This window comes from Uloborus diversus, chromosome 1, assembly GCF_026930045.1.
Source record: "Uloborus diversus isolate 005 chromosome 1, Udiv.v.3.1, whole genome shotgun sequence".
NCBI lineage: Eukaryota > Metazoa > Arthropoda > Arachnida > Araneae > Uloboridae > Uloborus > Uloborus diversus.
The window spans coordinates 268,135,956-268,208,044 of NC_072731.1; the positions used below are offsets into that span (position 1 = coordinate 268,135,956).

The 72,089-nt window shown below is 33.3% G+C and overlaps 1 long non-coding RNA gene across 1 annotated transcript; it reads right to left on the reverse strand.

The window, feature by feature from the left end:
• Nucleotides 1–9,738: 9,738 nt before the first annotated feature.
• LOC129227554 (uncharacterized) lies at nucleotides 9,739–17,678 on the reverse strand. The gene is made up of 3 exons (XR_008580850.1): nucleotides 17,641–17,678; nucleotides 15,510–15,634; nucleotides 9,739–9,891 (listed from the first exon to the last, which is right to left on the reverse strand). It is a non-coding gene; the product is annotated as an uncharacterized LOC129227554 (long non-coding RNA).
• Between the last annotated feature and the right edge of the window lie 54,411 nt (nucleotides 17,679–72,089).

Genomic DNA, 72,089 nt, shown 5'->3' on the forward strand with positions numbered 1-72,089 from the left:
TAAACATTTCCCTTAGTGTTAAAATGGCATGCATAATAGTGAAAAATTTTATCATTCCGAACTTTTTTCCCTGTTGCTCGTTTAAAACAACTAAAAGTATTCGAAGAGGTTACATCTAGCCACTGTTTAAATTCATCTATAGAGTTAAAGCTATATTTAATAACATTTACATCATTATTATGGCATTTATTGATATGATCATATAAAATGTTAATAAAACGAAATTTGAAATCACAATTAGGATAAAAACATAAATTGTAATTCTCGTTATCATGACATACGTTTTTATGATTTTGAAAATCTCCCTCAGTCGAAAAAATTTTGCCACATTTATCACCAGATGAATCACAATTTTCTTTCACACCAATGCATTTCTTTTTGTGTTTATAAAGTGCTTGACGAGAAGAGTAAACCTTATCGCAAGCTGGACAGGCAAATGAACTAGAAACATACTTACTACTGTTATTATTGTCACCATTTTGGTTATTGCAAGTTCCTGCTCCCCCATTCATCGCAGATTTTCTAGCCCAGTAGCTGCAGGTTCCCTTGGGGCATAGGTCAGGAAGGCTCTCCGGCCAAACAGCAGAATGCCTAGAAATTATGGATAAAATGTCAATGAATAGTCATATAGCATTTAAAGCTAACAAATTCATTATATGTACGTATTCTAGAAAATTAAAAGATATATATAATAATTTGATTTCAGAAATTTTGAATTCAAATTATGGTTTTTGCAATTACAAGTTGCCACAGGATCAGGGTTGGCAAGTTTCTGCCGAGGCGGTTAAACCACTGGTAGATACCGGTTAAAACCGGCATAGCGAAAACCACTTTCTGCCACTTCACAGCAGAAACTGGCAAAAACTCACAAAATGAAAAAATCTTGATATACAACAAAAAATGCATGGAAAATATAATTAATTGTAACTGCAATTTTATTAAAAAATTATCAAAATTCAAAATCAAATATTACATTGTTTGGACCCTGCTTCAATTCACTATGCACAAAATTTTCTTAAAACTGAAGAGAAGAACTATTCTGGCACTCAAAGAGCAAGCAATGTTAGTGAAACTTTCATGTATTGTATAACTGGACCACCATGCAGTAACTGGGGTTGTGGTAAAAATTTGACTGGAAAAATAGGTTTTGAGAAATGGGGCCAATTTGTTTTACAAAGCTGTGACATTAGGTACAAAATGTAGGCAAGTAAAATTCTGGCACTTTCTTCTTGAAGCACATGACATGATAATTTCAATCACAAACAATTTAAAGGAAGCATATAAGTGAGCAAATTACAATCAGTAATGCCTGTTTAATTCTGTATGTCACTCCTCTTTCCTAAGCACCCCTGTATGATTTTTTATCCTTTGTTAAATTAATTCAAATACTACGAGCCTCTGCAATTGGAAAGTTCCCTTTCTGAACTAAATCAAGGGCACTAGCATGGGATTTTATTTTTTTAAATGATGAAATGATGTTATTTTATTTAGTTTACTTAAACAAATATCATTTACTAATTATTTGAGTTATTAAAGAAAATATTTTGCCAGTTTCTGCCACTGGCACGTCAAAAACTAGTTTCTGCTGGCAGAAAGCCAACCCTGGACAGGATCCTACTCATTGGAGTAATTGTTTCTAAAAATGACTTGTCCCCCCCCCCCCCATTCTCCTAAGCGGTTACGTGTGTATATAGTTTGAGTGTGTATGCGTGTGTGAACCTGTGTGTGCATGTAGGCCTGTGTATGTATGGGACATGGACGCCACAACCAGGAGAAGCGCATTCCGGGAGACAGTGCTCAGGACCAGAGAAGTCGCACCTCTAGAGGCTGGTAGGCGGTGGTGCTGCTGAAGGTCTGGTCGAAGCTGAAAAAGGAACTAAACATCGAAGGAGAATATGACTAAGTGCACAGCATTCGGCACATATGCAAAACAGAAATAATCTATACTTAAAAAGTCAAAAAGTTATACACAAAAAATAAGCAGCAACATACATGAAAAACTGATCAGAAAACTTTCTTTCAATCCTTTTGGATGATGAATACACCTTCACAGGAACAGAAGATAAGGAGCTGCAGGTCCCTTCAGGAGGTTGGTTGGGAAGACTCTCTGGCCAAACAGCAGAATGCCTAGAATTATGGATCGAATCAGATGCCAATTGTAAAATGAAGAATAAAGAGAAATTTCTGTTCCACAGAGCTTTATAAAAGCAAGTTCAAAAAATAATTATTCACAGCAATAACACAATGGCTTATCCATAAAACATGTCTATTTCCTCAATTAAATGCTAGTTGAGTTGCAAAATGGCGAATATTTGCAAAATTTATTTGTGCCTAATGCCGTTCCGAGGCAGATTTGATTTATTTTCATTACATGTTTATTATTTAACCAAATTGATGAACACAATTTTAAACTGGCTGGGGGCAATAATCTGGGACTGAACTGTTAAACATAAGATATAGCCCAGCATAATTACAAAGTACATTCATTACCTAAGTTAAGTCATTTTCAAGAATTAAATTTTTCGAAAACATATTGCACTTCCTCATTATGTCAGTGACGAAGCTCTGTTACTTGCTTCTCAGCAATTAGAATTTCTTACGTGTGCAGCAGGAATTAATGGTGCACTTCCAGATAGTGTAAAAAAAATAGTTGGATTTCTTTTTCTACTACTGACTATTGATGCAGCTAGAATTTGAATTCAAGACGTCAAATATGAGTTGAATGTCAGGGGCTCAGTGCTGAAACAATTCGATCCTAAGACACATGGACGCCTGCATTATAAGCTTAGAAAAAATCAAAGGACGAATGTCATTTAATGGTCAAGTGAAAACAATAAGCAATTCATAATTGCACAAAAAAGAAAAAACACTATGATGGAGATGCGTGAATACTAAAGCAGAAGATTATGACCAAGTGCATAGGAGTTGGTACATCTGTAAAATATAAATAGACATATGTAGTATTTATACTCGAAAAATCAAAAAGGTATACATATAAAACTAGCAGCAACATACATGAAAAAACGAGCTGAAGACTTTGTTTTAATCCTCTTACGGTCGACAGACTTGGATAGTGAAGATACCTTTACAGGAATAGAAGATAACTCAGGTCTGTAAAATGTAAAAAAATATTTAATCAGTCAATAGAATTGTTTATAAAGACAGAACTACAAGATATTCTTTATGCAAAAATCTAAAATTTAGTATCTACCATTAGGTAATTGAAAAATTGACTTTCAATATACACAGACACCCAGAGTATAAGAAACTTGAGCACATAAATAAAATATAGAATGCAATCACTAAAACTGAACAAAAAACTGTTACCAATCAAGCAAAGTAAGCATAACCATGCAAATAGTAGATAAATGAATAAACAATTATCACAATATTTGGCAAATGTGAGAAGTGCACATACTAGCTTCTTTTGCAAACTGACGCAGGCGGCAGTTTGCAAAAGAAGTTGTATCGAATGTCATGTTTATACTTGAGTGCAAAAATAACAAAATAAAAGTAAAGTAATGGCTCAAAATTAAAAGTAAAAAACTGACTCAATGTGAAAGCTACAAATTGACAAACACAGATAATGCACTGTTTTGTAAACAGAGTTGAAGTTGTAGTCACTATGCAATGTTGAAAAATAATTACTGCAAAAATTAATTTGGCTGTAATCAGTGAAGAGGCAGATTAAAAAGCACAAAAGTCGTACTATTTATTAAAATTAAATAATCTTATAATCCATTTTGCATTTTACTCTTACCTAAATACTTCTTACTAAATATTAAGATATAATTAAAATATGAATGAACTAATTATGAAAAATACTCAGTCTTTTTTGGAAGAAATCTGAAATTTCAAAGTGGACGTGGATCACCTAAAATTGTCAGGAAAACAAAAATATTTGGTATGGAGAAGTTTTAGTAATGGAACATTTTTAGACTAGGTACAAAGCAATTTGTTAATGGAGGGTGGTCTGATGCACTCTACTGATTAACCAAAACACCATAACCTACTGGGAAATGGTAGCACAGTACAGCAATCTAATACTTTTTCATGATGACTGAATTGAATGTTTTGTTCCGGTGGAAATAACTTCAAAAAATTACAAGGTGTACTTCAAAAGATGAATAAAATATCATCTAAGTTTGAAGAAACTTTCTTTATATCTTTCCTGTTTAAAAAAAATTTCACCACAAATACTAAATTTTGGCCTTCTAAACTGATTCCTCCCTCTCCCACCACAGGTAATTTCACGATTAAAGTTATTTAAAAATAAATTAATAAATAAAATAAGCACAATACTTCAAAGTTTTCTTTCTCCTTTTAGAAGTTTTACTTTTGGGAAGAGAATCGCCAGAAGCTTTGCTGAAAGTTGATTTACGTAAGGGAACAGTAATCCAAGCATCACAGGATGTCATCATGGGCTTTTTCGAAACTATCTTCCAATTCCTGCAATTTTTAAAAATTATAAAAGTTATAATAGTTTATTCAAGAAATGAATAAAATAAAACAAAATGTCATGTAAACTTTGTTAAAACTAATTGGAGTTTGAAATATAATCAACAGGGTAAGTGCCTTAGGAGTATTAGTAAATAAATGTTTGATTATTTTCTGTCATTTGCATGCTATTTTAGTTGGACTCTTTTACAATTCAGAGATATTATCAAATTAATCTGTTAAATTACTGTGTTTTGAACTAAAAATGCTTGATTAAAACAAGCCCATGTTCAGATTTTAAGAAAGGGAGGGATTTCAATATTACATGTTATAAAAAATAAGTATTCATACCATCTATTATTTTTATTGTACATTCAATCAAAGTTTGAAAAAAGTTGAGTAAGATTGTTATTAAAACCATGCTTTGCTCCTTACATTACCACATCAACCATTACTACAGTCGTCCCTCGCTATTTCTCGCTTCACTATATTGCAGTTTTTTGTTTTTAAACATAGTAATTATCCTTTTGATGAGTTCGTGTGAACTTTTTCCTGCAAATGAATAACAAAGCATGTCTTTTAAGTAAGGTAGGGTTCCTTTGCTTTTCGCTACCTCAAATGATATTGAATCTTTAATTTCCATAAGAGACGTTACTATAGAAGCATTTGCTGTGTATGCAGATTAATTAGACCCTATCTAAAATTCATGAAAAAAATACACAATGAATGTATGATACTATTTTGCCGATTATGCACAGCATAAGACAAATCATTTTTCAACAGAGGTGATTGACTGAAAAAGTGAAAAATTTGATCTACACCAATGAAACATAACAGGTAATATCTTTAACTATTTGATTTTTAAAAAAATGCTTTTTTATTCAAGACTTTTCCTAGCTCAACATGACATACAGAACAGTACTAGATAGAAGAAAAGAGCCACTAGTTAGTTATAAGGTGCAGCTCTTTACATTACCTTGGAAGATGACTTACAACCCTTTGTTGCTGTTTAGAAGGGTTTTGCAAAAGGTTATAGCAAGTGCTAGGAGAATGAACAGCTGTCTTGCAGTTTAACGCTACCACCTCACTGTAGAGAAGAGATGTAGATGGTGGTAGATTTGGTGTCACAAATGAAGGCTTGACGTCTAGTCTCAAAGTTTGATTAAATGTTGAATTCAAAAAATCAACAAACTGATGAGCTAAACGCCTGTTCCCTTCTCTATTTAAATGCACACCATCTCTAGCCATAAATCCTTGCCAAGAAGCATCAGACCTGCAAAAGAATAAATCACAGTTAGTACTGCAAAGCTCAGACACAAGTGTATTATACTTACCATACTTACGATTAAGCTCTGCTATTTCCCCAGACATCCTCAAACGCTTGTTTAGTGGTAAGTAGCAGTTTACTTCTCTTGGCAAAACAGCAGAAATCACAATCTTTATCTTGCTATTCCAGCTGAAAATGTTTCCAAGTAACAACTTGAGTTCTTGGATGCAAGAGGATGCGTCATCGGATACGTTGTTCGTACCTACATGCAAAATAATTAAATCATAGTTAGTTAAATCCATGGTAGATATCTTATTTGCCAGACGTTCAATAGTGATCCCTGGAAAAGAAACGAGATCCAGCTCATAATTTAACAATTCACATGGTAAGTACTTACGTAAGTACTTAACCATAGAATCGCCGATTACGAGAGCTCTCATGATTAGTAATTTCAAATTGCAAAATAAAATCACACAAAAAAGAAAAACGTGCAGTGATCATGCAAGGAAAGAAAGGATACAACAAACAATTTTAATCTAATAAAATTGCTTTAAAGATAAGCGTAATTAGCGGCAATAGGCCTAGCGTACAGCAAAATCACCACGTGCAAGCTTAAAGCTTGGCGAATAGTTAAATGACTTTGGCTATTTCCGCAACGTTACAGCCTTCACAAACAATAGAAAAATATCTAGCCAGGTCTCTACTTGGCACGTTTTATCGCACTTTTGGCAACTAAATTGTTTCTCTGAAAAATGAAAATTTTTCTTCTGAATTGTCGTTGCCAAAGTATTTTCAATTAAGGTCAATTCTTATGAACTGTAAAGGCAAAGCGCGATTCACAAATAATATAAACTTTCATTTTGTTTATGTGCGTGAGCAAGTGAAAATTTAATACATGTATCAACGTTATTTCTTCCTTAAAGTTTACATGCTAAGTTTTAACCAGGTTCCAATTTCGCTTTCCTTATGCGTGGGGGCAGGAGGACTAGATTCCCATCAGTCAAGTTAAAGGAAGAGAGAGTCCAGCAATCATTTTCGGATTTTTTTTTTTTTTTTTTGAGCAATCATGATTGCTTATTGCTTTCATTTGACTGTGTTTGGCGTTCTCTATCATTTTATTTTCCCACCGCCACCTTCCGCACCGTCAGTGGCGGATCCAACCGATCGTTTTGGGAGGGGCCATCCGAAATTTTTGAACAAACTCCCCGGGGCCGAATTTAGCTCCATGCCTCTAGTCAAATTTGAAATCTGCCGCCCCTCCCCCCCCCCAAAAAAAAAAGAAGTAAAATATCCTTTACTCAAAAAAACCTAAAAAAGTGTTCCCCGAACTGTCAAACTTATGAAGAAATGATGGCGTTTCACATTCTGAGGCGCGTCGATGAGATAATCACAGTGATGTCCCAAAAAAAGTTTTATTCGGCAAATTTTGCTGCCGATTTGGCAAATACCATGATTGAAAAACATTTGACTTTCATAAGATGTGTGAAAGTAATCATTATTAAATTACAAGAAAAACTTGTCTCTGTGGAAAATAAAAGAATGCTAATATTTTACTTTCAAGAATAACAATTTAATTCAAAAAATGTGTTTTATAAAAGCAAATTTGCCGCCCTAGGCAGCTGCCTACTCTGCCTATTGGGAAATTGGGACCTGATAACTCCCCAGAAATTTATTAAAATGAAGTTTTAAAAACTAAATTTTCGGGGTATCGAGAAATTAGGTGAGGGAGTGGATTTAGGAATCTCCCTCGAAAATGTTTCAAAATTTACATTTCCGAGTAATTTTTGAAAATTAGGAAACTAAAAACGCATTTTATCTATTTTTGATGATATACGGAGAAAGGTCAGGTTTCGGGCGCTGGCCCCAAAACACATTTTGAAAATAAAGCTTAGAAACCAAAATATTCCGTCATTATACATTGAGAAGTTAGAAGAGGAGGGGTGCTTTTCTAGCTCTTCAGATGTCCAGCCTAAAAATGCACCTTTAGGTAATGTTTGCTTACATTAAAGGAAGTGTGAAGGTGCTTAGAATCCTTCCTTCCTGGAAATATTTTGCCTTTGAGGCTCTAAAAATTCCATTTTTAACTATATTTATACATAGTTTAGAAAAGGATGGAAGATTCGAGAGCTCCTCCAAAAAACCTCCTTTTAAAGATGTCATCACGATATAAACTAGGGAGGGAAGAGGTCCTATAAAAATTAATTTGTAATTGAAGTCAAAAAAAAAAAAATCATTTGAGTTGCTTTTAAGCAAGTTGAGTGATAAGGACTGGATAAGCTAGTTTCCGTTGACATTTTTTCCAAATACAAGACTTAAAATGCAATTTTTTGCTATATATCAAGGCATTTGTGAAAGGGCGTGGAAAAGGGGGTTCTCCTCCTAGTTTCAAAATTAAAGGCATAAAAACGAAAATTTAGGCTCTCTTTGGTCTTGTGAACAATAGGTATACTCTGAGAACCGCAGCATTTAGAGATCGTCCAAGTGTCTGTAGTTGGAATCAAGAAATGATGTAAAAGATGGAGAAAATTTTTGGAAATAAAAGTTTTGTTTTGAGGATAGGGATATAATTTATCTCCCAATTAAGGCCTATACTTCTTTTCAGTAAAATACACGTGTTAAATTTTGATATCTTCTCATAATATATTTTTCTTTTTTCCCTTAAAAAAATTCCTACAATCACAAGGCTTTGGGAGGGGCCATGGCCCCCATGTCCTCCCTCTAGATCCGCCCCTGCGCACCATCACCGTAGACCGGGTCCTCATGATGCTGCTCCTGTAGCGAAAGCCGTCTCCAGGTTGCATCCATGTCCTACACGCACGCGCATACATACACAACTACACACACATACACTTACACACACATATACACACAACTACCCACACATTCATGAATGCACACAGACACAAACACATATGCCTACACCCCAGCAGCACAGCAGTATCGGCCAATGTCATAACCACGGTCTTTGGTAGATTGGCCAATATCGGGTAAAGCTGGGTCGGCCAGCGTAAAACGGCTAACTTTTTTACAATACTGGGCAATACTCGTTGCCAGTATTGGCCAATACTGGCAAATCAAAATTGGCTAATGTTGGCCGGTAATTTCCCCCCAGTATTGGCAGATACTCGGAGCGAGTTTTGGCCAATATCGGTTAAAGTTGGGTTGGCCAGCGTCGAACGGTCGACTTTTTAACAATATTGGGCAATACTTGATGCCAGTATTGGCCAGTACCGGCAGAACTAAATTGGCCAATACCGGGTAGCAATCTCTTTTGCAGCATTGGCCGATACTCAAGCCAATACTGGCCAATGAGGCCAGGTGACACTGGCCGATTATATATAGCTATTAGCCAGTGTTGGGCAATACTGCTAAAACAGAATTCAGTCTTTAAAAAAAATCGGCATACAGCCTTCCATCCATCAGTTTTAGGGTTTTGTTTTACCTCTTTTAATTGAAGGATGGAAATCTGTGTGACGATTTTTTTTTTCTTCAAATAACGGAATTCGTCTTTACTGAGAAGTGGCACAAAACTGTGCGTTTGTGTTTTATTCCTAGCGCACTGGTCAAAGGTCCCTCGACCTTTCTGTCTTAAAACGACATAATTTACGGCTACAATAACTAGACTAGAGGAAAATTGACGGTTTATCATTTATTTTATAATTAGATTACTGACAGTAATATCTTTCACTTTTTATCATTTTTAATGAGCAGCAAATTACTTTTTTTATGCCAAATGTTAAGATTGTGGGAAATTAAGATTCATTATTGTTAAGAGTAAGGATCAGATTTAAGCATGATAGTTCTTCCCACTGACAGTATTTCCATCATAAATGTTTTTGTTCGCTCATTCGTTCATATAAATGATATAATCAAAATCCTTATTTTTTTCTTAAAGGAACAATTTATATATTTACAAGTTCATTGGGGAAAAATTTTTTATTCATTTTTTTTACATATTATCAGCTAGGTAATATGTAAAAAACATACATATTATTTATAACATGTTTCATTAAAACATACATTGTGTTTACATATTATCAACTTTTTTGTCTTCGTTTCGACCATTCAGTGTCCTTTATTTGATACTGTGAGACCGATGATCCCAGTCTACAGCTCCAGCAAGTATCTGCCGATTCTGCGGCTGATAGCATTTGTATTCGCAGCATCCCACTTAATTTTTACACTTGCTAAAGAGAGAGAGAAAAAAAGCAGTCACTTAAAATATAATTACACTTTTTTTAAAACTCTGCAATGTGCAAAGCAAACACATAGTAAGGATTACTACTTATAACCAACATGTAAATTGTAAACTACATACAATGGACTCTCGTTTTTTACAGGGGTTACATTCCACAGAAACGCTGTGTAAATGAAGACATAACAGTAATGTTAAAATAGGTTAGGTTATGTTCCATTGATAAAAAAATGTACTAATTCCAATACAAATACACAATGGATATGAAGAAAATATGAATTAACTTAGGGAATATGAATAAGAGCTGTTTATGATATTCCTTTGGCAGTCATTTTTCTATGCAGGGCTTTTCCTTTGTGGGGCATGAGCACATCCATGGTCACTTGCATCATTTCCATGATGGGATCTTCCTTTATAAACACAAATCAGAAAGATCCACTGTCAAAATATGGCTCAAAATTTAAATGTGGAAGCTTTCGGTCGAGTATCATCAATGCTGGTATTGTTGTTGGTTTTGTTCTTATTTGTCACTTCTAAAAGCTTTTTTTCAAGTGAGCTATGAATTGTGTGAGTTTAATAACATTGCTTCTGAAAAGAGCTCTAAAAATGTCTCCAATGGCTCAAGCTCCCTTATAAGCATGCCAAATCATTTGTTATCTACAATCTTAGAAGTTTGAAATATGAAAATTTTGAAAAACTTGATGCATTTTAATGCTGCATCTGCATAAATCAAAATTCATCCATATAAAATGAAATAACGGTGTCAAATCTTAATCTATGTAATGAAATCCGTGTAAAATGAGGGTATTGCAAATTAATTGGTAGTTAATCTGACATAAGTAGTGGTGCAACAACAATGGTTTGAAGGTCAAACTCTCCCCAGAGTTCTTAGCTTCAACATATACTGCTAATTTTATTACTGTAGAAACGGTAGAGTTAGCAATTTGCTACCAATTAGATAAAATTAAACACATCAAGACTATAGACCTCCCCTCCCATTCAGGTTAAAATTCTTGCTGCTCCAGTGGAGATGATTAAAGACATCTAATTATTTCACTGCTGATTATAGCAGTAACTAAACATTTTCCAAATCATGTCTTACTCTTTGATAAGACTCTTTACTTTGGCAAATTTATAGTTTCAAAAAAATTCTCGCAGATTCCTACATTTTTTTTTCTTTCGGCTTGGGGGGAGGGAAAAGTTCTCAACTTATACCCTTTCCCCAGACCGATAAATGACACCACATACAATGGAGATATTTTTTTTACAACAATTATGTGTGATGAAATCATATGATTCCAAAAGTTTTCTTTGATAAATTTAATTTCAGCTACAAAAATGATGCTGTTCACCATCAACTAAAATGTTTGCAGATCACATGAAGATAGCTCGTGGACCACTGTGGGCTTTTAGTGATAGCCCCCATTTACCCTTGCAATTATTAGACACTGTAAAATAACTCATATACAAACACATTATCTCTCGTATTATTTTAGCAAGTATTTTTAAATTACAAAATGAAAAAATTACGCATAACTTTATTTGCGGATATACATGATTTTCTTTGAATGGTTGTGTACTTCTGTTGTTGTAAACAGAAAGAGAGAAGACTTATAGGTTCAATATCAAACAAATTTATGTAGTACAATCCTAAGGTAAGTAATTACAGCAGAATATTTACAGGTGATAGAAATTCAATACAAATTAAATGTAAAAGAAAATCACTTTGAAGACATTTTTATTTTAGATTTAGCTTACCACCATTAAATTTAGATTGAATTAAATATAAAAAATCTATTTTATCATTAAGTACTTTATTCTGCATAAATTGTTAATTTTATTACTTTCAAAAATGATCTATCAAACTACTGTTCAGAGTATGGATTTTTGAGGATCAATACATTTCTTAAATTAAGATCAGATTCCATAAAACTTCTCATTTTTGCTCACAATTCTAATTGTTGTATTTTGCAAGCAAAAAGGAAAAGAAATCCTAGAGGCTTTAGATGCTAATTCTTCTAATTTTTAAAAATAATTGTATTATTATTTTATAGAAATATTTTTTTATATTCTAAATAATATTTAGAATAGAAAGATATATTTCTAGGCTTGAATAAGTTCAAAATACAATGAGTATTAAAGCAAGTCATCTATTTTCTTTATCATTCAAATAAAGATACTTCACAATCAAAAGTTCTTAATCATGCACTATTGTTGAATTTACTAAGACAATCTGGTACTAGTTTTACTATAAACACTATTTTTCATGGAAACAAAATCTCCTCAGGGCTACTACTGACTTCAGCTATTAAAATAATTGCTTCTAGTAGTCTATGATATAAAAGCCTTCAAAATAGTTGCCAGATGCAGAAATAAATCGATGCGGAAAATAAGTTTTGAAAAAGTCATCAGATGTAGAAAATAATTTCGAAATAGAAAACAAATTTAAATGTTCAATAATCGATAAACAAACATACTTTTTTAAATACATTGAAAGTTATAATTTGTACACAGTACAAAATTAATTCAGACTGTCAAAGTAATTTTAATGTAAAGGAAAATATTCAGATGTTAAATTTAAAACTTGTTGATTTTAATTCATAATTCTTGTGACCATATGCATCAGCCTTACGATTACAAACTTGTTTAAAATTGACAATAACCAGGGAAAAAAATTAATATGAACTAGAAATGAATATATATATATACATATATAAAGTCAATTCATTACTAATTAACATTAAATATAAAATATGCAGATTTGAAAAAAGGAAAATACTTGGCACTCTGCAACAAAGAGAGGGCAAATTTACTAAAAATCTCATTGTTGTAGGTTAAGCAGGTCTTTAAGAAAGTAACATTAAGGTAAAAACCTGTTTCTTATTTTAAACACTACACCCTTCTTGAAATTAAAAAAAAAAAAAAAAAAAAAAAAAACTAGTGCTCTTTTTTATTAAAAATATTTTCCAAGTACCAAAACTGAACTTATATAATGATAACTCCAAAAGAGATAAAAATTCTTACAACAGAAATCTAAATAGGATTTAAGAGAAGAAAAATGTGCCTTTTAGTCCTCCTTTGTTTTGTTTATCTATCTGTGATAAAATTTGGTTGTAACCAAAGAAACATTTGCAATTTCTTAACTTAATTATATTAAACAGACATATTTTTCATATAATTTAAAATACTGCATATTCTTTCAACCTAAATATGTTTTTTCTTTTAAAATTTAACTACATAGCAAGCTTAGAAACAATTAAGTCCCCTATGTTACTTTGTTGTCTCCTGTGTTACCAACATCCAGGTAACACAGGGGACAAAATGGTATTAAAAATTCCCCTTGTATTAATGGAAATACTGCAAAAGTATATGATTTTTTTTCCTTTAAACTCAACCTGAAAGTTTTAACATGGGTTAAACAATAAAATAATTAAACCTTTCTATAATTTAATAGTAACACAGGGGACACATAAAAAAGACACCTATGTCTAAAGTTCTTTTTTCCTCACCTGGAACTCTTCAAAATAGCACATGTGAAAAAAATGGCTACTTTACATTAATAACTTGTAGAAGTACATAGCTATCGTTGACAATATTTAAGTAACACATTCTTATTATAGTAATTAAAGAAGTAAGGAGGCAGTATCACAGGAGACAAATATCAGATGACAAAAGATTTTCTACCATAAAATAAAAATAAATTTGAAATTTTATTTTAAAAACATGTTAGTATAATATGTTAATAATGAGTTGAAAAGAAAAAGAAACATATTTAAAAAAAAATTAATAACATGAAAAAAAATAAAGTTTAAAAATAAAGTGCTGTTGGGACATGGTTTTTTTATAGGACACAATTTCAATAACCCCATTCAAAAAGTAAAAAATGTACTTAATTTTAGTAATGTATCAATGAAAAATATGTCAGACCTATCAGTTTTAATGTTTACATTTAACTTTGGTTTAAAATTTAGGAAAAGGTTATAGGGCAGTTCTCAAAAGGTGGGAGCAAACACAGACCTCAACTTTGAAGCTTCAACACAAAACAACTTTCATTTTAATTGACTCAAAAATTTTTGAGTTAAATAATAATACTGTATAGAGGCAAGAATTATGGAAAAATAAAATTATGGAATGTTAATGATAAATGGAAATAATTGTTAAATATATTAAAAATTATGGAAAAAATGCTCTTCAAATACCCTTAAAAATATATTTTCTTTGCTAAAAGGCACAATTTTGGACTTTCAAAACGTTAACTGAGCAAATGTACCATCAAAAATTTTTTTAAAAAATTATTTCCAACCGTTTCAAAACAAAATTAAGGGTATAAATCTCAAACTGAATATTTTTTTGATAATATTTCCTACAAATTGAAAAATTAAAGACGCCGATAATTCTGTCCATATATTCAATATTATAATATGATCTTCTGTCTTGTAACCTTACTAACTAAAGGCTATTATAATGTTAATTTCTTTAATACATTGCTATTTTGCACAATTAATACATTATGCATTAAACATTACTTAAATAACAGTAGAAATTCAAGTTATGAAGTAACGAATAGTAAACAAAGGCAGCAAAAATTGCCAAGCAAACCCCAATTGGCGACAACTCACAGCGTACGATATGCAAAGGGTTACCAGAGAGGTATTCAGGTTTTCGCCAACAGCGCCGGTTTTGGCGACTTGATCACCTGCGCTGGCAAAATGGATGGTTTTTTTTTTTTTTTTTTTCGGATTCTACAAAACCATAACAAAATTTTATTATTTTAAGACCAGTATATAAGGTCACTCATGTACTTCATAAATCCTCTATTTTTCATTGCAGAATTTAAAAATAGATAAAAATCTGTTACCTACCGGACAAGTGTATGTCCAAAATCTGTTACCTACAGACCGATCATTAAATTTGCTATTTATTAAATTGCATAAATACCTGCTGTCTTTTTATGTTTGTGTATGATGTTCTAGGTATACATGCCATGCAATAAAAGCAAAATTGATTTCAAATTCCAAAATTTTAAAAATGGCTCAAATGCAAAGTTTTAGTTCCCACCTTTTGAGAAACTACCCTACAACTTAAAAGTCTTCGATATTAAATGTTGCATTAACTTTGGAATGACCCAAATACAAGATTCTTGATCTATGATTGATCACCTATCAAATCATGTATCAGGAAAGAAATTATCAATTTAGATGATTTGTTTCAGCTTAATAATTTTTCTAAACATAGATAAATTTACTATGTTACATGGAAATGCTTTAACATTTCCAAAAACAGATAAATGTTTTCTATTTTAAAAAACTAGAAAGCTATTTTAATTTATTATTGCCAACCAAGAAGTAAATTTGCAAAAAATGTTAGGACAGATTCTGCTATAAGTGAAATTGTATCCAAAAACCAAAAAAAAAAAAAAAAAGTAAAGACTACACATTTTTCTTAATATTGGACAAGAGTCTATTTTTTAACAATATGTGTACATTTTAACCATTGCTCTAATTTTATGTTTTCCCAATTGGAAGGTTTTTATCACTGCTCCGGCAGAAAATTAAAAAAATCGCGGTACAAAAACTTTTTATAATTGACTTTATTATTGAGCAAACTTACCAAATCATAAATCAGTGAAGTGGACAAAAGGGTTGCGGGTTCAAAGCCAGACGGTCGAAGATCCTCTGTTGTGTGGACAAACAGGTATCATTCATCTCTAGAGCCTGATGAGAGAGGATTCCCTGCTGAAAAGATCAAGAGGTCATAAGGGCGGCACAACTTGAACCTCTGGCAGGGAAAATCACATAGACATTAAAAAAGGCAGTAATTAAACAAACCTAAATAATAAACTTTACTATTATGTTTCAAGGATGCATTTTATTTTTTACCAAATTACAGTGCATTCTATCCTAGTTCCAAAAATAAATATGAAAAATATCATATATAGATATACCTATATCAGCGAACCATGGCAACATACAACTGAAAGTCTTGTACAACTATTTAAACTTTTATTAAAGTTAAGTTCCTAACCTTGAACTATAATTCTTGAGACAAAATTAAAAATTATGTAATTGAAAGAGTCAAATTTTTTAACAGATGCAAACAAATCAAATTACTGAAAGATATTAATGAGAAGTTCACATTAAACTCATATTTGCCATAATATCAAAATACTCTTAATAATTATAAATTATCTTTTTCACATTTAGATATAAAATAGCAAATATTAAAACATTTCAAATTTTGTTTTTGAAAATAAGAAAATATAATGACAACATATACTATAATATGCTATTATAGAGATTTTGTTAGTTGAAGAGATTTCTTTTTTTCCTCAAATCTATGTAGTTAGTTGAGCATTTTTCTATGCATCAAAATCTTGAAGGCATATATGCTTTTTATTTAAAATACTAACAAGCAATTACTATTCAGTAAGTTACCGCCTCCAGCTCAGTTTGTCCTATGCCGGGCTGATGTGTGCTAATAAGCACGAAACTGCAGTCCTCAGCTGGAATTGACTGAGCTGGCGGTGTATTTCAAGCAATTATTACTCCAGCAAATAGGATGATGTAATAAGTAACCTTTTAGATTATGTAATCTTTCGTGGTTATAATTTTTACAGATACAATTTTAAGCAATTATTATAGAATTAAATATCTTTTCACTTCCAGCCATTATATTGCAATTATTTCAAATAACTTGGATAAGCACAAATCACAAATATATCTAATTGCAAATAAATATTTAATATTACATACAACTTTGAACAATTTAGTATACAACCGCTGGAATCGCAATAGAGAAAATACACAGCACAACAGAGATAAAGATACTATTTATGCTTACTTTAATAACTCAATACCTTTACTTTCTTAAACTGATATCAAGTGCCAACTACTGTTAAGTGCACCAGAAAAAAAAAAAAAAAAAACAGCGTCAGAGAGCATAAACTTACTACAACCCTCTTTTGCCACGGTACCTATCCATTTCCTGAGTTTGGATTTCCTTGAAAAAAAATATGTTATATGCACCTGAACTATTGAAAATATTTGTGAATTCATGAAATTATTTTCATCAAAACATCACTGTTTAAAAAAAAAATGTTTGTAAAGAATCAAAGTTTCCATCTTTTTTCCTCGCAGCCTCAAAATGTTCAGAAATTGTACACATCTGATTCAAAACTGAATTGTTAAATATATTAACTGGTTGTTGACATAAATTAAATACTTATATTGCCTACCAAAAAAGCGTTATACTTGACAGTAAATGACAATTATTCTAACTATATTCTAACTTATTTCTTCAAGAGCACGGGAAGAATTTTCAAGGGAAAAAAAGAATATTTTATATGTTTTTCCTGAAAACAGCTAAAATGCAATTTCCCTGTACTATATATGAATTCTCAGCAAGATAAGAAAATATAAAACGAAGCAAAACTTCGGGCGTCCTTTTTTTTTCTAAGTGTTAGCGATAACGTTAATATATAGCTCGATTCTCAAAACGTGAAAAGGAACGACTTATAATAAAGGATAGCACATGCTAAAAAGTTTTAATTGAAATGCCTCCCCCCCCACGCTATTGACATCATAAAACAAACACAGCACAAGCAAATTTGGAAGGTTTTTCGGGTATTCAGAACACTATGTGTATTGAACAAAGAGTGAATGCAAAAAGTATAACACATTTCAAATTCTACTTTAAAGAAATTTGCAATTGTATTCAATATACAAAACGATTTCAAACTTACCCACAGAACGAGTTAACTAAGCAAATACAGCGATGGCGTCCTTCGACGGAGCGAAGCGAGAGAACTCCCGGCTCTGCGCATGCGTCATCAGAGAGCGCTGGCTGTACAGCACAATATCGAATGGAATTGGCTAATGTCGGCAAAAGCGAAACTCCATACATTTCTTTATCGGGGGACAATAGATTCCTAAATTATTTCAGAATAATTTTTATCAATTTTATCCGCTTATTAGAAGCAGCAAACATCCAATAGGAAAACTATTTTGAATGTAATTCTCTAATTCAGAATACCAATACAGCACAGTATCAGATGCGATCGGCTAATGTCGGCAGAAGATAAAAACGCCGAACATTTCAGTATCGTGTATTATAAATCCATAAATTATTGTAAAATGACTTTTTTTTATCGTACCTACGTATTAAAATTCAAAATGTCTTGCAAAAAGTATGTTTTAAAAGTAATTTTCTAATTCAGAATGTCAATACAGCATAGTATTGGATGCGATCGGCCAATGTCGACAGAAGTGAACGCCGTACATTGTATCGTGGATTATATAAGTCGATAAATTATTGTAAAATGAGTTTTTTTGATTGAACCTACACATTAAAATTCAAAATGCATTTCAACAAATATGTTTTAAAAGTAATTTTCTAATTCAGACTGTCAATACAGCACAGTATCGGATGCGATCGGCTAATGTCGGCAAAAGATAAACGCTGTACATTTCGGTATCGTGTATTATAGATCGATAAATTATTGTAAAATGACTTTCTTTCATTGTACCTACGTATAAAAATTTATAATGTCTTGCAAAAAAATAAGTTTTAAAAGTAATTTTCTAATTCAGAATACCAATACAGCGCAGCATCGGATGCGATCGGCCAATGTCGGCAGAAGATAAACGCTGTACATTTCGGTATCGTGTATTATAGATCGATAAATTATTGTAAAATGACTTTCTTTCATTGTACCTACGTATAAAAATTTATAATGTCTTGCAAAAAATAGGTTTTAAAAGTAATTTTCTAATTCAGAATACCAATACAGCGCAGCATCGGATGCGATCGGCCGATGTCGGCAGAACCGAACCTCCTTACGTTTCGTTTTTGTGGATAATAGATTCCCAAATTATTTCAGTATAATTTTTCCCAGTATTATCAACACATTACAGAACAAAATATTCACTAAAAAAACTATTTTAAAAGTAATATTTTAATTCAGAATGCCAATACTGCATAGAATCGGCTAAGATCGGCAAATGTTGGATGAAACGAAAACCGTAGATTACTTTATCGTGGATGATAGGTTCCGAAGTTATTGGAAAATAACTTCTCCCAATTGTACCCACGCATTAAATTTCAAAATGCTTTGCAAGAAAACTGTTTTGAATGCACTTTAATAATTGAGGTGGCCAATGTTGCTGAGTATCGGACAGCATTGGACATTAGACAGGGAGCGTAAATTTCCAAATATATTTTTGCAGTGCTAAATTTCGTCAAAATGTCTGTTATTCATGTTATTCTTTTGGGAGGAAATTACGAAATGTTCTGAAAAGTAACCGTTGATTAAGTTTTTCTGATTTGACCAGTATCAATTGGCCAAGCCTATACAGTATTGGACTAGATCGGCCAATAGCGAGATCTGTCAGTTTCTTTAATCAGGGGTTTCAAATACCAAATCTACTGGAAAAAGTCTTAGAACAGTTCCACCTTTATGTTAAACACAAAATTTCCTTTTAAAAAACGTTTTATAAAGCCTTTTCACTTTTTCAGTATCGGGATGCCAATACTGCCCAGTATTGGCCAAAATCGTCCGACATACGGCGACGCACGCCAGGTTTGGCCAATACTCGACCGATATTGGCCAAAATTGTTGTGCTACTGGGGATTAGTTAAAAAATGGTTGCTCTATTCGGATATAGCCTTTATTTTATCGTCTGTCCTTTTTTAATTTTTTTTTACACTCGACGTTCTTAACTCCTTTCAGCATAGGAAAGTTGTTTCTTTAGATATGTTTATTGATTGTATTGTAAGTTTATCGTTCACCGGTCTCATATTTTGATACATTTAGGATGTGCGAATAATTATGTTTATTTTGTTGAACTTTTTCCCGTTACATGGGTGAGTTTTTGAATTGCAATAACTTTCTTTTTCTTTCCTGTTTCTATTTTTGAAATACAGTTTGTATCGTTAAAAGAACATGTTAAATTAAGATTGTTTGGATTTCGTTAAGTGAAACAGAGTTGAACAAAAGAATAATTTTTAAGGATTTTAACTAAAGCTAGCTTAGAATCTGATGACTTGGTATTAAATTAATGCTTATTGGTATTTATTTAGTCTTGGTGCTTTAGTTTCACATAATCAATCAAAATGCGTGTGTCATTTCATGTAAAAACATGATCGTAATTGTACATAAATATTTCAGATGTAGTCTATCAGATTTAATTCAGTTTAAAGTGACCAGAGATTATAGTTGATAATGCATATATTTTCATCTTTTGTGCTAATTGAAAATACTCATAACTTGTATCATTGATAACTATGATTAACGTTAAAGAGAATTTTGTCAAAAATATGCTCTACTGGTGTTTTACAAACCTTGCATTAAGCGTATTTATTTACTCCTTAGCGCTTTAGAAACTGATGTCAGAGTAATACAAAAACATCAATTGGACATCTCCTTCATTTTTTAAGTAGCCCGTGCAACGGCGGGCACGCTGGCTAGTAAATTATAAAAGTGGCTACCTTTATCCTTACTACAGAGCTTTAAAGGTGTCATGATATTTTCCGCTGTTGGCCGTCACTCACTTTCTGATATTTTATCCCATGTCTTGCATAATGATTTCTTTAGGGACGCCGAAGTTTTATGAGGTTCAGCACACGCCCTTGTCTCCAAGACATTTTGTCCCGACGACATTTTGGACAGGCGACATTTTGGTCCTCCGACATTTTTGACCGGCTACATTTCGGGCCTGCGACATTTTATACTGGCGACATTTTGGCCCGGTGACATTTTTGACCGGCGACATTTCGGGCAGGCGACATTTTGGCCCGGCGACATTTTGGCCTGGCGACATTTTTGACCGGCAACATTTTTGACCGGCAACATTTTTGACCGGCAACATTTTTGACCGGCGACATTTCGTGCCGGCGATATTTTGGCCTGGCGATATTTTGGACCCGCGACATTTTGGGCGTATACCCTGGAAAATGCGTCTTGCACTGATCTTGACTGCCTTTAGCTCTGTGTGCATGTGCGGAATTCTGTTGGAAGGTACATCTTTTTTTTTTTCTAAAAAACTTTTGTGGCCAAGGTAAGACAACATCTTGCAAAATGATTTGTTTCTTGATCTATCTTCATCGTTGATCAAAAAAAAAACAAGTGGTGTTTCCCCACTATCACATACCCCACCCCAAACCATTACAGATTCGGGTCGTTGACGTCGTTCAACAACGCAAGAAGTCTTGGAGATAAGGGTGTGCGCTAAACCTCATAAAACGTCGGCGTCCCTAAAGAAATCATTATGCAAGGAATGTGATGAAATATCAGTATGTGAGTTGCAGCCCATAGCCGAAAATTATGTTACACGTTTAAAGCTCCGTATTAAGGCTAATGGAAGCCGCTTTCATAGTTTGTAAATATATTAGACGACATAGTGTATTCATATTTATTTTGAAGTTTGGTCGTAGTATTTTCATTAGCATTAAAATTATAATGCTTGTATAATGCGTGTCCAAGTTATTTCCTGTCAAGATGAACGTTTCGCTCCCCCCCCCCCAAAAAAAAAGGTTCAAAACGACGTACTCTGATACACATTCTATAACAAAGAAAAAAAAAAGAGTCACCAAGAAGGAGTTGTCCGAATGGAACGAAATAACGGTAAGATAACATTAATTTAAGAAAGTAATCAATAAATGAAAGCAAAGTGATCATTTATTTCAGGAAAAAAATTCATTGCGGAGGAAGTAGAATCAAGGAAGTCAGAGATTGTTGGTAATACTATGTTGAGTGACTAAAGCGCGAATGTTAGGAGCAATACAGAGACAAGCTTTGACGCATAACAGTGTCCTATATACACAGATCACTAAAACCTCCATTGATTTTTTAGTATTAATCGAATATTTTGATTTATTTTGCAATCACATTTTTATATTAAGCTTGCCCTTACGTATGTAAAATTTTGTTTTAGTCTGACAACTCTTTTTCCAAGTGCGTTTTTTTTTTTTTTTTTTTTTTTGCTATAAAAACATTTGTTTGAGTGTAAGACGTGTGATTCGTTACCGTATACCATATTGGTCAACTTTTTGAAGATGTTTCCAGTTCAGCTGACTCAGTTTAAGCTTTTTTAGTTAATTTTTCTGTCTAAAGAACTGTTCATTAACGTGGAGTCAAAACGATGAATTTTTAAATTTCGAAATCACATTTATCCCATTAGAAAATTTCAAAGAGCTTCAAAGTGGCTAAAATTAATAAATAATCGCCTTTTTTTAATTTTCAGTAGGTATAAATTAAAAAAAAAAGTTTTCCGGTGTAAGTATTAGCATTAGCTCTAAGTAACTTTATTTTTTCCTTTGAAAGAAGTATGTATTGTGTCAAATGGGATCTACAGCCAATGTTTCGAAGTATATGTCCACAAAATGCAAATGTAATTTATCTTTCATCACTTAGGGCATAACTCCATATAGATTTGCACTTGCTGTCGTAAGAATGCGTTATTCAAATCTTTTTTTAATGAAAACCAAAATGCTCAAAAATAATATTCGTCTGTAAGAACAGGTGGAGATAATAATTACATCGAGAGTTGTGAAACGGATCAGGAAAGAACTTTGAACTGTTTTCTATTTTTAATTATTCAATTCTTTATTTATTCTGATTTATGCAAATTTTGTTGCAAAGCAATTTATCTGGCAGGTGGCGTGGGATAAAATAATACCTTGTGTGTGTGTGTGTGTTTTTTTTTTTTTTTTTTTGTCCTTGTGGAAGCGCAACTCTGCGCCAAGTTGTGTAGATAGCGGACAATCAATAAAGTTCCTATCTAGACTTTTTGAAGTAGTTCTTCATCTGTGTGTTCCATATCATGTGTCACAATATGGTCAGTGTGCGGGCGAGGAGTCTCCTAACAACTTATATAAATTTCTAATTATTCTAAGTATTTTTCTTAAGGTTCAATACTAGCTCACATTTGTCAAATGAAAAAAATAAGTAAAAAGTAAACGAAAATAAAATGTTTAAGCATTTTAAAGCTTATTTATACTGAGTTTTTGCCTCAACTCGTAAATGTCTATATTTTACATCTCTAAACATTTTATTTTGCAGACCAAACATTTCATAATGCATGAATTTTATCTTTTAGAGGACCTCAGATTCAGTGCAGCTTTCGCTGTCATTATCTGCGTTTTTGTAATATGCACCGTCGCAGCAATCTACTATTATTGCTGCCATCCAATAGATGTTCCTTGTTCCTACTCAGAAGAAGAGCTTCAGAGGTGAGCAGAAATTATACTTATTTCTGAACGCAATTTTTCCCCCTCAAAGCTGTGACTTTCGTTAAACTTTCGGTATGAAAGATGATATTAATGGCGCATAGTACAGAAAACTAATGAGGTTTGAGCATAGAAGCTAACTCTCAACTTTACATATACTTAAATCACGAGCTCTACATGAAAGCATGGTATCAATTGAACCAAAAGTATAATCGAGAAGCAATCACATGTGACATGTTTTTCAGACAAATAAATGTATTTTTAAGCAATCACGATTGCTTATTGCTTTCATTTGACTGCTTTTGGCGTGTTATCATTTTATTTTCCCGCCAGCACCCTCCGCACCATCACCGTCGACCGGCTCCTCACGATGCTGCTATAGCGAAAGCCGTCTCCAGGTTGCAACCATTTCCTACACACACGCGCATACATACACAACTACACACACACATACACCTACACAAACGCACACATACACAACTATACACACACACATACACCTACACAAACGCACACATACACAACTATACACACACACACGCACACATACACACACATACACCTACGCACAAGCACACATACACATACACACATACACACACGCATACATACAGACACCTACACAGACACAAAAACATACACACAACTATCCACACATTCATGCTTGCACACAGACACAAACACATATACACACGCATACATACAGACACCTACACAGACAAAAAAACATACACACAACTATCCACACATTCATGCCTGCACACAGACACAAACACATATGCTTATACACATACACTTCCCCCCACACACATTCATATACACAACTACCACACACTTGTGCCAATACACATACCCCCCACACACATTCATACACACAACTACCCACACACTTATGTCAGCACACAGACACAAACACACATGCCTACACACACATACTCATACCCCCTACACACAAACACATATACCCCCACACACAAACGCACACGCCTACATACACACACTCGTGATTGCGAAAAACATAATTTGAATTCAAGATGTCAAAATTCAAATTAATTTTTCTTTTTTCTTTTTTTAAGTTATTGGTGCGCTGTGCTCTTTGTCATTATTGCTCAAACAAGTAAGCTGGATTATTTGTAAACTCAGATTTGTATGCTAAAATGTATGCTTAAAGACTGGGACTAAAGGAGGTTACCAAATTAAACCTCCCCATTGGGTTTCATTTGATGGCGTAACAATGTTTAATTTGCATGGAACATCTCTTAATTAGTTTTAAAAAGAAATCAACTTTTTTTTAGAAAAAAAAGTTGAAATAAATTTAAAATTCAAGGTTAAGGCACCCCACTTGGTTTCAATCATTTTGTATTAATAACTTGTATTTTTGTTTTCTAAATTTTACATGTAGCAATGCATTTTTGATCATAAAGTTGCGGCAAAAAAAGTTTTCGAACTGCAAAATATCACCACTTCCTAATGCTCACTGTTTGTAACAATTGCTTTGATAACCAACGCTGAGAATAAATTGCCTACAGGGTCTTACCCAACAGATAAATCATTTCTGAGGAAGTTACGGTAGACACTGGGGTGTAGTGTAATGTAATATATTTATTTACAGGAAGCCCTTCTTGTTTATGTATTATTCTGACCAATCAAAGCACAACTGATATTTGCTTTTATAATTGGTTTCATTCGACCGCTGTTTAACATTCGCTCCTTTATCGAAAGCTAGGGGGAGGTAGTTAGAAGAAAGACGATCACACTGCATTTTTTTTCTACAAATGATACAAGAAGTAATCTAAAAGATCTACAATCCTCTGTTTGGAAATGTTTTAATTTGTCAGAAACAAATTGAAATGGTTTTATAATTTATTTTGTTTTAATTCACTCATTCACTCATTTGCCGTTGCGAATATTCAACGTCCGAGACGCATATTAGTTAAAAACGGGTACTTTCTCTTGCGTAAATTAAGTAACTATTTTTTTTTCTTCAGAAAGAATCAGTCAAGCAAACCCTGTAAGCAATTTTGTCTTCGAACGTACGCACAATGCGAGAAAGAAACGTGACGCAAAAATTTCTTGTTTGGCGAACGATTGCCGATAAAGTTTCGTGCTAGTAAGTACGAAACTGCAGTCCTCAGCAGGAAATGACTGAGCTGGCGGTGTATTTCATGTATTTCCGCTTTAGCCCTAGCTAATGGGCAGGTAATTTACTGAATATACCATGCCTTGCCTTCAATCTTCGAGTTGAACCGAACCATTGTTTCGTTCACTCGTCTGGTCTGTGCTAATTCTATATTATCTACCTGTTTGTTTGGCACTCTAGCCTCCCTTATGAGGTTTTTCATCTCCAGCTCAGTCACTTTCCTATGCCGGGCTGCTGAGTGCTAATAAGCACGAAACTGCAGTCCTCGGCTGGAAATGACTGAGCTGGCGGTGCATTCCATGTATTTCTGCTTTAGCCCTGGCTAATGGGAGGTAATTTACTGAATATATAGGGGTTCTAGTTTTAACAACCGTTTCCTCATAGAACAAGAGAACAATTGAGGCAGTGAGGAGCAACGGGGTGTGTGGGCCAGAATTAGAAATTCGGAAATAACCAGCACAAAAATGGCAGGAGAATGTCATTTCTGTGTTGGAGTAAGCGATAGAACTAGTAGCCCTGGTAGGGGCTACGAAACAGCATGATTTAGGAAAGAATCAATGAAAACCCATCTAGGATCTGAGCTTTAAACCCATGTTAATCAAAACTCTAAAATGTTCCCCAACATCCCTTTGCATCTCGTCGCTTTAATTGCAACATATTTTTAAAAAGTAGTTCACTATTTCTTTTCTTGAGATAGTGGCAACTTCCAGATAAGACTCACCATCTTATTGCTTTAAATAAAAAAAAGATTGATTGGAAAAAAGGAAAGTAAAAATATGCTACTGTGGTGCAAAAAGAGAAAGTCATATTCAAATGTAATCAATTTAAATATATTTCCTTTTACTGATGCTTTCTATGATTATTTTTAGTGGTGAAGGAGACGTCACAGTAGAAAGGAAACAAAAGCATCAGATGGAAACATCGTTGTAAAAAAAAGAAAGAACACCCATGTTTAAAAATGCAATAAAGAGCATTTTGTGGAGCATATAGTGTTTTTCAATACATTTGAGTCTGCCTTTTCTTAGGTCGCATCATCTTACACTTAATAAAAATATAATGGTTGTATGACAAACAATATGCTATCTATTTTTCTATTGTAGGTGCAATTTCTTTAATAGAGTTCAGAAACTACATTTTGGTTGTTTCTGATTTGTGTACCAATACAATATTTTTTTCTGGTAAAATCTGCGTTGATTATAATATTCATCAGTTTTAATATTTAGTTATGGAAAAGTAACAGCAAGGAAAGGAAGGTACTCTCCTCAAACATACACACGCACACACATGAAAGCAAAGGTTTTTTTTTTTTTAATCAGAAATTCACAGGTCATGGATGACAAGTGTAAATTGACTCTTCATTTTAGACATTTCCTGTCAATGTTCACTAGTTAAATAAAATATATATGAGAGAGACATTTTTAACAGAAATTTAAAACATATAAAATTGAAACTGGCTTCAGGTTAGGATTTTTCTTTTAAATTCATGTATTGTTTTCTTTATTTGGTTACTAGCTGCATTACCCGCCTCTGCACGGTCTGCTCGTAAATAATAGTTGTGTCATGTGACGTATGTGCAACAGTCAGGCTTCAATTAGAGAAAAAAGATATCTCTAAAATTTCATATCAAAATAATCATTCTCAAATAAAAAAAATATCAAATCAAAAATTCCCGAATAAACTAAACACAACTCTCCATAATACGACTAAAATCCTTTGAAAAAATAAAAACAAAAATAAAGAGAAGATAAATCGGCAAATAATAACGAAAATGAGAAATGTTTGCCTCGAAACATAACAAAATTTTATTCACGCTAATTTAAAATGAGATCGCGCAAACGATAAATTTCCGATATGGAAATCGAGTTCCATTAGGCTTAACAGTGCTTTTGAATTATTTCCCAGTGAGTTTACAGCTTTTTTTTTAATTCGAAGGAATCGAATGAACTGTATGGGTATATTTTGCGGGTTTTCGAATGGCACTAAAATCGAACTGGTTAGATAATTGTTTCGGGTAGAAAGAACCATTTAATGCCATTTTTGGGTCCTAAAATTAAAATTCGAACGATTCGGTTCTTTATTGGTGTTTGAAAACTCCCTACGTTCCTTCTCGGGTGCCCAAGTACGTTCCTGCCTAATTTGGTCTAGATCCGACAAAAACCGGAATTGTATAGGGAACATATAAACACATATACTACATACACTCATATTCTTTATTTTATTTCTATAGATATATGGATGTTTCCATTTATTAATATTACAATGAGATATTTTACGTTGATTAAAGACAGATTGCCGTAGCAGTATACGCTGTAAGGAAAAGACGATTCTAGCTTTTTCGTTTTTAAATTCTATAGTTAGTAACAAATGTTATACATCTCTCGGACCAAAATCTTCCCATGGTTATATGACCTTTTCTTTGTGTCTTGGAGTTTTTTTTTTTTTTTTTTTTTTTTCTGTATTGTGCTTTTCTGTAAAATTTATTCTTTACTTAAAAATATTTTTTCTTTTTTTGATGATTTCACAACAGCTCACAAGTGCTACGGGGTGCTTGTAAACAAGCCTGGAGTACATATTAATAAGGTCAAAAAAAAGCCTTTTATTCTATTTGAAAGAAAAATTCTTGGATGTAAAACATTTGCAAAGACGAATTATATAGAACGAATTCAATAATGGTCTAATAAAACAATTTGTTTTTATAAAATATATAACATTGTTCGCAATCAAATTTTGAAGTTTTGTAGGAATTTTAAAGCACTGGATAGACATGCTTAACTTATAGGAAAATATTAAAACTAATAGGAGTATAATGCACAAAGAATTTTTTTTATTATGAAAAGATTGTTTTTAAGGAAACAGCTTTTCGCTTCCTACACAGTATCACAATAAATATGAAAATGTATGCAATCTTAAATTCAAGTTTATAACTAATTTTAAAGATTTTGTAATCTTTTATTTCCTGTAATATTAAATTGTTGACCAAAAATTTAGAATCTAATAAAACATCAAAAAAAAAAAAGAGATAAGAAAAGTAATCAAACTCAATAAAAAATAAAGAAGCAATGCAATAGATAAATAATATTAAAAATAATTTGCATTAACTAATAACAATTTTTTATGAATCATAGAAAAATAATAATTTTGAATATTTAGATATGTTAGGAAAACTTAAAATATCCTACACTATTATTAAATGCTTTAGATGATATCTCAGCTTTCACCCACCCACAAGCCTTAGGACAAAAGGAAGGCTCCACATTGCCGTATAACAGAAACGTAAAATGACTCTGATTCGGTTTCAGCTACGTTTCAGGAGAGGATTGACTCCACTTGATGCCGAAAATAATAGCACCATCTGAATAGAATCATCTTCACAATCTCAATGGATCTTTGATATCACTAGTCAACAACAAAGAACTTTTTGTCTACATACTAGTTTTAAATAGTCAACTCCTACATATTTTGGGCTGACAAAAACGAATATGGTAGTGGACTTTTTTTATGAGCTCTTGTTTTCAAGATATATAAAAAGCCCAGTGAAGAAAGATGCACAGCAACCACACATTGATTATGCAAAAAATGAAAAAAAATCCTGTTTAAAAATATTATTAAATATTCCCATTTTTATTAAATAATGCATAGTTTTCGGAAAGCAGTGGTTGCTTTCGGCTTATTGCTGTAATCGCTTCATTTTTGATTGCTTTTTGTACGTCAGATAAGAACCATCTTGTTTTATATTCAGGAGCTATTACACTTAAAATGTCTGTTTTCACCAAAAAAAAAAAAAAAAAAAAGATGTATTGTAATTTCACTTTTTTTTAATTTGAATCATACACTTTAATTAAAATTGAATTTCATGTAATGTTATTTGTATAATACAATAAACAGATATTTTTTATTTGGTAAATGTTTCAGACGTGTCGAAATGCTTTTAAATTTCAATTTAAGTTTTCAAAATATAAATCAAAGTTCTTTGGGGAAAAGTTTAAGTTATTTATTACCTATTTAAATTATAAAAACAAAGCAATGTGTTTAATTTTCTGAAAACTGAAAAAAAAAATTAAATTGTTTAAAAATATTGAAGAAGGAACAATTTATGGAGACAAAAACTAATATTTTTATTCTTTTGAATTTTAATTTTTCCATTTATTAGTACGATTTTTTTACCTTAAAACACGTTTATCCACACTTTAATATACCTACATTTTTCAAAGTAAATAAATGAAAGAAATAAATAAAGAAATAAATATTGTTATCTACAGCATAAAAATGAATTTCTACTTGTTAAGAAACTAGTTACTTGAGTTTTGTTTCACATCCATTGAAATAAAGTTGTAATGAGAGAATGTTGTAAAACGTGTTCTTGCAGAGGAAATGCAGACTAAAAATATGAGTTTCAATTTTTCAAAAAAGTATAAAACAGTCAACTTTTATGCTTTGTAATTAAAATTTAAAAGATAATTTAAATTGAAATACAGATTTCTTTATAATGACAATAAAATATCTGCAAACGTAAGAACTATTTAGAGAAAACTAAGATAATTTTTTGTGTAGATTTTCTGTAGATCTAATTGAAGACAATTTACGGATATTTTTTATCTTCAAAAATCTGCAGAAAAGTAAGAGAAAATTAAAAAGAAAACTTTTTTTGTGTGGATTTTCTGCAGATTATATTGAAGACAAAATGCAGATTTTGTTTGTCTTCTAAAAATCTGAAAGAAATCTTGAAAAATGATTCAAAATTTTTTTTCTGCAGATTTTCTGAAGATTATTTTTAGTTGGGTAGTAATAGCGAAATAACAAGACAACAAGAATAAAATATAAGCAAGTATATCAACTACACAAACTTTATTTACTTACATATTCCACAATATTTTACAACGAATGGTGGGAGAAAATGTATTATTATCATTAACAGTGCCAGTTTTTCGAAACACAGTAGGACGTTTCTTTGATTCACATCAGATGTAATTGCTACAATCACATGAATTTTACAAAAGTCCGAATACTGAACACCAACTTTCTTTACTTTGTTACACCACAATATCTTATATTCAACAATAAAAGACACATCACTAACCATATAATCGTCTGCATTCTGCAGGAAATTTTTAAAATTTGCTGAAGATATAGTTGGGTGCAACGTTCATACACAGCTCGTCATTGAAAATGCAACACCAAGAAGGAGTGGTCAGAAAGTGATAAAATTTGGAAAAGAAACAGAGACAGCAAGGAATAATAAATGATCTTAATTTCACAATGATAGGCAGAATACAGAGCGAGAACGGCGCCGGCTCAATAGGATGTAGGACCACCGCGGACAGCGATACACGAAGAAACACGTCTAGGCATATAAGGGTGCGGATGGTGTCCAGAGGGATGGCTTTTCATTCCCTTTGCATCGTTTTCCACAGTTCGTCTTCTGAACGAGGCAGGGACAGAGTCTGCTAAAGGTTTCGAATCACATCCCACACATGTTCGATTGGTGACAGGTCAGGAGAGTATGGTGGCCGTCTGTGTGCCTTGGAGAGCATGTTGACAGATGAGAGCACTGTGTGGTCGGCCGTTATCCTGCTGAAAAATTGCATTAGGTAGCTGTTGAAGGTGTAGGATTGCCACCGGCTGCAGCATATTATCCAAGAATCGTTGGGCCGTCATAGTGTCCTGAATACGAACTAGAGGTGATATGGAATTGCACGCAATTGCGCTCCAAACCAATATGCCACGCTGTCGTGCGGTGGGACGTTTCACAGTTACTGCCGGATTAGATCTGTCTCCACATCGTAGCCGCACACGTATGCGGAGATTATCACTGGATAAACAGAAGCGGGATTCATCTTAGAACACAACATTTTGCCATTCTGTCATCCACGTCGCTGTAGTCCGGTACCATATTAAACGGTGCTGTCTATGTTGTGGGGTCAGTGGCAGTCTTCTTAGCGGACGTTGTGATTGCAGACCAAGTGCGACTAAACGACGTGAAAGGTTCTGGTTGACACGGGAACATTTAGGGTATCTTGCATCTGCTGCTGAATCGAGGAACAAGTGACTTGTGGGTCTGTTACAGCTTGTCGGTGGATTCGTCGATGCACGCATTCTGATGTCACTCTGGCTGCTCCTGCGCCACTCAATCTTGTTACATTTCGTTGTTCCAATCATCTTCGGCACTGCCGATGCACCGTGCTCGCATCCATAGGGATATCAACTACGATTTAACGTACGGACCAACCTCCTCTTCTCAGTCCGATCACCATACCCCTCGTTAGTACAATAACAATGCTTTAAGTGGGATATTTTGATAATTGGGAATCTGGCGCGGTCGTCTCATTTTTAGTTCAAATAATTTTATTTTGGTAACCCTGCAGATTTATAGTAACCCTATGTGAATAGAAGTTTCTGGTCTCATTGTTTAGATTTGCAAAGAAAAATACCTCTCGCGCAGGCGCTGGAGCCAAAGATTGCGCCAGTGAAGAAATATCGCCAGATTCCCAATTATCGAAATCTTCCCCTTGCTGTGTTCGATGGTTGGTGTGAGATGGCGAGGCGGATGGGGCAGAAGCCCTCCAGCGTAATTATCACCCTATGACGATTAACCAATTAGCACAAGAGCCTACCTAGGTTGTCCTATCTCCTATCCTCATCGAGTTTCCTTATAGTTTATATATAAATATAAAAATAAAATTGTAAAAAACAGGTTAGGTATAGAGTTGTCTAAGCGAAATTGGTCCAATCACAGGATTTTCGCCATTTAAATTTCAGTAATTGAGTAATTTTGCTGATTTTCTGCAGATCTTTAAATAAAAGAAGAATTTTTGAGGATAACCGTAGAATCTCTGCAGGTTTTTCTTTTTTAGAATTTTGTGAAGGCAACACAAACTTATTTTCCTTCGAAATTTTGGAGCTTTGAGCCGAATAAGCGATTTTTTCCCGAAAACTAGACCTGTTTCTTGTTTTAAAAAAACCACAGCAGTTTGCAGATTCCTTAAAAATTTAAAGATACCTACAGAAAATTTTCAAAATTATTTACTTATTGATACTTAAAATCACGGCAGTCCTATGATTGGGCCACTTTTGCTTAGTCAACCCTGCAATATTTTTATTTACATTTTTTATACATAACTTACGAGGAAGCCCGATGAGGGTAGGTCAACCTAAGACGACTCTTAAACCAAATACTACAAAAACATAATCCAGTAACAGTAACGACACATAAAAAATCAAGTTGTTCTTTACATGAAAGCATTGAAATTGAGCTGAATTAAATATCCTTTTTTTTGCAGCATATAATTTTTATAAAACGAAACATCATAACGGTTTAAAATACACCACCAGCTCAGTTATTCCATCCGAGGACTGCAGTTTTGTGCTTTTTAGCAATCATCAGCCCGGAATACGAATCAAATGAGCCGGAGGCGTAAAACCTTTTTCGTAATATTTCGATACAATCTATGATAAAATTTTAGTTTTGAATGATCTTTGAAAATCTGAAAAGCAGTAAATGATATAATATGCATTTAAACAGTACAATTTTACTGCTGGAAAAATCATAATAAAGTATAATATTTTCTCAGGAGAGAAAAAATAGTTTGTAACAACGCGCACTCTTTCGTACTGTAAAATACATGTATAATTCTAATATTATTTTTAAGGTCTTACAACGCAGGTACTTCCTTTAGGCATTGAACCTAATTTTCGTTTTTCACTTTTTCTTTTCGAAATTTTACAAAGGTAAAAATTTAATTAAAATTTCCGGACAAAATATATTTAAAAAAACTTTGGCTTTCCTAAAATTGAGGTCTCTGTAATAAACATAATAAACATATGCCCACAGGCACACACGACAGGAATTTATGAAAATATATAAAGCTTTTCTTGAAATATTACGTGCGCAGAACAAAAAACAGTCTTAGAGGTTTAAACGGCTGCTATTGCAATTGGGATTGTTGGAATTGCAAAAATTGCAATTAGAGAAGTTCCGTGATTACGGTTTCTAAGGTAATTTAAAGAAAACGTATGGTGGAGAAAAAAGGTACTGAATTCGTCACAATTAAATTATGAATAACATATTCTTTCTCTGGAAAATCGAAGATTTTAAAGGTTATCCTCTTAAATGAAAGCATCTTTTGTCTAATTAAATGTGATTTTTGTGTCTAATGACAGCAGATTTAAAAAAAAAGACAGAAATAACCAGAAACAAAAAGTATGGGAAGAATTTTTACTTGCATGATACGTAGTTACGTTTTAAAGAATTTGTTTGTCTTGTACCAGAGATCTCTTGTGCACTGGTAGAAATTATATTCTTAACTATCTTTTCATCATTCATACTAAAGTAACATGTACAAATGTAAGAAGTAAATAACTAAAACTGAAATTATGGTTATTCGCATAAGCAAATGTTTTTATAGGGTATGAGTAACAAAATATCGACAAATTAAAAATTAAAAAAAAAAAAAAAAAAAACACACACACGCAGTACATACTTGAAATTAACACTAATAGAAACAAAAACTGAACAGGAAAGTACTAAGAAGGAGACGGTTCGACCGTGGAGTCGGAGATTTGCGTCAATTTTTTAATTTATTTTATTTATTATTTATTTATTTATTTTTATTTTTATTTATATTTTTTATTTATTTATTTATTTTATTTTTTTTTTTTTTTTTGTGGTGAAAGAGGACCCCTAGTATTTTACGTGGTTAAAGTAATACGACGCAATACTCAGATAATTATGAGAAAAATCGATTTAAAATCGCCATGGAGTCTCCTAGGCGCCATATGTGTCAAAAATATTCTTGCTCGTTGTTCTGTACGGTTTGTTTTGCCTAGTAAAGGTTTCTGACCTGTGGTCCCCTTAAGGGACATCTGCTCATAAGACTGCGCGACCCTGTGAGAATTGCACTGCAATCATTTTTTCTATTTCGTGGTGAACGTAAACCTACGTGTCTATTCCATTAAACGCAAAGTTATCGTACAATCAAAATTAAAATGTTGGCTAAAGAAGTTGCTGGCTCTTCTGGAATAGGAGAGGACATTCCCAAGGAATCCATGTATAATGCACTCCCTTGGTGCAACCTTGTAATGTTTACTTCTACAGACAAGTCAAAAATTTCATAAAGCGCTTGCAAAATTGCAGCGAGTTGTTGGAGCAAAATACAGAAATAATTCCCGGGAAGATTGTATAAAAATTCATTCAATTATTCACCATCAATTATCGTCACCAATATTCCGAAACATGAATCAGTACGCCTGGTTTGAGACGAAATTATCCACTATTCGAAACATTTTCATGATTGTCAATGAGGTATGTTTTTCTATTGATATATTGCAAATTCCCTGCAATGGTAAAAAATACGCTTTCATGTGTTGCCCAAGATGTCACAAAAATTATTACTTTGTTTCTATGATAACTACCGCTGCGGTTTTTGCACATAATCATTAAAAAAAATTCAATTTTTCCTTATAGACTTGGCTATTTTTATTGAAAACTTAATGTTCCTCATCACATACTTCAGAATGGAAAATATGAATTGTTTTAAATTGTTTTTCTGGAAGAAAAATGAATTAATTTGAAAAAAAGATGATGTAAATTAATTCTTAAAAATTACGTAAGGACGAGAAACTAAATTTCAGTAATTGCTGTGATAAAAAAAAAGAAAAAAAGATCCGAATGTCCTATGAGCACATGTCCCTTATAATCGTAAGGGGACCTCAGGTCAGAAACCTTTACTAAGCAAAACAAACCGTGCAGAACAACGAGCAAGATTGTTTTTCAGTGAAATGAAAAAGTTTGAGATCTTTGGCAAAAATAAATTTTCGGAAGTAATGTAGGGATGAAAAGCGTTACCACTAATTGTTGTGATAGCAAAAAAAAAGGAAGACAAATTGAACTGGGGTGGGATTCGATCGTGCTATCTCTGGATCACTAGATCGCGCTTTAATCAACTAGGCCAGCGACGATTGGTCAAGGGACTTACATTTTAAACTCATAAGGCGCTAGTAGACTTCATGGCGATATTAAATCGCTTTTTCTTATAATTTTCTGAGTATTGCGTCGTATTACTTTAACCACGTAAGGTACTGGGGGTTCTCTTTCACCACAAAAAAAAGAAAAAAATGACGCAAATCTCTGACCCTACGGTCGTGCGATCTCCTTGCAAGTTCAGAAACATTACACAGTTAGAACAATTTCCGCCTGCCTTGTCTAGTGGTCAGAGAAGTCTGACTGCGCCAGGAAGATCCGGGTTCGAATCCTGGCTCGGGCAACGTACTTTCTCTCTCCTGTCCTTGTCCCTTCTTTGTGTGAATGTGCTGTGAATGGTTGCCTACCGCACAAACAGGTCCTTATGGCACGTGTGTACTGTAGAAGTCGGACTTCACACCAAATGACGGTACAGTTGCAAAAGTGAAGCAGCGCACTTTAAATTGACAGCCTAGCTGGCACACGACGACAACAACAACAGTTAGAACAGTTTTACAAATGTTGTAGGACATTCAAATTCCAGGAATAATAACGATGAAATTCAAGTTTCGAAATTGCGCAGAAATATTATTAATTGTGAAATATCAAATAGACGCGCACTCAACGTCTCTCGTAGATGACATAACACTTAGGTTTTTCTCAACAGTCAATCAGAAAGGGTGAAAGAAAGCTACGTTTTGCTTGTTTCCTGAAACAAAACATAAATAAATAAATAAATAAATAAATAAATAATAATAATAAATATGGAGTTAGTTGTCAATGATGTATAATATCAGTTTCGATGCTGAACATAAACAAGTGTTGAAGTGTGGACTTTTGTTTTTTTGAATGTTTTCAAACTACATATTTTCGAAGTACTCCTCCCTTAAAGTAATCGATTAGTTTTGTTATTATTTTATTTATTTATTAATTTATTTTATTTGAAGTCGAAAAGGACATATAATAGGGAAAATTAAGCTGAAATAACGCCGATTTAAGGTACCGTGTTCGCTTGACAAGACAGATGATACATAATGAAGTTGGAAAACTTACATTTTAAGTTCTGATAGTGTAGTTTAGCGGCTTTACAAAATGTATGTGGCCGATTAGTTTAAATTTTAACAGAGCTTTGAGTTTTTGCGCGCTAATTTATTTGTTAAAATGTTACATTTTAATGAGCATTTTAAAATGGTTTTGATTCCTGGACTTTTAAAACTCACCACGATCATGTTACCGTAACTCTTCGCAAAATATGAAGCCTTTATGATAACCTCAAAAATGTATAGCAGCAAAACATAAATCATGTGGATTCATAAAGTAAAAATTCGATTTTGGGGAAAACTATCATAAAGTGGAGCAGTTACAGATGGCAAAAAAAAAAAAAAAAAAAAAAAAAAAATCCCATAGCTTAGATAACTGTGATGATTTTTCTTCTTTATGTTTTAAGCTTACACTTTAATGGTACAACTTATTGCTTTTTAATGAGTTAATAAATTTGTTTGGTGTACTATTTTATTTTTAAAAGGATTTTGTTTAATTATTTTGCAGATTGTTTTTTCTACTTTAACTGAACTTTTAGTCTTATTGGCTCTAAGGTTTGTTTTTATGAAAAAGTGAACATTTAGTTTTTAATTTCAGCAACATTGTGTTTGTCAGCAAGTAGCGACTAATATGCAAATAGGCACTTTGTTCTGATTAGTTTCATAAAACACTATTAAAACTTGAAAAGTTTTTCATGTTATACTAATTTCACCTGATACTATTTTTTAAATACAACTTAAGTGCGCGAGATTTGTTATGAGTTTTCATTTCGAAGAGTAATATAACTATAAAATAACATTAGAGTTAATCGAGTGACAGTTTTTAACAGATAGTCTAAAATATTACTGTTGTTCGTAGTTCGATCGTGGCAAGTTTTTAAAACTCCTAATACCACATATTACCACTGCAAGCTTTCCACTTAAAGGGGAAAAAAATTCTCCGTCTCTTAAAACCCCTACCAAATTAATGTTAATTAACAATTTTAGAATAACGCCACCGGTCCGGTTAAAAATACCGAAATAATCGAATTAAAAATCCCATTTAAATCAAAGTAAGCACAACAGTTTTTGAAAATTACTATTTAAATAAGGACAAAAAGAGTACATGAAACTTTACAAAGAAAATAATTAACCCAAATTCCCATAAGTGTTATGACATCAATATTTTCAGACAACATCGATTTCCCACTAAAAATCTTTACCAGGAAAAGTTCTAATAATCTTCATTTGAGAAGGTCTAATAGCATAAATATTACAACCTTTAAAATAAGAACAATTTTGTTCATTATCGCCTCATTGTGTCAAATGGTATCGCTGAAAGTTGGGATAAGGTGTAGAAAAGTACATTAATCCCATAACATTCTAATTAGCATCATTATCTTATAAAAACACACAAAAAAAAATTAAAAGTAAAGTATATAATAATTCCTCAAGGTGCTAAAGTGGTCGCTTAACGAGACTAGAGATTAAAATAAAATGGATTTGCGGAAATAATTTACATTTTAATGGAACTTTCGAAGTTACTTGAGCGTTTTGTTTTTATAATTTGTTGTATTGTTTCAATTTTTTTACCTTAATTGTTTTGGAGAAATTTTCGTAGATAAATGCAACTTTTGCAACGGCTGTAAGTACTAAGATTTGTAAGCGTTCGGTCACGACCAGGTTAGCGTATTTCTGCCCATCAAATAAATGAAAAAGTATTTTGTGTAATTTCATTACATGATTCTGTCATTACATATCATTAAAAGCTCGATAAAATGCAAAGTAATCCCTTCAAATGCAATGCTTATTGCCACTCGACGACATTGCCGTAAATCCTGCGAAAACTTGCCAAGTTTATGATAGTGTGTAAAATATTTGCTTATTTTATTATGCAATATAATTTGTAATTCCGAAAAGAGGATACCACAAATCAGATGTCCTGCACGTGTTTGGTCGTTACTGGTAAGAAATAATTACTGTAAACTGGGGTTACTTGGACTCGAAATTTCATATTTTTTGCGAGTTTTACACTGATTTTTGGTTAAACCCAAAATGTGCATTGATAACGTTGTTTTTACCACTTTTCAGACGTTTTGCTACCACCTTAAGCCCTTTTTAAACAAAAATTTTAACTCTTTATTTTTTTTTCTATTTTTAAAAATCGAGTTCAAGTAGTATATATTAGTAAGTAGTAATATTAGTAAAATTAAATACCGTGGTATCTACATCAGAATTTCTTCGCATAACTTTCGGTCTCAAATGACGAGTATCTTATTTTATTTTCAATCAAAATGTCAATTCGGAAGTATTTTAAAAAAATTAAATTAAACAAATATATTTTATTGCAAAAGAGATAGTACTATTTTACTTTACATAAACGGTGAGTGTAAAAACGAGAGCAAAAGCACTCTATACACACTGTCATTACCGTAAACTGGGGCTACTTGAAACCGAAATTTCGTATTTTTTGCGAGTTTTGCACTGACTTTTTGGTTAAACCCGTAATGTGCACTGATTATCTTGTTTTTTACCACTTTTCAGATGTTCTGCTACCACCTAAGCCTTTTTAAAACTTTACTATTTTACTTTAAAATTTTACTTCTTTATTTTTTTTAAATTAGGTTCAAGTAGCCCCGCGCTGGGGCTATTTGGTCCCACTCAGCGAAAAAGTTGTAAAACAGGTGGTGGCATCAAGAAAGACCAATGCGTTTGAAAGATAACTCAAAATATACATTCTACTGAGCAAACTATTTATATAAATTGCAAATTATTTATATAAATTAATATAAAATCTACGTACATTCATAAAAACATATTTTAGGCAGACATAATTTCTCAAATAGAAATATAATCTAACTAGAGCTAAAACGCATTTTATGCTCATTATTTAAACATAGGAAAGAATGAAAACTCCTCTTTAATGGTTTGGGTTTATTTATATTCTCTGATCTTATTTAATGCCTGCTCTTCCTCGTTACAAATACTACAGGATGCCCAGACTTGTTTTGTGAACGATCTTTTAATTTCCTTGTTCGTGTTGATATACTTAAGCCAAAATGGGCTAGTGCCACTTTCTAAGACATTTTTTCGGAATTAATTGAATCTGGACACAATTGTAATTTTTCTTCTTAATAATCTATTCCCCACTTCAAAATGTTCTCTTTTACTTTCAGACCTTTCTTATCCCAAGATCTGCAAGGTATCGGGTATGAATCGTAGCTAACCTCATTATTTTAAAAGATTTCATACTTTGCTCATAATGACTTAGTGATGAAATGAGCTCTTCGAACCATGGGTTCAAGTAGCCCCATTTTAAGGCAACCAGTGCACTTTTACTAACTTATATAAGTTACTGTGTTAATTGTATGGCTATAACCTTAAAACATCATTATTTTATTAAGAAGTAGAATGCAAACATAAAGCCATATTTACCGTGATGATATCAGACGTTTCCATGAACTTACATGGAAAGTTTGCAGACAGTAAAAACGACTGTTTAGACAACTGGCAATCATAACCTCAATCAGAAAAAAGCGGGAATGGCAGAAACTTTCTTTCAAGTTCCAACCTCTGCCTAGTCCTGCTGCCTGTCATGGAGGTGGTTCCTCAAGTCTATACATTGAGGTCTATAGGACCAGAACGGATTTTAAACACTTTTTTCTCATGGGTTCAAGTTGCCCATGGAGACTCTAGTAGCCCCAGTTCACGGTATCTAAATACGATTCCAAGAAACAGTGAATAAATATTGAAAAATAAACGTACCTGGTGAATTATTCGCTTAGGGAAAACGTCTGAAAAGACCACTTTACTGCTTTACTAACTTGATTCTTCGTGCGGATCTTCTATAACTTCGAAGTCCCTCCATGAAATGTTTTCCTTCAACAGTTGCTTCGTTATAGTAACATCTGTCTGTCCAAAGCTTGAATAAGTGTGGTTGTCTTTCCGGTCTCTTAATATAAAGTGCAAGAACACTTTATTTTCATCTAACCTTTTCAACTAGAATTTTAAGAAAGAAGAAAATAGTGTAGTTTGAAAACATATAAAAACATAGTACACGTTTAAAAAATAATAACAGTAATATTTTCGTAACTTCAAGCTTGCTCTCAGCTTGCTCGTAATACAAATGAAAGCTAAAATAACACATTCTTATAAATGTAATATAGGTCAAAGGTTGTTTGATTCGAGTAACAGAGATTCAGTTACTTAAACTCAAGCAAATAAGTTTAGTATGAAGCTTGGCGACAAACATAAGGCAAGACAGGCATAAATATAGTAGAGGTCTGCAAATTAGAATGTAGCACTTTCAATGATCTCAAAAGCAGATTTTCAGCATCCAAATAAGGATTAGAAAGAAAAAAAAAACGTGTTTTTCTCTAGGTATAATGGTGGAATAAAGGTGTTTTGGCATACTTCGCAGAAAACTGCAACATTATTTTCCAGGAAGAAATACACATACACGCAGTTATCGATTTTAAGCCCATGGATAGAGATTTCTCACCACATTCCAAAAAAATAATAATAATGATAATAATAATGGAAAATTCTTTAACCGTTACAATTTGCTGTCTTCATGTGATATTGTAAAATGGACTTGTAGTATTATCGGTTATCTCAGGACAAAAGACAAGAGGCAAAAGTTGAATCTATAAATATAAAAATGAATGTTTGTCTGTATGTCATCCATGAACTCAAAAACTACCCGGCAGACTTGGCTCAAACTTTCACCGTTTGTTATTTTTGGTACTGGGAATATTTATAGACCAGTTCGAAAAAAAATCCGATCGATAGTTCCTTTTTTATTCCAATTTAAGTCACAATCCATTGGATAAACACGAATAAAATGATCGGCTGCAGAAATTAATTCGCGTGAAAGATCTCATTGATAAGAAGCCATTTTTCTTGAGTTTGAACAAATAAATTCTTTCTTTATTGTTTTATGGCTTTTCATGCAACGGGAGGATTTAAAACTTTTTCTATTTGATATTTTTAGCGATGGATTGATCTTGCAAACTGCGTGAGTACAAAATTTGAGTATAGTCACGGCTTCACTGGATACCTGGACCGATTATTATGAAAATTACTATATATATATGTATTTTTCCACGGAGAAGGTGCATAATATGCTCATTGAAGCCACTCACCACCAGGTGGCACCGCAGAGTAGCAACTTCTGCCCCGTTCAACCGATTGTCATGAAAATCGGTATAATGATGTATTTTTTTGTTGGCGTAGCAACGCGCGTCGGGTACAGCTAGTATTTAATAAAACATGAAATAATACGAAAATAAAGTGGCAGTTCGCCCCTTTCTTGCCGGAATTGTCTGCTCTGGTGAGTCATTTCGCAGCAAAACTGAAGCTTAAACATGAAGTGATGGTGGCTGACATTGAGCGGAAAACATCACTTGTAATACGTAGGAAAAACCAGTAAGGGCCGAGTAGTAAAAGCCGAGAGGCACATTCTCGCTGATCGTATCTATTACAAAATGATTAAAATGATGCTTCCGCTTCAAGGTCATCCGACATCTCTCCGTGGTCAAGCTTCAAATAACTTAGCAAGCACACATACTTAAATATACACTCCAGCGACAACTTGTAACACTCCCTACATAAACGCTACTAAAACACAATAAGTGTAACAATTAAGATACCAATTAGTTAAGAACTTACATACATTTAACTAAATTATTATACACTCCTGTTTGTGAAAATTGCAACACCATGAAGGAAGCATCATAGTTGAATGAAATTTAATACACAGTTGAGTGGTAATGGTACAAATAAATGATTACATTTTCAAACCAAACAAACAATAAAAATAGATAGAAAGTTTTTGTGTGCCTAACACACGTCGCAATAAGAGCTGCTACACGACTCGGCATGGAGTGAAACAAAGTTTGAATAGCTAACTACAGAAGATTATTCCATATTGTTTGTATGCGCAACCAAAGTTCGTCTGTCGAAGCAACAGGACGAGGATCACGAGCGAGACGTCGCCCAAAGAAATCCCACACATGTTCAATCGGTGACTTATCCGGGGAATATGCACGTCAAGGAAGAAGCTGTACCTGCTGCGAATCAAGGTAGGATTTGACAGTCCTGGCGACATGTGGACGGGCATTATCCTGCTGGAGTAGGGATAAGGAATAGCAGGAAAGGAACAGCTTGGGGCATTCAAACTTCGTTTATGTATCGGCTACTGTCCAGACTGCAAACAATCCGTAGGAATTGTGATCGTCCATGATATGCTATGGCAGCCCAGACCATAACTCTGGGTGTTCGTCCACTATGGCGTTCGATAATGCACTCCGGAATGTGCCGTTCACCGGCGCACATAGGAGTATTTGGCCAGTAAAACCGGACAAAAAGCAAAATAAAAAAGTTTCACGAAAATTGTTTTAAACCTACTTTACTTCAAGTCAGATAACTGTTCTATCAAAGGACAGCAGTAAAAATCTCACCTGTTGCATTTCCGTTGGTGTGTGCTAGTCGGAACTTAGACATTGTTGGATCCTCTCGCTTTTGCTTTCGACTCTTCTCATGCTAAGTCTCCATTTTATTGTTACTGTATTTGAATGCGATGAAATTTAGTAAAACGAACTTTTGAATATGGAAAAGGGAAGTATGTAGCTCCATCGAAAATCCTGCTTCGTTGAATTTTTTCGCCATTTGTCATTTTCTTACTCTGTGAAATTAAGTCAAAATTGCGTGTTTATTTCTCACTAAAATTTTTAAAAATTAAACTTTTTGTTAACTTTCCGGGCCGAGTCGGGCTGTACTTTTGCTATGGGCATAAAATATAGACTGTATGCTATGATATTCTGTAAAAGCATCTTCCGTCAATTTCCGCCATTTTGTTTTTATGGCGTTTAAATTTGGTGAGTAAAAATAGCTTAACTATTTCCAGTTCAGAGATTTTTCTTATTTCTTCATAAATTCTTCTGAAACTGTTAAGTCTTTTACCAAAATGTGATACATGATATCATGAAAGAATTCAAAGCCATGATACTGGATAAAAAATGTACATTATCGGGAGGAAAACTTGAGGAATTAGGGAAATAGGCAGATCATATTGAATCGTGTTTTGAAGTATTTTTAAACTGAGTTCAATTGTAAAGAGGCATCAGATTGCTATATTGATGATCATTTCTTGAAAAATAAAGAACAATGGCTAAGATATTTCATTACTGGTAGACAAAATCTGTGCAATTAGCAGAAACCATCAAAGTCCGTTCAAGAACTAAATTGTAAAACTAAAGAACTACAAAATCAGGTACCTGTTGAAAAGATGACAAGTGTAGTTGGTATAAGCCAGTGCACTATTAAAACAGTGATAAATCCAAAAGCATAAAATAATTAAATTCTTTACCAACTGGATCAACCAAACTTCGAAAAAACTATTATTTCCTCTATGATAATCTAACTGTTGTTAAGAAACAGACACCTCAGCCTCTCGCAATCTTTGCCGGCAGAGACTTCCCTAGAAGGCAGTGGGAAGAAATTAAAATGATAACAAAAGCAATTACCCCTAGATGTTCAATTGTAGAAAGTGTTTAGAAGAATGAGTGTTGCTCGAATGAGAAACCAGTACGAGTAACAGATACCGTCTCTGAAATCCAACTTCACGTACTGCTTGACCATGATGGGTTAGGATTGTATAAATGTAATAGTACAGGGGGAGAAACGTCTTCCGAGGGAAAAAAGCAAACTATGGTACTGATATAAAAATAGGGCTATGATGGGTACCAAAAGACACAGTATAAACAAAAATTTTAAAACATTACCGAAAACGATGCAAATATCAAACAGAACTCACACTACTAGTTGCAATTATTGATAGTGAAGGAAACAAAATTACAAAATATTATTCCTTCCTCTGTTAGATTTTGTCGACCTATACGAGTTAAGTTATCATCCTATGCCTCAAAGTATACATAAATTTTTGATGCCAGGTTACCTGTTTACCTCTCAAGCAATCCAACCAATTGCTGAGTTTTCAGAGAAGGCAGCTATAACCGGCAATAATCACCGAGTACATTTTTCACGATGATATTCATAAATGGATTGTAGCAGCTACAGACACTTAGGAAATCCTAACCCCTACTAAAGAAGTGGTAGAAGACCCAGGCAGCACTAAAGAACAAAGTCCTTTTCCATAGAAGGAGTAAATATGATGATCGTAAGACGTCAGCAAGCAGTAATAAATACTAGATGAGCAATTGAGAAATATCTTTTTTCCTTTAAATAAACACCTTATGTTGATCGAGAAGCAAGTTTCAATACATTATATGACAAAAAATCGCTTCAAATAATTTTGTCCGGTTTCTTGATGCAAATTCTCCTATGTGCGGCGTAGCGCCTGACATGAATTCGGCCCTCAAGGTACCCAAAATTGAAGCGGAATTCGTCAGAAAAGACGACCTGCTGCCAATCTGCTCGCTAGCTCCTATGCACATTGGCCCATTGTAGCCGCAGGCGGCGATGGTTTTGCGTGAGAGGAATCGTGTATAAAGGAATCCTTGCGCGCAGCCCATGCAGCAGCAGACGTCTCCGAATCGATGAAGCACACAATGAAACACCTGTAGCTGTTGACCACTGTGCTTATCAATTGTCCAGAAGAAGCTGTGCGGTCCGTCAATGTCATACGCACCAGGTGTCTGTCTTCGCGAGCTGACGTCACATTTCGGGGTTCACTCCCGGATTTCCGAGCTGTCCGACCCTCGTCCATCCAATGAATACAAACACGCATGATCGTGCTGCTGTTACGCTGCACTCGAGCGGCTACTGCACGATAAGACAATCCAGTTCACGAAGGCCGACGATTCTGCCCCGTTCAAACTCAGAAATTTGCTCAAATTTCGCTTTCTTTCGTCGAAGAGGCGTAGTAAAGATTCAGTTAACGTTTACTCTAGCATATAACCACCGATAATCATACACACCTCGCTACAGCCGTCAATTTATATTTGGTTTGATCCGCCGTTCAGAAAACGCTGCTCAGCATACACATGCGCTACCGGTATGCAATTCTAATCATCTGCATATCAGGCCCTACTTTACATTTCCTGCAATTTTCAGTTCACTCGCGTAAGTCCTTCGTGGTGTTGCAATTTTCCCAAACAGGAGTGCAGATTCCGCGAATTGTGCTTATTGGGAGGAGGGGAATGCCCAGCACTACATTTTTTATTGTTCGATCACAAGCCGCTTTCACATTCGCTGCCTACCTACAATATCTAGAAACCAACGCCTGTTGCAGGCAATTTCTATTCCAATGTATATCTATCTCACTGCACGAAGCTACTAAAAGGCATCTTCCAAATCCTCTCATCAGAAGGCTACCTATTTCGAAGTTCAGACTAGTGCTGGGCTTCTCCCCCCCCCCTCTCTTATCTGCTCTTCTCTTTGTTCTCAGCTTTTTAAAATTACCTGTACTGTTTTCACCCTGGGATGACCGACGATTAACACCATTTGAGCACTTTTTATTGTAGTGTTATTGTATTTTCGTATTGTACTGTACTGTTTTATGTCTTGTTTGTTACATCACTTGTTTATCTGTAATGTACTGAATGTTAAATTGTGATGTCTACCATGGACATTGTGCCACACCACTACTTACTTCATAGTCAATGTATCCATGCTGCACTTCCTAGCACGTGCAACACACTGTTGTTCAATATCAACTACTACTGCACTTCACTAGGAATCCTTGTTCAAATTGATTGTCACGTTATACATTCATTGTGCACTGTCTTGTATGTTTGTATTTATGTTTCTTAATAAATAGTGAGCCTGGGCATGGGCTCACCGGGACGCTCAAGAACTCCGTGGAGATGGGGAGGCTGCACAACTCCGGGGGTTCCTATTCTGGTATGGTCAATGCATGACAGGTACAGAGGGCCCTCGGAGAGTGATGTCTTCCGAAACACTACATCTCTTGACTCACTCTACGTGGACGTGGCTGTACGGTAGTTCATACCTCTGGGGGGTGCTGGACCAGAAATTTCTCGGTTTCTGGTCCGGATCGAAAAATCAGAACTGCCTTCAGGGTCCCTTCCAGCCGGTTAAACGACAAACAGTGGCAGGGGCGGGGGTCCCTGAAGTGTGGAGTGGAGAGTACGGTAGTTCAAGAACGTGCGGGGGGGGGGGGGGCGTATTTCATTTCGACTGTTGACAGTGACACCCGGTCTCTGAGATGTAATACAATGATCCCTATAAAACACCTCCCGAACCGATTATTTCAATATTCTGCGGAGTATGGTGGGAGCTCGAATCTCAAATTCGAACATTTAATTGCAAACAAGTCATTTTGTATCACACAGTACATTAATCATGTATTTATTTCATTTTAATATTATTTTTATTTATATTTTTCTATTTTACGTGTACATTCGCTTTAATTCTTCGATCATTTAAATAATCAGTACTGTAGGTACACTAAAAGTACTTTAATTTTTTTAAGAGATTCGAATTAGAAGAAAAAATGCGGGGAAAGGTTAAAGTAATATTTATTTAATAAATGGTAATCTAAAAAGTTTTTGCTTTTAAACTGTTGATGAAATGATTTTGAAAAAATATAAGTAAAAACATTAGTAAAAATATGAATCAACAAAAACATCTGTTAAAATCAACCTAGAGTTAGTAACAATGCTTGTTTGAAATGATATTTTCAAGTGTTACAATTATTTCATAGCATTGTTGACGTTGTTTATAGAATGATTTTTTTTTTCATTTGTTTTCTGTATGGCTTAGAAAATTAATAGTAGGTTGATTTTTACCGCATTATTAATTTTGAAGCTGCTCATTCTTCAATTTTTGAAAATGAAATCATATGCTTTAGACTTACCTGGAAATCATTTAGCTCCATTGAGAAAGTTTCGTCAAAGACGGGGTTTGACGATTTCAATATGACTTTCGTGCTTCCAACGAAGACTTCGTCTGGAAACAATGCAATGGTGATGAAGCAATTCCGGACGTCCTTATTGTAACGTCTTGCTGTAAGTAGATAAACATTGATTTATTAACAAATGCGAACATTGCAAAGTGTTATAAAACGTGAAAGAAATTGTTCCAAATTACTTATGGAGAATGGGGCCTAGTGGCTCGGTGGTAGCGTTTCGTGCTTCTACGCCACACGAACCGGGTTTCGGTTCCCGAGTTCTGCACGGTCGACTACGCTTCTCATCCCTTTAGGTCATGGAGAATCGTTATTTAAAGGTAAACCTTTGTACTTAGCCAGAACAGTGCTGTTGACATCGAAATGCGCTAAACTGATATGCACGTGAGAATGAGATATAAAACGGGGCACAAGAAGTGTCCGTTTCTGCACAATTGTTACGATAAACGCTGAGTTAAGCGGTCAAAATGCCAACTAGACATAAATGAAACAATTACGCAAATGCTTCTTATTAAACTGCAAAATCAAATTTTCGTTTCAATTTCTTCAACTAAAGAGTAGATTCTTCTCGTTAGTGCAATTTTGTTTCAAACACTTTTTCGTTAACAAAGGCCAATAACATGCTTATTTTGCATTGTTTGTCGTCCTAACTCAACTGGCAGAATCTCCATTTTTTGCCCATTAAGAGTTTACCCACTTTCTAGGTTTCACATGATGATATGTTATATCTTTAAACGAGCAATGCTTGTGACTAATCATATATATATATATATATATATATATATATATATATATATATATATATATATATATGTGTGTGTGTGTGTGTGTGTGTATGTATATTAGGGTGGTCCTTATTTTTGAGGTTGTAAATATTTTACACGACGCTCCCTCAATTTGTTCCATCATACAAATAAATGATCCATGCAAAATTTTAAGTCAATCCATTAATATTAACACCTGCCCCCAGGGCCCCCTTTTTTGAGTTTCGAAGGAAAAATTGCAGATTTTCTGATTTTTATGTAAAAATATTCCTAGCTTTCATATTTAAAGTAATTTTGAACCTCAATGGATGTTGCTACTTCCAGACCAACCATTCTCTCACTTTCATTCTGTACAATTTTACATATTACATAGGGTACATGTACACCAATGGCCTTGGCACAGGCATACCGTTATTCGCGCTCGTTTCAAACCAAGCGGCAGGGGAACATTTCTTTCCACCAAGATGGACACAAGGGATTCTAAAGGCCATTAATGAATGGCCTAGGCCATTAATGAATGATTTTTGACAACAACAAATTGCCTCCTCCAGGCTTTGGGGTTGTTGATTTAGAAAATTTTCTGAGTTAGGTGTCTCAAATAGGGTCACTAGGTTTCCATGCTATAAATATAAGTAATGACAATTATATTTTAATTCGCTGTTCTTTAGTTATATACTTAAATGTTTATGCATTCTTATAATTTAAATTTTGAAAAATCCTCGATTACCCTACCATAATTAAAAAGATTATAAATAAATAAAATAAGACGGTCAAGCAATAGTTTGACTTTAAAATAAAAAGCTTTACATCGACATACATAATGCTGCTTAATTTGTTTTTAGCCAAGTGCGATTGAAATTAGTCAAAGTGGCTAATATGAGCCAAACCTGGAAACTCTAAGCAAATTTGAAATTTTAAAGCGAGAAGCGACAAATGTTTATTGTTATGGCAGCAAATCGTCTATCTTATGTGTCAATTCACAATTTTTTTCGGGGCTGAACTCAATTAGACTTTATATTAAAAAAACTCTTTTTTTGTAAAAAAATCGCGTTTTTACAGAAAAAACACTGATGTTGATGAGCTTAGAATGCTAAACTACAATTAAATCCAAAATTTCATCCAAATCGTTAGAGCCGTTTCCGAGATACGAAATATAAATATGTATACATACCCACAAGAATTGCTCGTTTAAAGATATAGGATTTTTTAATTTTTTATCTCCTGTTAATTTTATACGTGTCATAAATTGCCAGAAAGGTGGAAATTTGGTTGTTACTCGCACGACAGTCATTAAAAAATATATTAAAAATATGAATCAACGAAATCAGCTTAAAAAATAATGACAAACAGCTATTCGTCAAAAACGTACAGAGGCTTTTTACTTGGCACATTTTAAGGATTCACTGGTCATTCACATCCTGCCCTGCTTATATCAGTTTAAACCGACATAAATATGTTTAAAGTGAACTAGTTACAAAAATTTTGTTACCTATTTTGCTCCCAACAAAAATAGGGTTAGTAGCAAAATCACTTTGTATACAAAACCGATTTTTACATTATGTTTTAAAGAATGCAGTATTGCTTTAAGATATTGTGAACACGTAAATGATTGAAAAATAGATTCACGTTTGATCTTGTTACAGCAAAGAAATATTTTTTAAATTCAAGATCTTATTTTTCAATACTGTGTACATTTCGAAGTGAAAGTCCTGGATTTCCAATTAAGTATACCAAATCAGCAACTTTTCTAAACGCTTTAGAAATATATTAACACTTCTTTTTTGCCTAATTTAAAATCTGGGTGTTTTTTTCAAAACGGAAACAGCGTACAGTTTTCCAACTTCGGCAAACTTTCAGATTATCCTTTGACGAATCCTTGTTCCGTCACCTTACTAGAAATGACTCTTTATTCTTTTGGAAACTATGGCATCACGTTCAAGGCAGACGCGAAATTCGCTGGTATGCAAGTGACGTCACATCAGTGGCAATGTTGATTCATAGCGTTTTCACGCTAAATATTTAGAGTCAACGTTAATCATTAACAACTTTTCTCACAGAGCTCGTAAAATTGAAAATTTGTTTTTTTTTTTGTTTTTTTTTCAAGTATTTTTCTGATGTATATTGTGGAACTAAAATCTAAAAACGTGCAAATAGCTTATTGGTATATAACAAGCCACGTGATTATTCGCTGCGTGGCCTGTAACAATCATTCGCTCAAATTAAATATTATCATGGTTTTTTGAGAAATCACGATTGCTTATGTTCTCATTTGACTGTTTTGGCGTACTATCATTTTATTTTCCCACCAGCACCCTCTGCCAGCACCACCGTCGATCGGCTCCTCACGATGCTGCTCCTATAGCGAAAACCGTCTCCTGGTTGCGTCATATCCTACACACACACGCGCATACAAACTCAGACACCTACACACACACATACACACACTCCTCCACACATACACACACTCCTCCACACATACACACACGCGCGTACACACACAGCACTGCATACTCAACATGCACACACATGCATACATACACACGCAGACGAACGCCTGCACACACACACACCCTTACACACAGCACTGCGTACACAAAATACACACACATGCTTACATACACACACAACGCGCCTACACAAACACACACGCTCGTGATTGCGAAAAACATAATTTGAATTCAAGATGCCAAAAATTCAAATTAGTTTTTTTATTTTTATTATTTTTTTTTATTTTTATTTATTAATTTTTATTTATTTATTTTTATTTATTTATTTATTTATTTATTTTTTGCAGTCTAAATAAAGCGTTTAGTGTTATTCTTTAATTTTTAGACGATAAATCTCAGCTATAGTTATATTTTTTATTTATTGTTTTTCCAATTTAGATTTACCACTGCTTTTGGATTGGATAAATTTAAGTTATTATTTATTGTTTAACGCTAAACGCTTCGCTACGACGGTTTTAAATGGCTTGAAAGCTTATTTAGACCAGACGCTTTTTTTTTCTTTTTAGGAAGAGTGAAATTAGACTGATAGTTGTCGTCATTGGTATCAGGAAATTTGATTACTTAATGAAATACGCTTGGAGCCTACGTAAAACTATGAGTGTACACTTAACTATGAAAACCAAGCCTTTTTTTAATTTCGGAGTGAGATGGATAGGGGGAGGGGTGAATTGAGAGCAACAGTAAGACATCTAATTCTAAGAAAATGGTTTACATATTATATTCTACTGTTGCTTTGAGGCGACGATATATTAAGTAAGTATTTCAATATTAAATGTAAAAATTGAGTTGAAAGTACGTTTTAAAGGAAATTTAAACTCTTATATGGTATATTGATGGCCGACATCCTTCATAAAAAGCACTCTGAATCAAAAATGCTCCCTTCCCCCTTCTCTCATCGGTTCCGAAGGACTACTTCCCAGTTCAGATATTCTGTATAATTTTTTCAACTGCATCTCTTCGGAAATTTACATGTTTATCAAAAATAAACTAAATTAATTTTATTTTCTATGTCATTGAGCATATATGTAGCGTTGTATGATGAAAAATATTTCTAACCTTTTAATCTTTCAACTTTTACAACTTCAACTTTTAGTACTCTGTTGGTCAGGCGAGCTCTAAAGAAGAGTCGTCCTGCAACATTCTTCTCGGATGATTCCCTGAAACAAAGCAAATAAATGAGTTTCAAGTAATTAAGAGTCATACAGGAGAGGGTGGCCCAAAGCGGGTAGGTCGCCCAAAGTGGGTAGGCCTTCGTTTGGCCCCGCATGATGTGTGAGGGGACATGCATACGTATGTCGTGTTTACTCGAGTCGTGTTACCCACGAGTTTTAATCAGTCTCAGTGAAGCCGCAGCAATGTGGCACGGCGCAACCAGGCTTTAAATAAAAAAATGATACCTTTCCAAAAAAAAAAAGAAGTTTTGCAGCTCGCGATTAGTTGAAGATAAACTTTTTTTTTTCTTTTTTTATTATCGATAACATTACGTTATTCTGTCACTATCCACTTACAAACTACAATGGTCATTCCATTTCTTTTAATTATTAATTTAAGGTTATAATTATTGAAATGAAAAACGTGCTTTTGGGAAAAGCGGGTATAGGATTTAATTATGTTTTTATTAATTATTTCTTGACACTTGTGCTGACTTAGATTTTTTATTTCACTAGGTTTAGTATAAATTTAAAAAGTTATTTTCATGATGACTAGTAATTAGTATATTAATTTAATCAGTTATTTCTTTGTGCTTTATAAACAAATGTACAGACTTTAATTTGGATAAGTATAACTTATCTATCTATCTATCTATCTATCTATCTATCTTTCACTATACTATTCCTAATTTTGATTTTTTAAAATGTGTGATGGGTTACTTTCATTTTGTTTCACATTTTAAATGTACCTTTTACGTTAATGTAGTGTAAGTCACTTCATTGCGATTTCATTTGTAAATATTAAAGTAAAATATATGAAAAAACTTTATGCACCTCTAAAAATAGTACATGTGTCTATTATACCAAAGCCATAGATAATATTTAAAAAATCGCTAATTTTTTTTTTCAATCAACCATACTGTGTTTGAAATTTTTTCAAGTGTAGTGTAAGTTACGCATGAAAATAGCCAAAATTAAAAATATATATGTATATATTGTTCAAATGAATGTCATCAATTTACAAATACTTTGACATTCCCCTTTTTTGTAATTTTTTTAATAATTCCAAAAGTCGGACCTCCATATATCGAAGTAGCAAATTGCCCGAAAAAAATTTGATGTATAGAAATTTTGATACATAGAAACAATCTGTTTTTATCATAAAAATCTCCTAAAACATTAAAATTATAGCTAATTTTCGTGTATGAAACCCAATTTCCAATTTATACGAGCATCGGATTAAAAAGTTAGAAATTAAAAAATTAACAGAAATTGCACTTTTGCGCCTTCATACATCTTCATGTTTCAGCAATTCAACTTGATCCGCAACAATAGGGTATTTTCTTTTGACAATGTAATCGAGAGAAAAGTCAAAAATCAATCTGCTTAAGATAAATAAATACCATTGTGCTGAACAGTAAAGTAAAAAAAAAACAATTTTAACGTTGTTTTTCTTACTTTAGCAATCTACTTAACCTGAATGACTTTTACTGAAGCTAAAAAGACTAAAAATGATAATCAACAGACAAAAGGTATAACTTGCAACTGATTTTACAGTGTTACTGGTTACAACTGAGATTTGAAATTAACTTGGCGGAATTCAAAAACTCCAGAACGAAACAACGACCTATCTACACACCCCTTACCCCAGATTCCTTATAAGTTTCATAGCAAACTTTAGTGAACATAATTTTCTCCCCTAATCTTCATTTTTCAGGAGACAAACAGTCTAAAGTGAAAAAAAAAATCTACGAATGTCATGGAGGTTCGACTGTATACATATATATATACATATATATATATATATATATATATATATATATATATATATATATATATATATATATATATATATATATATATATATATACCCAACATGAGATACGTATTTTAAAAATAAATTCAAAGACATTGAAAAAATGAAAGAATAAATACTGAATTGTAGTGTAATGCAAGCGCAAAGTTGCTAGAAACGAAAACAGTACAAACATATTCATGAATAAACAATCTAAATAAAATCGAAAATGCAAAACACAAGAACATACAAATGAAAAAGGTGAACCAGGGACCGACACTTTCTCAAGGGGGGACCGGTCCCTAAGTTCGCAAGGCCCTTTCTGTTTAGCAAGAGGAAAGATCCCAATAACTTGCTACACTCCCCGAGAGCCTTGGAGGAAAATTGAACAAGAAAAAATACCTGGAAAATAATTAACAAAAGCGAACCATCTAAAGGAAGAAACAATCAGAAGGTAGACTTTGAAAAAGAAATGATCTGCCCGTGCCAGGCATACATGCAGTTAAGACACGACAGCGGCAGAACCTGGAGATGAAAAAACCTGGAGTTGGGGGAAAAAAAACGGATCGGAAATTACATCAGAAATTTTCAGGATAGGTCCCAACAAACCTTCATAGTTAGGTGGCCTTGCTGCTATAATACAATGGCGCTATACTTCACTCTGCTGGGCAATTCCTTACTTTTCTAATGTAACTTAAATAAAAAGATTGAGGAATTTTATTATAGTCTAAAGTACTTTTCAATAAATTAATATTTTTGGAGACAAAATCATTATTGTTGCAGATAGTTTTAATTCCATTGAATTCATTAATCAAGGTGTTACGAAAAATTTTGATAGAAATATTAGAATTCCATTAAATCAAACGATGAACATGGAATCGAAAGGAAAGTCTTTTGTCAAAAAGATCAAAATGAACAGAATTGTCTGAAAGAGAAAAATCAAGATCTAGGAAATCAGAATGTTTGATGTTATCATTGGTTTGAATTTAGCTGGAATATTTCAATTTTAATATCCTCCAAAATAATAAAATCTTAATTTGTATTTTAGAAGAATAGTTAAATTTTTAATTAGATGTTTTACAAAGCGTATTAGGCACATCCGTCTGTAGTCAATTTATGCATTTTTATTAAACAATTGTCTAAGCTTTAATTTTGAAGTGGTTTCGGATTTCTACCTCATTAAATTCATTTGTTATTGATTGTTAACTAATATTTTTAATTTAGGGAACAAATTTTTTGCAGCCTTAAAAAAAAAAAAAAAAAAAAAAAAAAACTCCAGAAAAACTGTAGATTTCATTTTTTGAAATTCTGGTGGTATTTGGAACCAAAGAACTGCAGAAAATGAACTGCAGTAAAACTGCAGATAGATTTTTTAAAATTCTGGTGGTATCTGGAACTGAAAAACTGCAGTTTGGAAATTGCAGTTATTTTGAAACTGTATCTTTTAGTTTAACTGCAGTTCAACTGCAAAAGTTTAACTTCAGTTTCTCGGTCCCAAAAACCACCACTTTTTTTTTGCAGTTTAACTGCAGTTGTTGTTTGGCTGGGCAACCGCTTCTATAAGTATGTTATGCTTAAGACACTTTTATCATGTTGTTTGGATAAAAGTTTTGTTAATTATTCATCTAAAAATAAATTTAAAGAATCATAGGTTAGAAGAAAAAACACGTTAATCCACATTATACTATTTGAGAAATGAAAAATGTGTTCTACGTTCATTAAAATAGTAGGAAAAAAAATCTTTGTCAATTTCTACGACCCTTACTTTTCTTTCTTCAAATCTGTTTAAATTATTTGACAGTATATTTGTTAACCAAAATGTGTTGGTTTCTTTCGGGGGATAAAGAAAGAAAGAAGGTTAACCAGAAAATAAGATTTTGATTTCTTCCCCGATCGGTATTAATGTGTTCAGCGAACAAATGTTCTTAGAATGTCAGCTTCAGTATATTAAGTGGCACAAATTGAAGAGAATTTTATCGCAAAATTTCATCTCTGTCAGCCTCTTGCTGTGACATCATGGAACCAGTAAAATGGCTTTTTTTGCGTACCTACTCAGCAACTTGAAACGATATAGGAGGATTCCATATATTAGGAGTTGGGACTTCTGCTTACTTAAAGGAACTCGCTGTTTTAATCAAATCATTTGTCATTATATTAAAACATGAAAATACTTCAAGTAAGTGAATAAAACATGTACTTACTGATAAAAGGTCGGCTGAACAATTCCTACTGGAGAATAGTTTTGCGCTAGTCGTTGCTGAGTTGCTTCTATCGTTCCTAAACTGAGAAATCTACCCCTTCCCTCAATCACAATTGAGGTTCTTTTTGCATTGGTTATGCTTGATTCTTCAACACTTGAACGCCTATAAAAGAAATCTTTTTTAGGATAACAGTAGAAAAATTTATTTTATTATTACAGTAGTGCGTACATGTTCCAAACTTTTTGAAAATGTGAATGTAGGCTATACTTCCCATCCATTTGCTGCCGACAAAGCACAGAAAATTGAAAACATTACTTTAATGTTAAAGAATATAGCGACTTTGAAGAAAGCGAAAAATGAATACAAAAACAACAAGAAAACAGATACTATTGCAACAGTTTTAATATGGTCAAAAAAGCATCGATGAAGTTGCTTGTCCAATGATGTTGCTTTCCCGAACCAGAACAGATTCCAATAGGCTCAGATAAACAGTGCCCTGCTAAACTTCTCTGACGGCCTACTTCTCCAGCCGATTTGAACTTAGCCAGAAGATTTACGGTATTTTGTAAGCTTCATATTTTCTTCAAACATTATCCTATGCCTGCAGGTCATGAAATAAAAAATCGTCAATATGACCGGCGGTTAATAGAGGGGCATCGGGATGCGGAAGCTGCCCAAAAAAGACAAAAGAAAAAAAAATACGGTATTTAGGCGAAGCTGATTTATCGATACGTTGAATTGTCAATTAATACTATGGAAGAATAATTATGGCAGACGTCCAAGCCGGTCCCAAAGTCATGACAGACGACCGATATTATGCAAAAAAAGTTGACAGTTTACAGTATTTTAGCAAAACTGATTTTTTGATGCGTTAAAGTAGTCAATTATTACTATTGAAAAGTTACAATGCCCAGAGCGGTTCCATAGTCATAGCAGGCGACCGATCAAGTCCAAAAAAGGGAAAAAAATGACAATTCACGGAATTTTAGCAAGGGCTGAAATTCATCAGTAGTATTTTGCTAATGAAGATATTTTAACCGTCGCGTCGCGAGCTAAAGAACGTATCATATGGTGAGGTATTTTTAATTAGGGACAAATAAAACATTTAAAATTTAGTTTTCTGATAACAGACGATACAAAAATGTCTACCTTTGAAAGTAATCATTTTTGATAGAGAAGATAAATATTCCGTGAAAAGAATAATTCGAATAAAAGCTTTTAGAAATTGTTTTCGTTTATTGTAGAATACGTGTTTGTTTAGGTTTCGGTTGGAGGGTAAAAAGCTTGAGTTGGCAATGCAGTTCTTTTCAAACGGAATATTTTTTAGACTAATAGGATGCGCAGTGGTTTTATGCAATATCCTAACTATTGTTATTTTTAGAACTAGATCGAGAAATGCCATAGTAAGCTAAAAGAAACATTGAATGATGTGAAGTTTGATTTAATTTTTCTTTGATTTATGTATCATGCTTTCTTTACCAATTAAATCATGTCGACTGATTTAAAATGCGCCAGCTTTTAAAAAATTCAAGGGCATCTCTTGTTTTCGAACCTAAAGACAGTGGTATTAATTTACGTGAAGTTTTTGATGCAAGATGGGGCCCGGTTTTTTTTTTTTTTGTCGTTTAGACAATTTTTGAAGTTGCTGACGAAAAAGGCCATTTTTAAATACACCTTCTTCTCATAGGATATTTGCAGCATGGAAAATAAAGTTTTTGCAGATTATCACGAAAACATTAGAAGTTTTTTCACTATCGGCTCAATTCAGAGCCCAGTTTTCACAACCGTCATTACTTTAGCAGCTATCATCGACCATTGATAGCTTAAAAAAATTGCTTATGCTGCAGGGGTTGAACCCTCTCCTTCGCACAACGACTACATTTTTAATATACGTAGAAAATAATTTTTAATTGAAAAGCACCGTCAGATTATTTCCCTAAGACAAACAAGTTAAAATTGCGGCATATTGGTTGTTTACATAAAGTTATCTTAATTGCACTCTTGAGAGAAAAATTGACATTAAGTGTTTTTTGACCGCTCTTGTCCTTGGCAGATTTAGAAAATTTTACAACATGAAGATAACTAACTTAGGGTAATTTCAAAATGAAATACCACGAGCAAAGCCGCCTAATTCGTGCTGAAGAATGTCGCCTCCAAGCCACCGGCTCTAAGCCAGAACAGACATCCAGAACACCTTTTCAATGGCAGGTAGTGAAAGGAAAACCTCCAACTGGGCTTGAAAACATAAGGATTGGACTCGTGATGAGCAGAGAAGTACTTTCCACTGACGAATCAAAATTTAAAATTCTTGGGTCTAAGAGGCGGCTGGTGGTTTGCCATGAAAAGGAGGTGTGTAACAGTTGTGGGTACGCGCATACCACATGCACATATACAAACAACTATCAAGCGTGGAAGTTATTATACCATGGTTTAGATTGGCGTTTTTTTTCTCTTTCTTTGCTACGTTTACGCAGCTATTGTATTGAGAAGATAAAGACATTTAGAGTATCTGCTGTAGCAGTTAATTAAATCGTTAAATTTTCATCCCGGTTACTTATTAATTATTTCGCATTGCTAACAATGAACATTTTTAGGGGAAATCTGCGACGCCGCTGACGCGACAAACAACTAACGCCATATATTATTACACATGATAGAAAAAGCCATACATCACTCTGTTAAAACGGTTAACTATAAACAACAAGTAGTACTCAGTTTACTTTGTTGAAACAGAACTCTGAAAACACTTAAGGCCTGTTGGAAAGCCTTAAATGTTGCACCATGATTAAATGCTTGTACTTACGCAAGACTTTGAAGGTTTGTCTCAGAAATGTTGAATTTTAATCCAGTTTCGCTGTCTATTCAATGTGAAAATTTAATGTACCAACAACTAATGTTGCAGCATTGTCGTCCGCCATTAAAGTGGCTAAGTACACCCTAAGGCGGGAAATCGCTCCTATCTGGCGCCTCTGGTTATAACAGTGTACTGTTCACCTCTGGCAAGTTGAGCTCCACAGTCCGACCGATTAAACGATTCAATTTTTAAAATAGGGGTGAGGAAAAACGGCTTAAGAACTTGCGGATTAAATTTGCAATGTTATTTAGCATTTGGCGAACAATATAACTCAGGTAAGAAGTTGCCATCGGTGCAGGATTTTCTCGCCAATAAAAGGGTTGTAATGGTAGCCCATAGTAGCTCAACTCTGCGTCTAAAACTACTTCTTCTTACTGATCTCCCTTGAAAGAAATGGACCCTCTCAAGGCCATAGCTCAATTTCTCAGAGATGGGCTTTATGACCTGCAAACACAGAAACAGAGATCCCTACAGGGAAGCTTTAATCTCGCAATACAAAGGATCTCTGACGTCTTTCACTTGTCGTATTAGGTTACTGATTCGGTGGGTAGGCTTAAAAACACTCTGGACATTGCCTCGGCGCAAAAGTCTTTTAATTGTAACGTTGGCGTCCTCAACGTAGGGGAGGTAGGCTGTAGACTCGGCCGGTTCTTCTTTAGGTGGGCTAGCTTGGGTTGGCTTTAAAACCTTCCCACCGAATCAGCTCCCTACTACGATCAGAGATGATGCCAGAGAGCAACATATACATGCGACTATAATATCTCATTAACTATTTGTTTCATTAGCAAAATGCCTTGATTTCAAATTACAAACTAATCTTTTTGTAGTGTTTTTCATTCTCACAACAAAACTGATTCCGAATGTGTATTCGAATTTGCTGAATAAAAGTAGCATTTTTAACAAAACATTAACGAATGTATACTAAATAACAAATATGAAATAATAAAAAACATGTTTCATTTCCTTGAGTTCTTACCTTTGAAAGCGTCGAGATATTCTTCGTGACGCACAAAGAACGCTCGCCAATATGAGCAGAATACCCATGGAAAACACTATTAGGAAGAGGTTCCAATCTAGAAAGGAATCATGAAAAGACTCAGTTTAGCGGCAAGTGAACTATCTATTTTTAGGTTAAAGAGCATTTGCTTGACAAGAGCATTTGCTTACAAGCAAAAATGTTCAAAACAAATTTTTCAAGACGCACGAGTTGATTTGATTATGTTTAGATTGTACGTCTCTTACTGATTGATGCACAATGTAGCAAGTAGCTAAGGTGTCAAACATTTCACAGCTTATTTTTTTATGCTCTTGTGAAAATATCGCAATGAGCTAAATTTTCACTGCCTAAATTTTAGCTGTATCAAGTTAATGTGAAAAGTAAATACATAAAAATAAAACATTTTTAAAAAATAATAATTTTTCCATGATGTGTCAAGAATAAACAGAAGAGAAACATTATGAAGTAGAAATTTTTAGACAATATTTTAGAACAGGAGTATTCAACTTATTACACGCTGAGGAGCCGTCTGAATTTTGCATTTGTTTAAAGAGGGGAGGGGGGGGGGGGTTCTTAATCAGCTAGAAGAATAAAAGGACATCAGTGCTTATAAAATTATTAGATTCGGGTTGTTGTACTGTGGTCCGAATGTATCAACTCCAATCGTCTCGCCTGCATCTGCGGCGGTCATTTTCAGTGACGGCGCGGATGAAACTTCCAGGGAGACGACTTGTCAGCAACTGACGCAGATGTCCAAGTGTTGCCAGTATTTGTTGGATCAGCGCTAGCGCCCTCTTCGTTCTGGACGGTGATTGACTGAGGGACGCCCGTCCACGTTTCTGATTGGCTGTAAGTTTCTCTCAGAATGTTTCTTCTGAGTACAGTGCGCCAGAGCTTGTTGAGTTTCATCCCTTATTCCTTCCTGTTAAAATTGTTGGGATGCTTGAAAATCTCAATGGCTTATCTGTTTAATCTGGGATAATAGTGGGAAGTCCTTGAAAGTATTTTCGTTTCATTAAATTTGATGTCATGGATCCCATCGCTAAAACTCGTCGTTAAATCCCGGTTATCACAAATTTGCCATTTCAACTGCGCTTGCGCGAGAACTTTGCTGATTTCAAAAATCTTGCTAAAATTACAAACATTTTAAATTTATTAAAAAAAAAGAGATGGCAACAGATAAATATTAGAAATCACAGAGCTTTCTCTGATTTAGTTTTTAGGCCTTGGTAAATATTGAGTTTTGCGTCTCATTTTTCTATCAAGCAAAGGCAATTTTCAAGGCTAAATTTTTAACCTCAGAAGAGCGTACTAGAATTGCAGCATCACTTCTAATACAAAGCCTCAACCTAATTAAAAATGTATAATACAAAGATGCTTACGCCTAACGTAAAATATCCGCAAAAGACGGGTATCTGTACTCATATTCCAATCATCTTTGAAATACATAACGTGTTTTACGTTTGTGTTAAATAAATATTTCCAAACCAATAAATATTGAAGCGTCATTTTTCTCTTTACATTATAAAGATTATCAGTTATTCATATCAGTAGTTTCATAGAATGTATCACGAAATCGCTGTGAAAATATTTTAACCGCATTCATTAATTTGTTGGGATTCTAGCTCAGCCTAAATATAAACAAGCAACACAAAATTTTAAAACAGAAAACCCAAAAAGCTAAGTCCGTGCGTAAGCGCAGTTGAATTGGCAAATTCGTGATAACCGGGATTTAACGTCTAGTGCAAGAGTGTGTCTAGCAACTTCTCACTTCTCAGTGTCGCCCAGACAGCAATTCCTTCGATTCTTGAATTGACTTCTTGCATGACTTCTTGAATGATAGTTCAAAATAACAATGTCATTAATTTAACTTAACTAAAGTAATGACATACTGCGATGTTTCGAAGCAAAACGTTTAAATAAAGTAAAATTTAAGGCACAGTTTTAAAGGGATTAGAAATTGCAAAATATTTCTCTCAAAAGAAGAGAGCAATGAAAAACCTATTATTATTTTTGGATTCTAACCTGTAGAAAGTGCCTGCCGATGTGCTTGTCACCATGAAGCTGTTACTATAAATGTGGGTGGTACCTTATAAATTGTTTTAGATGAATAAATCTGTAATACTTCAAAAGATGCGACAGAAACTTGGATGAAACACAGGATTTGCTGAAACAAATCAGCGTTCAATCGATACTATAATGATTCGAATACACTGCTGATACAATGACCAACCAAGTTTAATGTAAATAAATTGTACGCAACAGTACCGTTAACTGGGGCTACTTGGACCAGAAATTTAATATTTTTGCGAGCTTTGCACTGATTTTTTGGTTAAACTTAAAATGTGTTCTGATAGCCATGTTTTTAGCACTTTTCAAACGTTCTGCTTCCATTTTAAGCTTTATTTAAACAAGAATTGTAACTCTTTATATATATATATATATATATATATATATATATATATATATATATATATATATATATATATATATATATATATATATATAATTTTTTTTTAATTGGGTTCAAGCAGCCCCGAGCTGAGGCTATTTGGTCCCACTCAGCGTAAAAGCTGTAAAATAGGTGGTGGTATCAAGAAGGACCAATGATTTTGAAAGAAAACTCAAAACATACATTCTAGTGAACAAATTATTTACAAAAATTGCAAATTATATGTTTATATAAATTAATATAAATCGTACATTCATAATAACATATTTTTAGACAACATAATTTCTCAAATAGAAGTACAATCAAACTAGAGTTAAAACCAATTGAAATGCTCATTATTTAAACATTGGAAAGAATGCACACTCCTCTCTTTAACGGTTTGGATGGATTTATTTTCTCTGATATTATTTCATACCCGCTCTTCCTAGCTACCAAATACTACAGGATGCCCAGGCTCGTTTTGTGTACGATCTTTTAATTTCCTTTTTAGAGTTGATATACTTAGGTGAAAACGAGCTGATGCCACACCCTAAGACATTTATCCGGAGTTAATTGAATCTGGACACAATTTTAGTTTTTCCTTTTTATAATCCGCATTATTTCCTAATTCAAAGGGTTGTCTTTTACTTTCGGATACTTTTTATCCCCAGATCTGCAAAACACGAGTATAAATTGCAACTAACCTCTTTATTTTAAAAGATTACAAACTTTACTTAACACAATTTAGTGATGAAATGTGGTTTGGGGCTGTTTGAACAAAGGGTTCAAGTAACCCCATTTTAAGGCAACCAGTGCACTTTTACTAACTTATATTAGTTACTGTGCCAATTATTATGCCTTAAAACACTGTTATTTTATTAAGAAATAGAATGCAAACATAAAACGATCTTGACCTTGATGATATCAGATGTTTCCATTAACTTACATGTGAGAGTTCTCAGACACTAAAAACAACTGTTTATGCAACTTGCAATCATAACTGCAATCAGAAAAATGCCGCGGGAATGGCAGAAACTTTGTTTCATGCTCCAGCCTCTACCTGGTACTGCTACCTGTCATTTAGAAGGTTTTTTAAGTTTATACATTGAGTTTTATAGGATCAGGACGGATTTTAAGTACATTTTTTTCTCATGGATTCAAGTAGCCCCTGGAGGCTCAAATAGCCCCAGTCTACTGTACACAAATCAGAGAGATGGTATTTTTCCGACATTTGCATTTCTTGAGCGAAAGCCAAGTATGACTCCAATAAAAAAGAAAAATATTAGAAAAAATATCATAAGGTCACGAGGTTTGTGGAGATATTTTTGCTAAACGTCCGCAATTATTTAAACACTGGGGAGCCATAACCCGGCGTTTTCATCAATCGCATTATTTTCTGGGAAGAAATCCCTTCCCATCCCCATTGGTGCACTTTTGTGTACCAAACGATACTTGCGTATTACTATGTGACTTTGCAGTTCCCTACAAACGGTTTACTGAAAAAGCCTCAGGCAAAACTCATGCATTCCTTTAGAGCACATAATATTCTATATTTATATGCTTTGGTATTTTGTTTTTTATACATAATAACGTACTTTTACGTAATAAAATTAATACGAAGTTTTTAAGATTGTTTTATATATTTTTTTTTTAACATCACAAAAATAATCTTACAATATAATCAGAAAATAAATTTAAAAATTTTTTACCTATAAAAACATAAAGAAATGTATCAAAAATTCTTTATTAGCAAAGACATTTTTAACCAACATTTGCAAAACAAAATTTTAAAAGCTAATACATTTAAACTGAAAATTCTTACTTGACCTTTCAAAAAATCCCTATTTTTGCATACTATGTGATAACATGAATGCCGCTTGAGAACGAAACCTTTTATTCAATTATAATTCTCAACTTTATTACTCACAATTTTCATTTTTAAAAATTAAAAAAAAAGAGAAAAAAATGATTTTTTTTTTGATGAAAATTATAACTATACTTTTTATGCCTTGTGCGGAAACCAAAATAATTTTGATTCGGATATTTTTTTATGTAAGATGTGGGTCGTTGGAGGAAATTTTGCATCATCTTAACGAATTGAATTTCGAAACATAGGGTCTGGTGGGGGAAAGTGGTCAATGGGGTAAAGTGGTTATACGTCAAATAAATGTCTATAGCTTGGAAATAAATGTTCGAATGAATGTGAAAATTTAATTTTAGGTTCGGGGAGTTAGAAACTACATTTTGAATGCAAAATTTCCAAACCTGGCAAAATTTTATTTGGTAAAAAAAATATTTTGTGTAAATATGAAAGTTTTAAAAATCTAAACACCTCTTTTAACTTCTTTCGGAAATTTTGTTTGTTAGAATTATGAACAGATTGACGGCAGAAGAAGCTTCCTAGATGTCTTAAGATCGCTTACTCATTAGCAGTTAGCTGAATATATTTTAGATCATTTTTTAGAAAAATTTCAGTAAGATGGGGTAAAGTGGTCATAATATTAGGCTTAACGAATATTGTTAAGGCAGATATGAATTAACTATTAATTTCACTTAATATATATTGTTTTTACCTTAAATGGGGTTTAATATACGAGTATATACGTATGCATACGCATATACTCGTGTAGGCACGTATACACATAAATGCACCAATAAACACGTATATGGGTATCTGCGATATGAGTATTTTTTATCTATGCATATATACATTCGGCTATACAAGTATATACTTGCTTTTACTCGTATGTATACGAACACTTATATAATCAGGTAGACACGTATATACACGTACGTACTCGAGTAGATACTTACATACAAGCATATGACATACAAGTTTACAGGGTTAGTTTAAACTCTTGGGAAAATTTTACCAGGTGTTAGAGGGGAGGATAAGAAGCAAAAATCACAAGGAACATATGGTCGCAAACACAATGCTGACGCGCTACATGCACGCAAAGCCAAAGACTGATGGATGCAAAACAGGTCACAAATTTGTTACACTAAGACAATTTTGCACAACATTTTAGGTTGTAAGAAGGTTTTAAAGCGATTGAAGAAATTTGCGGCCTGCAGCTGTAATGCATGCGTCGCAATCACAAAGCACTCTCTGTTTTAATAACGAGACTTTTGAAAAACTTTCATCCGTCGCTGCGCCTTTGTTGCGATGCGTGTATTAGAATTACTACGGGCCGTAACTTTTAAAAAGTGCTCTAAATATTTCTTAAAAACTAAATTTTGAGTAAAATCATCTTTGTGTAAAAAATTTGTGACCTGTTTTGCATCCATCAGTTTCTGGCTTTCTGTGCATGTAGCGCGTCAACGACCATAAACTCCTTATTATTCTTTGCTTTTTATCCTCACCTCTCACACCCCTTAGATTTTTGCTCAAGAGCTTGGATTCACTCTGTAGGCATACATGTATGTAAGCGTATATACTCGTGAATACATATATGTACTGGTTGATGAGTACGTACGGATACATAAATGTACGTATATACTTTTTTTCAGGTATATAATTGTGTGTACACGTATACATACATATATACTCGTGCTTCCATATATACGTGTATATACGTGAGTAGACACGTAGAAACGCGCACTGGATGCATCCACGAATTAACTCGTGTATACCCGTATATACATTTATGTACAGTTATGTATATACCCACATGTACACTTGTACATATATGCGTATATACGTCTACTATACACGTATATACTCAGGTATGCACGGTATCTACTCATATATGAATGTGAATACTCATGTTTACACGACACGTATATACTCGTGAATACACGCATATATTAGTGAATATACTTGTAACCATAAAAATAACTGAAATATACAAATATTAGGGTTATTTAATACGGTTTTGCGTTTATTTTTAACTATGACCACTTTACCCCATGCTATGACCACTTTCCCCCATCCCATGGGGTAAAGTGGTCATAAACACAAAGGGAAAAGAAAGTGTTATAAAACTAATAAAATCAATATTTTTTTTTCTAAACTTCAATGTACTGTGTTCTTTAATAATACAATGTAAAATAACAACAAAAAAAGTTGAGGTGTTTAAAATATTTGTTGTATTTATTATTCACCAAAGTTGAAAACCTACGATTTTATGACCACTTTACCCCACCAGACCCTAAAGTTTTTTTTTTTTTTTTTTTTGATACACCCGTATAATGAATCATTCCAAGTCGAATTTAGTTTTTCACGCACCTTTTGCTACCTTTTGATACAAAAGTCAGCGTGGCTCAACTTAAATAAATAGCGACCCTAAAAAAATAATAATAATAGTTTCTGTTTTAAAATAGCAGTAAGCAGTATGATTTTAGTTTGGTCTATAAAATGATCTTAATTAATTGTTTTTCATTTTCTTATTTTTTTAACTGTTTTAAGAGAAATGAAACATTTAAATTTCGTTAAATATATATTTTACTTGGTATCATTTTAAATATGTCTAAACGTGCCCCAGTCGATGCGCAAACTTGCCCCATGTTCGGGACAAGTTTACGCAACCGACTTGGACTCAAAAAACATTTTTTACAGTCAAAGCCACAAGCTGAGCAACAACTGAATATACAAATTTTGACTTAATTAACTACTTAATAAAATCACGATGTCTAAAAATTTCCTAGGTTAAAGCATAAAAATGATAAAATTCATTGAACAAAATCCCTGTAAACGGGTTCTTTTCACCCTACTACTAGAAAATCTCTAGTAGGGGAGACCGGGGTTAGTTGTTACACGGGGTAAGTTGTTACATTCGAATTTAAAATTAACCACCAGGAGAAACTGAACCTTTCCCCTTGCAGTAGTTGATAATACTCACCCATCTGCATTCCTTGACGATCACTGGAGTTATTGCAGTCTGTATCAGGAGAGCAGTTTTTTGAATCTGGAAGTAATTTTTTACGTGTTAGGTAAGTGCTAACATATTTAAAAGTTTTGCACAAAGATATAATACCAGTAACACACACGTGCCAAAAATTCAAGTGGTGTCATATGGGGCAAGTTGTTACAATTTTGTTGGGGTTAGTTGTTACAAGTAACAACTCGCCCCATGCAAATTTTAATTTAATATTATGATTTCTTTTTAAATGTGATATGGCGGGGGACTATAAAAACAAGACAGACCTAAAGAAACATACCTGGATGTGGCTAAAGAAGTAATTGCATTACGAAAGGCAGCCGACATGACACTAGAGAGATTCTGCGGTAAGATGAAAAATGCTAGTGGTGGTAAGTAGTATTTCTGATCTGTTTTATTGCATGATTTAATTGACATAAAATTCTGTAGTTTTATGACGCTAGTAATAATAATAATTCTGATCTCTTTCATTCTATGATTTAATTTATTGTTAATATGTATGGTGGAATAAATAATATTAATATTTACGACAATGATAATAATAATAACGTATTATTCGAATGTATATAGGTCCTTCTCCAACGCTGCAGGCAGTGCAGAAGTGAAGACGTTTCGCAAGCGGAACCATCGGTCAGCGCCACTTTAACAAATACACCAGTAAAAAATGCTTTGCAAGCCGAAACTGGTAAACAAAGAAAAGGAAATTGTGTCTAACCGAGAACTAATCAAAATACACGAAGGCAAAAAAAAAAAAAAAAATGCAGAAAAGTGCGTCCAAACAGTGAGTCCTTCGGATGAAGATGATGAAATCAGATTCTACTTAGAGTGCTCTAAACCGCACTCAGAATCCAAAAAACCAACTAAACGGCTTCAATGTCGTAATTGTGACAAATGGGGACGTGAATGATGTGCTCAGTTTGATAAATTATATGCTTGTAAAAATTGTAATTCGCGCGCGCGCGGACAATGATAACGATGATGATAGTTTATAGAAAAAGTCATTAATGAAGTAAATCTGTAAAGCCAAAAAGTATTTGATTTTTAACGTAGTTAAGAATTTTTAGAAGTTATCAGAATGAACCAAAAAGTATGTAAAATTCATTTTATTACTAAATTATACCTCATGTAACAACTAACCCCATATACTATCTCAGCTAAAAATAATCTTCAGAAAATCTGCAGAAATTTTTTTTTCAAGATTTCTGCAGATTTTTAGAAGGCAAACAAAATCTGAATTTCGTCTTCACTATAATCCGCAGAAAATCCACACAAAAAGTTTTCTTTTTAGTTTTCTCTTAATATTCTGCAGATTTTTTGAAAAAAAAAAGGTCTAAATTTTCTTCAATTAGATCTACAGAAAATCTACACAAAAAATTCTCTCACTGTTTTCTCTAAACAGTTTGTACGTTTGCAGATATTTTATGGTCATCAGAAAGAAATCTGTATTTCAATTTAAATCATTTTCCAATTTTTTATAACACAGCATAAAAGTTGACTGTTCTATACTTTTTGAAACATTGAAACTAGTATTTTTAGTCTGCATTTCCTCTGCAAGAATATGTTTTACAACATTCTTTCATTACAGCTTTATTTCAATGGATGTGAAACAAAACTCAAGTAACTAGTTTCTTATCAAGAAGAAATTTATTCTCATGCTGTATATAACCATTTATTTATTTATATTTTTCATTTATTTACGTTAACAAAATTTAAGTATATGTGGATAAACGTGTTTTTAAGGTAAAAAAAAAATCATACTAATAAATGGAAAAATTTAAGTTCAACAGATTAAAAACATTAATTTTTGTCCCCATTAATTGTTCCTGCTTCAATATTTTTTTCACAATTTTATTTTTTTTTATTTTTTTCAGTTTTCAGAAGTTAAACACATTGCTTTGTTTTTATAATTTAAATCAGTAATAAATAACTTTTTCCCGAAGAACTTTGATTTATATTTTGATAACTTAAATTGAAATTTAAAAGTATTTCAATATATATATAATATATATATATATATATATATATATATATATATATATATATTAAAGAGAGAGGACGGATTTTGTGTGTTAATATGTTCGAAGTAATCTCCGGAACCACTGCTCCTATTTGAAAAATTCTTTCCCTATATGAAAGGTGCTTTCTTACTAAGTAACATAGGCTATAATTCGAAAAATTCCAATAAAGAGTTCTTTTTTTTATTCAAATTTAGGCCCAAATTTTACGTAAATTGCCTATTATTGGCTATTAAAGGGGTGAAAAATTACTTGCACATGTTTATATTATGTATCGTTAAAAAGGGAAGAATTTTCTGCGTTTTAAACAATTTATTTCAATGCTCTAACTTAATTATGGCGGGAGTAATTTGCGTTTTTAGCTCGAACTTTTTTAGACTTAGCTGAAATTTAGGTACTACTTTCTTCATTAAATCTATCAATAAAAAGTGAAGGAATTGTCTCACAGTTTTCTTTTTGACAGCATTGGAAAAAGCGAGATTTTTTACTCCAGTTCTCTCTCGATCATTGGTCGAAAAAATTAGCTTCTATCTTCAAAGGAAAAAAAGTTACAAGCGTTTTTAAATCAATTTCGAAATATGTCATTTTGATTCAGGTTGTCAACCATTTTATTTTTGCGTTTGCATGGTTACGCTTTTAAAATCCATCTTTTACATTTTAATTTCTTATATATATATATATATATATATATATATATATATATATATATATATATATATATATATATATATATATATATATATATATATATATATATATATATATATATATATATATATATTAAAATCCTTTTTATATGGACACTAACATGACATTTTTTTTTCCGCAGGACAGGGGTTTAGTAACTTTATTTGCCTTAGAATCGGGGAATTAAATATAGTCCGCATAGGAAGGGTGTTCGCATTATATCGCTTCTATGGTATAATTTTCTTTCCGCTATCCATACACAGTGTGGTTATATTTTCATAGAGTATTTTAACATAGAGCATAATTCTAAGTCAAAATAGTTGCTAGCAATTTGCCATTTCGTTCCATGTTTGTCAATGCTAATCCTCTAATAAAGAATTCACCTAATTCTAGAAAGATGTTCTCTAAATTTTATACTTCAGAAATTTAAAGTAAATTCACTTACCGATTCGAGCAACGTTAAAGTTAAAAAAGATGTAACCGATAGATGTCTGAAAGACTCGTCTGAACAACAACAAACAAATAACTAAAAATAAAATAATTATTCTACTGCTTCAATTTTTATTTATTGTCTGCCATTTTCAACTTTTTCAAAACATAATCTTAGTTTCAAACTAATGTTTTGAAAATACATCCTTCTATTCTACTGGATGCGTTACCTGTGCTTATAAATGTGCAAGTAGAGAGGCATTTTTTCGCATTGTTCTGGATAAATTAAGTTTAGGTAGTTGAAACAGCGCTTTATGTCTCTTTGTGCATTCTAAAATTTAGATTACTGAGTGATGCTAGTGAAATTTTCTCTTTCATTCAAGTAGTTTATAAAGGCAAGGGTTTTTGATTTATTCTTTAGATCTAAGCTTTATTTATTTATTTATTTATTTTTATTTTGTTAGGATTTCCTTGAGTGATTCCACATGCTATTTCAAGAATTTTTGAGTTTAGGATGCTAAAATAGTTTTATCAATTGAAGATAATTATAAATATGTTTCCAAACTTGCAATGTCACGCTAAAAACTTTGAGCTTGCATGTTTAAACCATGTGCTCAGTCATTTAATCAGTCTTTAGCATTAAATAATTGAATTTTGAAACGTTTTTACGACAATTTACATAAGTGGCAAAATTGTGTGTTGGACTTAGTGTGATGAGTAAAACATACGAAAGCGTTCATTTACGGTAGAAAAAAAAAGTTTTCGATTTCATTCCGTTTTTTAACAGGTGATCACCATGAATTCGAAATGGAGTATGAGAGATGTACTTGGTACAATGTAGACAGTGGAAGGTGTGGTGAAGACAGATTTTTAAAGCACAATAATACTCACTCTCTAACAGAGATGAACAAATTTACAATGATTATTACACAAAAGGGGAGGAGGTGATCCAGTCACGAATAACATCTGCCAAACGATAAAGAAGAGATATGCTCTTTTCACATGGCTAAATTTTTACGCCCTCGAAAACATTCTGTACATCCCTCGCATAAGCAACAAAAGGGTATGAAAAAGGAGACAACAGGACTTCGCTCCATGTCTGAGGATGTGTATGTCGAATTCCAAAAAAAAAAAAAATTCCTTCTGAACTTTTACCGAAATATGGCTTCTTATGTGCAGCTCATAGTTACACTGGACACACGTTTTACGTACGAGAAAACGCATAAAATGAGCTACAAAAAAAATATTTTCTGGAAAACAAGAAGATATCGCATGCTGCTTTCGATTTCATGAATATCTTTTTCATGATGTTTTACACATAGCCAGGTACCATAATCAGATATCCCGAAGAGTTCCTATTTTTTCAACTTTTTCCTTTTTTTTTCTTATTTTTTCTTTCTTTAGTATAGCACTTCTAAATGTGCATTGATTCTTATTTTTACAATGCCGCACCGATAATTTTCTGCATGTTTCATTTTTGAAAAGCAAATGAAACAAGCGAATCCTGAACTTTTCAATGACTGACTACAGTAATTTCCGGAAGGAACGCCTCGGCGTCTGCGTGTTTAAAAGGTAAATTTTCGTTGGTGACTTTTTTACCGTTGCGGCGTTTATGATGGACTTTTCTTTTTATCGCCCCGACTTAAGTCCTACCGCTTTAACGAAAGAATAAAGAAATGGATAAAGGCCCATTCTGATGCAATTACATATTACTTATTCGTCAATTAGAAGCTTTAATTAAAGTAAACGGCCGACTGTTCAAAAAGTGAGGGAAAAGCCGAATTTCCTATTCACCAAATTTTCGTTTAGATGATTACAAGGGAAATGGAGCTCTATTTAAACGGAAAGGCAATGTAAAACCTTAAAAGGAACGTAAGGAAGCAAAAAATTAAAACCCTGTACACTACATTTTTTTATTGATGTTAGTACAAAATAAAAGCGACAGATAACAGAAATTCGCAAAGGCGGAACACTTCAAAAAATAATCGCAGAAACTAACTTTTTTCATACACAAATCTGATTATTAGTCATTCTTAATAGAAAGCATGATTGTAAAATTTATAACATTTCAGTTTCTTTTCTTGCAAAGAGTGTATTTGCAAAGAAAAAAAAAAAGCTCAGCAAAACGGTACCGATTTTTGGAGAAAAATCGGAAAATTTAAACGCACCATACTAATACTCGTGCTGCTATCTAGTAATAGAACAACAAGTTAACTTCCAATTTATTATAGTTGATTGCAAAATTAGCGG